This window comes from Varroa jacobsoni, unplaced genomic scaffold (genome assembly GCF_002532875.2).
Source record: "Varroa jacobsoni isolate VJ856 unplaced genomic scaffold, vjacob_1.0 scaffold_247, whole genome shotgun sequence".
NCBI lineage: Eukaryota > Metazoa > Arthropoda > Arachnida > Mesostigmata > Varroidae > Varroa > Varroa jacobsoni.
The window spans coordinates 1-70,674 of NW_019213149.1; the positions used below are offsets into that span (position 1 = coordinate 1).

The following is a 70,674-nucleotide window of genomic DNA, read 5'->3' on the forward strand; positions in this document are numbered from 1 at the left end:
TATACATATACATATATATAATTTTTTTGAGAGGGTAAATAACCGTTTTCCACAACCGGAACCATTATTTAGCTATATTATTGAACATACATATGATCATATTGCATTTCTTCGAACAAGTTTCAAAAAAAAAAGAAAACAGTGTATAGATCAACGCGTATTTGGTCTATTTTCTTGTCAAAAAATAGATATATCTATATAACAGCAGCCTATGTTTTGCATAGCAACTTCCTGTGATTATCAAATTCAACATTTATGTCTTCGCTGATCGCAGACGAGCGAAAATAAAGTACAAGTTCTTAGGGTAAGATGACTGCACCGGGCCGGAGTCGTCCTCGAACATATTCGTGAAACGACGACACGTCGGATCAACAATCAGCGATATATCATCGTCATAATTAACTAAAGATTTTACACAAACCAAACTCATCGGTTGCAAATAAGCAAAGGATTTTTGTATCTGAGATAGGCCCAACACCAGCAGTTAGCAGCAACCGTGTCACACGAAAGGCTCTATAATAGTTCCCTAAAGTTAACACCGGTTGGAATGCCTCGATTTAATCATCGCCGTCAGTGGGATAGCAGAACTGAATCTTGGGACGGACCGATTTGACGAACAGAAACCGAAACCGAAAACAACAACAACAACAACAACAACAACAGCAACAGCAGCAGCAGCAACAACAACAAAAGATTTGCTGATGTATCTAAGAACAGTGATCAAATCCCTTATTTGAGCCAACAGCTACTAACATAGAGAGGAGGAGAGAGAGAGAGAGAGAGAGAGAGAGAGAGAGAGAGAGAGAAGAGAGTGCGCCATCTTAGACACTGCCCAACCGCCCTCTTAAAGACTCGAGTTGTTTTCTTCCAGAAATAACAATTTTTAACACTGTTCCGCCCTGTGTCATCAGATCAGCTAGGGCAGCTTGGTGCGTCCAGCGGATTATGAAATAGAAAATGGAAACAGAATTTTTTAAGCGCGTTTTGAAACGATGCAATTGATGCAGTTAACCAGACAGACAGAAATGAACGTAGACACACAAAACATATCACTTGTTAGAAGGTCATCGACTTATAACGCAGAGATATAACACAATTCTGTTGGTCCAATGAATCACTTCAGTTCCTTGTTACTGTGATTGAAAAGCGCTTGGAAACGCAATCTGCTTCGTGTCCCTGCCCAAAAGATCAGCCGCCTTCCCAATTGAGAAATATCATCGGTCATTGTTTTACTACTTCAGGCCATATATCGAACGGAATAATGAATTTTATATACAGAAATTCCTAGCATGGCTAAGATAACTGCAACAATAGGTGACGAACGTAAACATCGTCAAACAAAGTTGAATTTCCAATTCGCTCGATGGCGTTCATGGCGGTGCTAATTTGATGATTTCGACACGAGCCTTCTTAGACAGTGTTTGACCACCCTGTGACTGACGAGATTCTTGAGGCACAGAGGTACCTTGAGTATGTTCTATTGCTACTAATTCTTTTGTATTTAGTTGTTGCTGTTGGCCTGCAGGTTCTTGAGTGGCTGGGCCTCGTGTAATGCTAATCGTTATTCGCTTTGACATTAAAACGAAATCGGTCATTCGCTTCCGAGCTTCTTCTGGCCGGTAGCCTTCTTTTTGACGCTCCTGTACGCGCGGCATGGTCATTGCAAACGTCTCAATCAAAGCGTCAGGACAACTACAGTCGTGCACCTCTCGCAGATGTCGCTGTAGAAGTGGCGCGGCGATCGTCACCTACAAGATCAGAACGTAGCAGAAGCACGTGATTTATATTGTCATTCTTAATTAGAGACAACGCGAAATTTGGTTTTTAGTCCAAACGGCAAAATAAAAACAGTTTTCTAACAATAATTTCAGCACAATTGCACCGCACGATAAGGTAGGATACTATAATTTGCCGCCGCCGCCGCCGCCGCCAACAACAAGATCCTCAAGCAAAAATGAACGATACTCATATTTCGATAGTAAACGAGATAAAACACCTTGTTAGCATGATGAGTTGATATAGAATGTAGTAGTTAGCACCTCTGTCCGTGCAAAGATCCTAATTATTTAACTAGGTATACCTCTCCACAAATTTCGCAGTGGTAGTATAGCTGTTGTTTCGTGTGGTACTCCGAATGTTTGAGGAGTTCTTCGGGAGTCTGGTAGAACTGTTTACAGACTCGGCATTGCAGAGGATCGAGTGCGCACTCCCTGCGGTGAGCGAGAAGGTCCGAACGTGAGGGGAATGTTCGACTGTAGTGGCAGAGAGCGCAGGTAAATTGTCTCCGAGGGTGTACACGTTCAATATGAGCAGTCATATCGTCCTTCGACGATACGCTCAGGCCGCAGTAGTAACAGCTACGTTCGAAACGAAGTAAAGGCAGATGCTCAATTGAGATGCTACGAAATGTGTCACCATGTATACTATTACTCGTATGAATAACATAATAATACAAAATATGCGAAAAAAAAAATATCAGTCATACACGACGCCTGACTTAGATACACATCAATAGCTGAACGTTTCTTCATCACTCAGTATTTCGCAACGTATTCCTGTGCACATTGGCATAAGACGACGTATCGAGGCCTGCTAACGGCCTTCACTGCGTTATACGTCCAAATGATTATCGATTGATGTTAGACATCGAGCAATAGTTAGCGTCTAGTCCTACCGAGAATGAAACAGCACTCTTTAATCGAATGCTGCTACGTTAAAAGACTGACAAAAATGGAAACGTTTGCAGACAAATCGCGCACCAGCTATTTTGTGTACGGTGATTTTTTCGATGGCCTATGTACTTTCGATGAGTTTCGAGCACCTTGCCACAGAACTCGCAGGGAAAATGGCCGCGGTGCTGTAGTAGTTCGTGGGAGGCCAGCGAGTCGCGGGTCTGGAACAGTAGCTTGCATTCTGCGCAGGGATAGAGTTGGTGTACCTGCGAAATCATAAGTCAAAACACAGCTCCGATTGAATCGACTGGCTATTCTGCTATACGCTGACTACGATCGATACAAAGTGAATTTCTATAATATCTGAAAGCAAGCTTTCGTGTGAAGTGGCGAACGTCTGCTTCAGACTCGGTTGCTCATACATCCACCTGCTAACAATGCCGAGCAGTCTAAATGGTACTAGCAACAAACAGGTGCTAGTATTTAGCTAAAGAGAGCTTGTTGATTTAGATAACTAGTTGTATAGAATACAAGACGATTTTGGTTGAGATACGTAATTATCAAGGTTAAGGAATCACTCCCAAAAGGGATGCCAATTGATAAAACTTTTCGTTACCCTCTGCAAATGAAAGTTGAGTTGTACTGCCGAAGTAGAAGACGCTTCACACAGATGACAACCGTAAACCATTCGACTGGTAGTACCAAACGAAGTTACCGAATTGTTTGGCTGGAAGGTGAACACATGCTCTCATAAAAATACAGCTCAGTAAAAGCCCACATCTATTGGACCTCCACACACGAATAGTTCAGGGTCAACGCATATATATAACATAAATCAACATTTGTTAGCTGCCAATGCATGGTGACATTGAGTATAGAAGACTTCAAATATTCAAAGTAACACCCACTAATACTACTTCAATTGCTTCTGTTCGACTAAAAACTGTTGTGCATGTTAGCATCTTGTATATGTAACCGCAATCTGCGGTGTTTTTTTACCATTGTTGTGAATAATAATAGATCACTGAACGTCCCTACGCAGTTCGTTCTCGCCGACTATGATGATTCTTTCGTCTTTAATATCGCCTTCATTTCATTGAAATTAGATAACTAACGCGGTATATAGATGGCACCCTAAGGTTTAATAAATAGATTTTTACCTGGGAGTTACTGCTCTCCGAAAAAACACTAGTAGTTTTACCTTACTGGTAATTTCTTCTCCATCGCTACCCACGGGAAAGAAAGCTGGCTTCGGTGTCGAACGAGTCTTCGGAGTTTCATCTGCAATTAGCTGAGGGTGCTTAAACTGCCCCTGATGGGGCTGCAGTTGTTGGAATTGCGGTTGTGAGTCCTTACATGACGGGTAGATCTGGGTAATGCAGAATAGATCGGGCGAAGCGTTTATCACGTTCGGATTTACGTCCATCTGAAGCGTTCAGGATACACAACACATTCCGTATGCTTTACTTACCTATCTTACATCTTTGCATGAAGAATGTTACGGTTGAGATTTTTATTATGCAATTATATAACTGGGGGACGGAGGGGCTGTTAGCTAGACTAGAATATTATACACAAGACGACGTCCATAGAAATACGTTTTGACGATGGCCATTGCCAGCGCTCGTAACGGTCTTGCCGACTTGCATTGATATTCTGTGCTAGACTATTATAAATACCCTTACGAGCGAAAAAAAAATCCGAATTTTGTATACAATCATTTGACGTGATTTGGGTATGCAGGTATTGATGGCGCCTCCCTTTGAATGTAGCAATGCGAAAACTCGCTGTAGGTAATATGCTTGTATCGCAGATGTCCACACGTTAACTGTATGGTAAACGTCTCCAACACATTGCACATAAGGAAATTTTTAGCTTTTTAGGCAGAGGCCCAATTACTCAAACCACCGCGACGTGTATGTAATCATCACGTAAACCACAACACGTATAGACAAGTGCGCGGATTTTGCGTTGCCCTTATTCTACCTATGCGCTCAAAGAGGGCCCTGGTACGGGGAAGTTGCATCAAAGTTAAGGACCTTTGCTCATTCGACTCTGGACATCGAATGTTCCGGTAACTGTGCTCTACACTGTGCAGTTCAGTCAGCTGTGCCACCCTCCTACGTTCGCCTGTCTCTACACAAGCAGTCCAATAGAAATTGTTTAAACAACGTAGCGGTTTTGGTCTATGCATGTTGCCAAGACAGATGATATCTTTCGGTCCGCCAGCTGGCTGGTAGCTATCAGTGATTTCAGAACGACTTACTAATAAACACGCGTTTATTAAATGCTTCGGTCCGCGCTAAAATGTACAGCATTTTTATTAAGTTTCAGTCGCTAGCGACAGGCAAGGGTCTTCGGTCTTAAAAGTAGATGTGTAGCCAGTGTTTTCGAACATCCGATAGTGCAAACGACAATGGTAATCTAATTTGATTCAAATCTCTTGATACGGAGGGTGTCTCAAGACAAATGACAAAATCGATTAGGTCATTGGACAAACTTACTTACCTTGTCTGTTCTGTGACCATATTATAATTTGCTAATTTTTACCCTATTTAATTTAGTAGTAGAGGGTTTAGCGTGAAACAGACAAACAAGCACCTTTCGAATTCGCCAAAACATTGGGTACTCGCTATTCATAAGTAGTTTCTTATACATTTCTAGCAGCGGCCGTAGATTTGCCTGTGTATTTTGGCTGGCCTTTCAAAGTTCTACCGCTTTCTTATATCACATTGCGCCCTAAACGCTGCAAACATAAAACAAATGCGACGATTAAAATTACTTCGCGATCCTGTCCACAGCAATGGCTGTTCACTAGAAAAAGAAATTGTCTCAGAAGAGACAAATGCATCTTACCGTACCGGAACATCTATTTACAAATCGATAACACCGTGCAATTGACCTATTGATAGCCATATTGGCTTGCCCTCTTTGATCTGGCATTATGTTTACCAATGTAGCCGAGGAAACAAGTGGCACTTATTCTCGTACCATGCACAATGAAGAAATCTCAAAACACAGAGCGTCGCGACTGACAGATTTGTCTACAAATCGACCGTCGGAACTTGATTCGAGCCGTTCAGTACTTACTGTGTGTATATTACTATTATTTCTACTGAAAGTTGGATTTTGTCCAACTTTTCGTTATCTTTTGTCTTTTTCAACTTTTGTGGGAACTCTTCCAATATTGTGGATTAGAATATAGGATATATTCGTGCAGTTAAATCGACCGCTCACAAGACGTTATTGGAGTCACAATTTTCTCTCTAAGTGCGCATGAATGAGCAGACAGCTCAGAAAGCCAATCGGAACATATCGTTGAATTGTCTAAACGTAAGTAAATTCTGTAAGTCATTTACCTGTTTCATCGGGTACGCTTATAACAATGGCTGACACGAACATATGGTTTCTGCTAAGTTTTCGAAGCTCTTTGTGCGAGCAAGCTGAGTCAACCTTTGGACATGTATAACTTGTAAATCAACATATTCTGTTGGCTGGAACATCGATGGCGACTACGCAGCATTAACACTGCTGCTATTATGAGCAGAGTCACAGAGCACATCTGCTAGCGTATGTTAAGTTGTTACCCAGGAAACCCCTTATAGGTTCGAAATGTTCCAAACAGAAAAAGCAATATATTGCGTGAAATTTTTCCCTGTTTTGGACTTTACGTAGTCGCTAGATAAACGATTCAATAACGAATGCGTTAAATTGGCGATAAGCTGTATACATATTTTTCCTGTACAATATGTAAAACATCCCGATTTATTATGATTGTTAAATATAAGGCTATCAAAGGCCTCTATTTTAAGGACATCCTCATTTGCTGCCATTTATTATAAATCTATGGGTCTAGGTTCTAAGGCATAATCCAACTAAGCGTTTACAGATAGAGTGAAATTATGATACTCAAAAAGACGACTAATCCATACAATTTAGTGATTGTTTTTATTTTGTTAGAAGTAAAGTTAGGACATAATGGGTTACTGGTAGGTGTTTTAGCAGTCGACATGGTGGACCAGGTTTCAAGACTTCATATTTACACGTTTAAAACTGAAATCTCTCATTTATCCCACTAGAAATCCATATGATATACCCACTTCGATGCATCTATATTATGAGATGTCGGCTAGAATAAATATACATAGAATAAATATTTGCCTACCTTCTCTAGTGACGACCCTGTCGCTAAAAAAACTTTTTTACGTACGTTAAAAGGTACGGTGATAAGAAAAACAGCTACCGCGGCTATTAGTTAGTTCTACTGCTTCTGACTTGCCATGCCCCAAAAGCACTTTCGTATCATCCCCGTTAGGCCCGGGTCCGGGGCCTGTCATTGAAGCACTATGTTCTTCAGTTCGTGATCTTCTGATTCGGCCTTTGACATAATTCCACATGCTTTCGCTCGGATTGAAGTCAAATGAATTTGCAGGCCATGGCAGGACCTGAATATGATCAGCAATAACATTTCAGGGACACATTTTGCCCTTTCGCATAGTGACTTGTCATACATAGTTCCCAACCGAACACAATTCTCCCCACAATTCTGTCCCATCTAGGGCAGCGTCTTTCGTTTGAATTATTGTCTCACTGTATTGTCTTTTTGCCATAGTCCTGCTGAGGAAATATCAGGCTTTTGGTATCACTTTGGAGCGTTTTATGGAGACCGTCGTTCTTCCGGCACGGTTAAGGAACTGTTAAATTTTTTTTTGGTTCCGTTAGAATGACTCTGTCTCCCCACTGCGCTACGCACCGTTTGTTATTTTTGTTTTCTGGTTTTCTCGATGACCGAGTCGGCTTATCATTCACCTTTTGTATTATCCCATTGTCAACTCTACAGTCCGATATTGCGATCGATTCTTCCACCAAATTCTCTTTGCGTTCGCTTTTTTTGTATGAATCTAACTATAAAAAATCGCAGCTCTTGCATGGAATCTTTCCCAAGTCACACTTCAAGTTCACATGTAGTAACAAAAGTACAAAAATTAACTTTAGTATGGCTCGTGATGAGAGTAACGATAACTGCTCTACGATACCTAGAACCACCTTTTTCTCTCCATGAGTGAAAGAGGACGGAATCAGGTACCTAAGTATAGTGGCCCGAATATTCCCGCACGTTGTTCATACATGAACAGCCATTACACCACGCGTCTTAGTAGATGCTTCTTTAGCGACCGTCTCACTGGAATTGCAGAGCGAGGCAACTTTCACATAAAAAACACATACGTTCATTTCGGGCGCGGGTATAGTGTATGAAAATTCTGGTCTACGTATATGTATGTATGTATATAGTGTGCGACACCTAAAATGGGAAAATCCTTAGTGAGCTGTTTGCAATAACGGGTATGCATTCATCCGCTACAAGACGAAAGTTCGAAGGCCATTTCTTTCTACAACAAAACAACAAGCATGGCGAACAACGGTGCGTCGGTTTTGAAGTTTGAGGGAAGATCAATTATTATCGAATCGGTACGCGCTAAACAAATACTCATCGAAATCATAGCCCCGAAGCGACAGCGTACAACGTCGCGAATGAGTATACAGAAGAAGCAGAATCAGGTTCTAGCACAGCACAGAAAATCCATGGTAGAAAAAAATATTTCGCAAAGCTGCTAACGAAGAAAGTGATGAAAATGAGCGTTCGGTGTTAGGAAGTGCTCATGAAGACACGCAAAGTCACGCCATACTGCATACGAATCGACAGGTGCTCTCTGAGGTCAATAAGGGTTTGACCGATGCTATATGCCGCTCAGTTCTTTCAAGAATAAAGCGTCGTCTTCGACTTCGAGCAGCAGGTTTTGTATTTCCGATACAAAAATGGTCCGCAGACAATGATCGCTAACGAATTTGCTAACAAGATGTTTTATCTAGTCCATAGATGCATGGATCATAGTTGTAGCTATGGCTGTGTAATAATGCAGTTGTAAGAACTGGCTTTTGCAGCTTACGGGCTGTTTGCAAGTATCAGATAGTCGTTCAACATATCTACCAAGTTCAGTGCAAAGGTAAACCAGCCTCAATCATCAGAAGTGAGATGCTCAAAGCTTTACGGCAAGTCGAATATTGTGGTCTTTTTTTATTTGGAACTTCCCCACTATAACTTTAGAAGCCATGTGAGCGTATTAGCACAAGTATCTTCAACGTTAACTTGAACTTTGCACAAATATGGTCCCGAATGGGTGCAATAATTTAAACATGACAAACTGACCCTCAGCCTGGATTTTACTCAAGCAGAGCAGACGCAGTACACTCCCACCCATATAATAATTAAGCGAGTTAAATAGAGCGTTCGTGTGTTCGATGCGTAAGTTTGGCTTCTTCATCTACTATATATACAGGGTGCGGTGTCTAAATTTTCTTATACTCCGTTTCTAGGATTCTGAAAGGGGGTTTCAATATCTGCTTTTGTTTCTGTTGCATGTGCTAGAAGCGTCATTGACAGTCATGACAACGTACGGCATAAAAGAAGCCAAAACTGCCAACAAAAACAAAAGTTGCAAAGAAATTTCGAAAAGACTAACCGTTAGAGCTTAAACGAGCTTTAAAACGAGCGTTAATTTTTGCATTATGAATCCAGGTATATTAAAAATAGCTCTTTGAGCCCCCTTTGTAGGTTTGTGGACCTCTTAAATTTAAACGCTATTGAAAATTTCTCGGTTTGCGTTACGCAAATCCTTTCCGGATTTACAGAAGTTACATCAAAACTGGCAGTTACATAGATTGTCGATTTCGGTCAAAAATATACAAATGTATATTTTTATAGAGATTGTATTGCGCGTGCCTGTGTAGCGTGAAAACATGTAGCAGCTCTGTATCCATCAAGATTAGATCCCAATAACCAACCGTCACCATTATTTTATTATAATGTACACCGCATTAAAATTTAATATATTAAAATTTTGCACTGCATGTTTAATTAATGATATTTATTTACAAATATAATTTCCCTTACCTCTATAGAAATGAATAAAATGGGTTTCATAGCAAAAGAGGGTGAGGCGGGGCCCGCGGTTCCTTACCACTGTCTGTCCTAAGAAATCTTCAATAATGATCTTGTCTTCTCAAAAATGAGCCCTCATAGTGGTTCTATTGGCCTGATTTTTTGTGACTTGTTCCAGGTGCCTTATAGAAAAAACAAGGGAGACAATGAAGTCAATTAGGTAATTCCTTTTGCCCGTAAACGGTCAAATAATTTGCCCATGAAGTGTAATGCTAATTCGTTTTAACCATTACTCCGAGTACAGTTTACCGATGATAGTAACGCGCTAACTAAACATCACAATTCTGGCGCGTCTCTCAGCTCGAGGTGTGGTGTTTCAGCACTATGTTGCGTAGACAACTTACACGCAAGGTCGACAACTAAATAATTTGTGCGCCCGAATTTTATTGCGTAAATAAGCCTAATGTATGCTACGTAAAACTTTTTCGGCCCGCAACCTAAAGCTTGTAAGGTTGTCGATTTTCGCTTAGCCAGTGCTTCACATTAGGTAAACCACACATTAGGCGATACGAATCAAATACTTCAGTAAGCTAATTACAGGAGACATGCAACGCGGATGCAGGATGTTTTACAGCATTCCAACGGGAAAAAAAATGACATGGAGAGACGGGGTATACGCAATAGGCTACCAAAATTAGTCACCTTCGAAGAGGGCACCGGAAGCAACTGTAAGGCACGAGGTCTGGATCGGGTAAGGTTTATACCGACCCCGCATGCACAGTCAGAATTTAACCTCGGTTTCGGAAACATATTTGAGAATTTTACGTTGCGTGAAGATGTACACTTCACGTGTTTTGTGTGAGCAGTTGTCTTTCAGCTATTTTATGGAAGCCATTAGGTGTTGCCCATTAAGCTTATTCGGGTATTCGCGCATAACGGGAACGTAAATGAAGTAGGATGTGTATGTCTTCATAGTGGCAGTTTAGAGTCCACTTGACCTTAATTATATCTTCAAACAGCACACGCTGTAAGTGCACTGACGGATTCATTGCAATCCAGTTAAGAGGTTTTTATGACACTCCTGCAGGAGAGAAAGGAAAAAAAATCATCCTATTAGGTTTACCAACCACTGCCTTAAAGAACATCATTGTCATATAGTAAAACTGAAAGGGAGCAACGGGATCGAGTGATCTGGGTGGTTAAAGCGCATCCCTTTGAGTGCGTCACCATAGCAACCATGAGCATGCGGCTTTCGCCGGTTCAGATTTTAGTGTAAGCAAGTGTTTACCATCCCGTTTTGGAAATAGGCCGGATAGGCCCAGCTAGACCAATTCCGGCTATTATAACAGAGTTATTGGGGAAGGGGGGGAGGATAAGTTTTTGATACCGTACCAAAAATTCCGTACATTTGTTCAGTACAGTTTTGATTGTTCAAGATGTTATAAAAAAATCATTAAAAAAAAAAGATAACAGAATCACTAGCATAAGTAACAAATTGAGTCAACCAAGGACACTTGATTGATGCAACCAAATTTAATTGTAACGGTATAAAAGAATTAATGTAACACCGTTTCAGGAAAATTAAAACCGGAAGCCTGTAAAAGTATCTGTGCGTCATATGTTTGACTAAACGTAACGCGAAGCGAATAGTCTTGATAACATGATGAAATAATGTCACCGTGATAGCAGAACCATTGGAACATTTCATTGTGACTATGTGAAGTAGGGTGACTGCAATACCTAGACCAACTGCATCAAGGCAGTAATAGTAAGGTATCTTAGAGTAAACAACGGTTTGCTTGCACGGAGTAACGGATCGCTGCTGTAGGATTTCAGGAGAATCGTTGTACCTCTCCGATTGCGCTGTCATACTTTGTTTAATTCTGTGACAAATATTGATACAGGTCTTATCAAGTAACCTGCACACGGGTCACGGGTTCGGCGGCGCAGGACAACTGCAACGTTGACCCGTATTCAACATTGAGTTTCGGTATGACATGTTATATCTAAGTATCAAATTTGTGAATTTTCAACAAATTTAGCCGCCCATCATACGAGTTAACGCACCGTGTATGTACGGTTATCTATGTGTCGTCTTCATAGAACGATCGCCTTGAGTAGGTTCTTTGTAAGTCGCTAGAGTACCATCCTGGGATGACCTTCGCGGTGGATTGATATCCTTTTGTCTGGAGAACTTTCTCCCATAGTGCATATTACCAGCTTGACCTGACTCTGTGTTAGTAAGTTGTGCGACTATCGTTGAGAATTTGTGACATTTTTGTTGGCTTTACATGATCATTTTGAAAGTGAGTGGCGAGGTTCATGCCATGCGCTAATGGATTATCCCTAGGTTACTGGGGTGATGATACCAGCAGGTGATCACTATGGGACCGACGGTAGCAGAGTGATCATAATTGATCGGGGCGAAACCTCTCAGGCCATTCTAGTTTATTATATTGATATCTGTTAAACACGGGTCTTGAGTAGCGTGTTTGTTTTACCGGAAACGTGCATGGATTGTGCTGATTTCTAAGTTTCGCTTTGGAAAGCGTTATGTAACAGGTGAAGCTGATCAGAAAAACACTTTTGAAGTTTCTGCCCATAAAGCATGTTAATTCGGCTAGTTGTAAGCCGAAGCTAGCAACATCCTCGATATTTAAAAGTAACACTACACATCAAATTAGCCATCATGGTCGTTCGCACTGATGCGTACAAATGTGTATTTCTGTAAAAACTGTTTGCATGTATAAGTGTCCTTAACGTGCGTTTCTTGAAAACCAAAATTCCAACTATATTATGGAAGAAGCTATTAGGTTATACCTATTAGGGACTAGCTGGCCACTATTCGACGTTATCTAATCAGCTATCTACTCTTACACAGGTAAAATAAAATGTGGATAATAACAAAAGGCATAGAGCGAAACCCGCGGGTGGCACTTTGTATATATGTATCATATGGCACAAGCCTAAAAATTAGGCCTTCGCATAGGTCCAATATTGAAACGAACTGTCTATGATAAGGTTTTTCACTGTGTCTACGCCTCTGCTGCATGTTCGCCCATTGTTGCCATTACTTTCGCTAACCTGGTCACGTTGCGTTAACGGCTAGGAATTACTGGCAACATCGAGATCACGACTATCTGTAGAAGCAATACCAAGGGCCTCACCAGCTTGCGTGTCATCTAACTATCGATGACAGCTGCCCTCACTGATGAAATGCCCTTCCTCATATCAATCCACCGCTCGACTTGTGCTTAACTACCAAGAACAATAGCAGAGTGTAGCAGTACCATATAAGAACATAGTTGTGTGCTTGTTGGCTTTGTAGAACAGCGGCAACTCTTAGGCAAAGTTTGTCAGCTTCGTACAAAAATACTATACCCTATTTGCTCTCTGTGGCTTGTCGTGTCAAATTGGATTCCGTACTTTATTGTTAGTATAGTTCTACTTAAAGATATTGGCTGCCACAGAGAGACAATGACAATGGTACATTACACGGTTAACAATAATCAGCTGGGTAAAGAGTTCGTAGTGCAACAAAAATCTATGCACATTAATAATAACTCGTTCGTTTCATATCTCTTATCCAGAGTGGTCTACCCAGGGTGAGATAATTGCAGAAAGCGATACAGTCTTATGCCACTAGGATAGGTGCTCCGAAATATACACTAACTAAGAATACAAATGCAACCATTGAATCCCTTACTGTTGTTACAATCTGCAACATTGTCTTTTACATAATCTGCGTATAAACCAAACCTCTAGATATGAGTCCATTCATTTATCGCTAAGCCATTGCTATATCGCGTGCGGCGTCACACGTTCAAAATATGAAATAGATTTTGGACAAAGTCGATGACAGCACCACTAGCGAAGATCGATTAATGGTAATTCGTGGTGTTGACACAAGGCGCGTACCATACCATATTGAACAGCTAACATATGACTCTCTCTCCTCTTTATGGTTATTTCGATACGCATGGCTCGGTTCAACTATCCGCCTTTACCTTTGGCTCATGGTCGGCTACGGTCAAATATTCGAGAAGAAAAGCCTGAACTTTTATTTTTAAACGTCCAGCAAACACGAGCGCGTCGTGAGGACCTCCGTGTTTCTCCAGATGATACCCATTCACCCCGCCGTCCTCAACAGCGAAGCAAAACTCACAATAAACAATTACAACAGCAATGGCAACGGCAACTTTAACAACAAATAACGGAGAGTCACAGAGCTCGCAAGTATTCCTCGTTCGTTTATGTACTTCAATTGCTGTAGCAGTAATAGCACAGCACATCGCAACGCATTCACAGCAAAAGCACTATTACAAATCAGTCACATAGTAAGCAAGCACAGCATAAACAGTAATAACAGCAGGTCTTGCGCAGAATCGTCTATTGTGCAATAAGAATAATAACAGCAACCTTGCGACATTCATTCATTCATTCATTAGATGGCTCTAGCTAGCTCACCCTACGGGCCTGGTTCAGTATGTCGATCCAAGAGCATCAGCAGCCGCCAGAGTGGAAATCGCCGCAGCATTAGCGGCTCGTTGTCTAACTCACTCACCCCTATTTTTTCGCATTTTCCTCTCCGTCTCCCGAACTTTTATCAGCCGTCCATGTTCGATGGTCTGTCGTTGGCAAAAACAGCGACAGTCGCCACCGCAGCCGCTACCGATACTACAAAGGCAACAACCATTCGAAAACATAGGCAACATTTATCCTTTGTCGACTCAGCGTAGATGGAAAGAGCCGCCCAGACGCTCGACCGTTTGACTGGTACGTTGCTGACTCTTCTGATTCATCTGACGATCGTCGGCGAGGGGAAAGTCAATGGGAGAGGGAAACGAAGTCGACAGCATCAGCAACGACAACAAAGTGCTAGGTAGGCTTACAATACACACACACACGCAGACACCGATACAAAAACTCATCTTCTCATAGTAGGATGTTTCTCCTATTTAACACTAACTAACAGTAACTAGCGCACGGGTTATTGGGAACACGCTTGCCATAGTCTAATGGCAGTCATGCGGCCGCTCCAGCACTCTCGTCTCGGGATTTTTCCCGCGGCCATTACCACGGCCGTGTCCTCGGCTCGTTAGCGCCGTTGGCGCGCTGATAGCACAACAGCCACGCTAGACATGGGACGGAGAACCGCACTATTTGTTCCATGTATCACACGTCACATAGAAATATACATGTCAGCAACAGCTGCAGCAGCTACAGCAACAGCAACGAACATACAGCCGCCGCAGTTGGGCTAGCAACGAGGACCGTAGTGAAAAGCGGTGGACAGCAATGGCCATCTCTCTATGATTCACTATCAGCATAATGGTAGGGAGCGATCGAACGAACGAACGACCCGGGGGTTCATATTGATGCTGACGGTGAAAGTGGCCGCCATCACAATGATGGATAAGTAATGTTGAGATGCAGTGACCTGTCGATTGCGGCCTGGTCTGATCTGTGAACGTTTTCCCACTGACCGTATTTTTCTTTCGCCCCCGTACCCAGCATCAGGGATGCCGCCTTCAGTTGGTCACCAGCGAGCACTACTGATTTGCGTGACTTTTTTTTTTTGCTTGACGTTTGAACACGTCAACGAGGCTCGCTAATGGATTTTCGCTGATAACGACGACTGCTCTTATCTATTTTGTACCACATAACTACGCACGCGCTAGCCCTATAAAGCTTGCAAACGTATCTTGTTCACAGCATAGATTTTCTATACTCAGTAATAGTATTGTCCACGAGAAGCGTTAAGAATATGCAATTCGTCCCTTCGTATGTCTTCTCGATTGCCACATTTCAGCTGTTTTCGCTATTTGTAGTCGCTTAATTGTTTCATTGTTTTTAGGAAAACAAAACGTTCTTCATGGTACAAAAAGAGCTTAACGATGACACATGGTTTGCACAGCAAAAAGAATTTTACTTGAAGTGTACGCACTTCCATCGTTTCGATAAAGTTGCATCAAAACAGTAACATGGCGACAGTACGCCGCCGGTTCAGTGCGCACAGAACAAGGACTTCTATCAGTTGTTACAAGCCTCGGTTACTTGCTATGGATTCGAACCCATCTATTGGCAACAACCGATCCCATTTTGGTACGTCGGTAAACTAGTTATGAATAACACAAAAGTGAATGTAATTCTGTTTCCTGTACAATCTATAAAATTGTTATTTCAGTGTGTTAATTTCCACCCTATACAACAGCTCCCGCTGTAACCGTGAAGCTTTGGCACGCAATACATCTATTCCATATAGATTTAGTTCTAGGATAGCGACAACAAACCGACAAATTGACGGGTGGAATCGATGGACAGACAGACAGACAGATCCTCGCCTTTATCGCTCGAAATGAAGTGGTGTTGCAGCCATAATAACAACGACGCCAGGATTGTTGTTCGCTGTTTGCCCGTTGTTCCGTCCAAAATCGATTCGACTGTGCGTAGGTAGGGGCATTTCGTTATTACATTAGATCCTTTGTTGAGTTGAGTTCCTCTCACCCTGAGTTGAATTGTCCTTTGCATCCCAGTCGTTCCTTCGTATTCGAAGGGCAGATAGCCGGCTACGAGCACGGCGGAAATGGCCTCAGACAAGACGGATTCAAGGGCAAGCGAACAAAACAGAAAATAGACGTTGTTCATTGGTGTTTCCAATCACAGCGGAAATTTCCGCCTCTTTTCTGAATCAAAATATGCATCCCACATTTTGTTGTTTACTGTTGACAGACCACGATTTTACAATGATGGCAGAAGGTAAATGGCGGGGCAGAGGAGAGTACAGCCTCAAACGGCGGCAATGAAAGCTGGGTAACCAAAGTATTATGGCGGATGACACCACACGTATTGCAGCGATTTGGACTAATACTAGAGAAACTTTATAAAGTGTCAGCAATGAATATATATGTTTATTATCAAATCATCTTAACTGTGTACATTATAATAGCAGCGTGCCTTCACAAACGATGAGTCTACGATTGTTAAAATGGCCCTAAGCAGCCGTGGTCGATAGATAGACAAAAACTGAAACTGAAACAATCTGAAAGCACCTTTTTGATTAAATGGTGATAACTGAATAAATACAATAACCAATTGGAACAGTATTTCATGCATGAACGGGCGACGAGATATGGCATACCACTGGCAGGTACTACTGCAGCAGGAAAACACTGACGAATCGCTTATACTCTGCTGGCTTAGGGCACACGCCACCATGGCAAATAACTAAAATTAAGATTCGCTATTCATATGCGAAACGAACATATTAGCCCCTTAAAAAAGGGTGCAGCAGGCAGCCAACTAACAGAACAGAAATGTATAGGGTAATGTCAAATCAAATGGAGCTCGTATTCGTATTCTCCACAATTTTTGTGCTGGTAGCATCAACTTTGTAGTTCAGTAAGGTGAGAGTTTTAACTTTTCGGCAGTACGCAGCCAAGTAATACTGCGCGGTTAAGAAAAAGTCGAAACTTTTGTAGACTTTGTACTAGCTTCCCTCTTGATACCTTGTATTGGTAACCTCAGTTCCTACGTCTTTTTTAATACACTGTTTGTCTGATGTATATTGCATACGGTCTTCTTCGTATGGATTTTGAGCACGAAGAAAAAGGTTCCTAAACGTTTGATTGCAGAGTATAGTAGGTCAACAGTAGTGCAGTAGTGGTCTGATGAAAATTTGATTGAAGTAGATTGGGATATTTCGGCGGATCATTTCAAACGGATGCAATATTCAAATGCAATAACGACAAGCGAGATTTGAAGCAAGGGTTCGAGGTAAACTGTAAGGCTGCCTTTAGACCGTATTTTAAATGCCAACTTAGGGGATAATCGTTGTCTGTCTAAATGTAATCGTTTCATAACAGTAATTAGGATGATAGTTAGAAAAACTCATAGGTGTGGATCATATACCATTAAATGTCTAAAAACATGAAAAATGAACTGTAAAAAGTAGCATAGCTTTACTGTAAATAAAACCTAATACCAATAAGGAGGCCGAGCATCAACATAAGAGCGGTTGAATGAAGGAAACATGCATTTGATTCACAGAAAAAAATCTCTTCCTAATGTTCGGGTATGGTCCAGTGGTCGCCGATTTTATGATGTGATAAAATTTATGATGTAAAAAAATAAATACCGTTAATACCGGTACCACTGTCTTCCTATGGGTATACAATCTATATTTCTAACGATGCTTATACTATTAATTGGAAAGCGTTTTTCTTAAGGCTAAAATAATGATGGTTCTGTTATACGACATGCTTGTTGAATTTATACATGAATTAGCTAGACTGATACTCAAATTAAGTAAATGTAGCTAATGTAGCCCGATTACAGCGATGATCATTTTATACCTTTTATACATCTTCGCATATAAGATTTTCGGTGGAAACATTAATACATTAATTGCACGTTCCTGGGTAAACGTTTTCGAATTTACAATTTCTTTTTCTTGCCAGTCACTCGTATTACAACTAATTACTCAATACATTTATTGCGTGCTAAACACCTGAGCTAACTAGTCAAGGAAACTACGTCGTTCCAGTTTTTGAATTTATTGGTCGTAAACTTGGATCTTCAAAAAGTTGTTGCTGAGAAATATAAATTAACATAATTCTTGTAACTGGAAGATGATTGCAAATAGTGTAACTATAGACGGTAATGGCATGAACTTAGTCAGCACTCATACTCCTTTTAGTTAAACAATGATAACTAGTAAGAATGTCTGTAGAACCGTACCATTTCGAGATTACTTGGTATCTTACACAATGTAAAAAATCACTCGGCAAAAGAGATGTACAAGACGTATGCAAAAAAGGAATTTTCATGCAAGCTTATACTACATACAAATTGCGCGCAGCATCCTCTTCGATATATACTTGCCTAAACGCATACGTACACGAATAAAACGCTATCTCCAATTACAAAGTCTATTCTGGTTTGACTTAAATCAATAACCCAAAAATATCTCTTCTGCTGTATTCTGTGAAGTAGCATTCTCTAGAATCCTCAGTCGACAAATCATGTTTCGAAATGAAGTTTATCTCAAGCGTATATCTTTGTACAGGCAGTTTTTGTGATTTGGCAGGTCTTCAGACAATTTATAATATCGAAGTGCGACTAGTGCAGCATGAGCAGGGTACTTCACTTTCCTTTACATGAAGATGCTGTTGCCGTCGCTGTCGAAGAGCTCGACACAAACGGAGATGATTCTCTGAAGGCTACAACGAACGATGACCTCTTTCCCACAATAATTCTGTAGCTGTCTCTCCAACCGATCTAAAACCTGATCTGACGCCGGGTTGATCGTGTCTTGCAGGTTGGTCGGGCTACAAGCGGCTTCCGAATTAAACGAAGACACCGCAACGGGCGACGTAATGGAAGTTTTTACAGTCACTTCCGCTATCGCTTCAGGCACATGCAATGCAATAGCTGGACACCGAAAAGTTTGTTTTACCAGGGAAGATACATCAATGCCTATAACAGAATAATCAAATCAATTTCGTAAAAGTCACATGCTTACCCTATGTTTCGCTACTTTTTGGTATAGTCTATACGTCGACGGATCCTAAAGATGAATTCGCTTTTCACTGCGGCACGGCTGGCAAAACAATAACTAAGCTATTATATGATAGCAAAAAAATAAGTTGTCCTATCATCCAGCTAATCTGGCTAGACGTTTCACACTTCTTCATTTGTTGAGATAACTAATGATTTTCTTAATAATCTTTTTTCGGTTCTAATAGTTTTTTTTATCGATTTCATTTGAATTGCTTTCTTAAATGAAACTTGTTTCATGTGCGCACTTTTTCTACGTACGACCTATCTCTGCAGACACACTCTATAAATTAATGCAGTACGACTTGAAAGATACGCGCCTTTCTGTGTATGGAAACGTGTGACGTCTATTATTATTGAATCAATTAGCTGCCGGCCTATAAGATTCTATTTAAAACACGTACTACTTACCGTAGTCTATAAGCCTGATAGTGTAATGCACAGGCGTATGCCGAGCCACGACCTTACCGCGAACCCACTTCCGGTCGCTTCGACTGGGTTTTTCGGCTTCACTTTTAGACTGTAGTATGGACACAGGAACTTCAATAATGGCTGGAGTGCCAACATGATGTGTGAATAGGGGAGTCAAAGCAGTTTTGTTAATATTCTCTAAAATCTCATCAATACGCTGTCGCTCGGCATACAGTTGGAGAGTAGCCCGCAATTGTCCGCCCTTTTTGCTACTGTCTCCATCGTCAACGGTGTCTCTCGAGTCTTGACTTTTTTGTAACCTTAGATATTTGCGGGAAACTTTAAGAAGCCGCGCATCGACGAACTCTACCTCATTGCCGTTTCGTGGCAGCAACAATGTGTTTTTCACGAACCGCGGACTCCAAAATGTCGCCATACCCTCTTCAAATAACTGTGGAACGATATCACCGCGTTCATTGCACAGCACTGATAGATGACAAATCTCGCCTGGGACGTCCTCGTCAGCACCAGACATTAACAAATGGCAGCGAAGAATCCCATCTGCGAAAAAGCGTGCATGCAAATACACGAGAAAAAATTGATACGAGACTATATCAACAACTATTTTTATTATTAATTATAGTAAAATATTTTCAGATTTAATGTGAAACTCACACATCTTTAGTCGAGCAGCTTTTTTTTTTATAATGGATGACTCGGCTCATACAATAGAATTTTTCTCTTCATATGGATGCGGATGAAGGCTTCGGTTCTTTAAGCATTAGAGTAACTTATATTTACTGAGAAGTGTATGTACTTAAATAGGTTACGTTGCGCGATATATGAAGCGCCGCAAAGTGGAAAAACGATAGGTACCGTTTTATGTTAGTTACTCGCTAAGTGCAATGCTACTAAAACAACATGAAATCGAATATAATGGCGAGCGCTTTTTACTGTAATGCTAAAAGAAACAACATTTGCCTTGTTTTTTTATCACCACCCTGTGAGAAACCTTTTTTGGGCCTATTCTTATAATTTAAGGCTATCATAAACTGTTAGACCATGAACATGAACATGAAAAGTACAGGGCGTTCGATATTATTAGGAAACACTTTGGTATATCTTTTATTGGAAGGGACATTCATTGTTCGCTATTCTCGCTATTGGGAGGAAGCCAGTTCGTCCACAAACACAGCCACTGTCCTATTACAATAAAGGTATAATGTTCTTCTCTCGGGCATACAATTGAAGAGTCTGCACACTTGCGCATACACAAAAGAGGTACCTAGTACAAGAGACAACGTTATGTAGCATATGCCGTGTTCATGGGATTAGTAGTTCATGGAATCCATGTGTAGCTGTTCAATGGGCACAATTAAAATAGCTCGCAAAAACTTAGGATGTTGATGCACAAGTTAGTGGCTATTTTTAAAAAAGGCTACCTATCGATAATAGTGTCATCTAGATAAATTTGAAGTGTCAGGTTTTTCAAGTCATTTACACGCTTTAGTCTTTTTTAGTCGACTGGACCTTTGAAATTTTCATCCTATTTCCATGCTGAAATTTTAGTTAGCTCAATTTTTTGTGTTTGGTGAGTCTGAGCAGGATTCAAATGAGTCTACGTGAATAGCATGACTTCGCTTACCGGTACTTAACAAGTTATTAATTAGCAAGCTTCAAATAAATTTTTATTTAGTTGCCCTTGCTAATAGTAGTCAAATGCTTCACAGGTCAACGACATAATATCCTAAGCAGGGCGAGAATATAGAAACAAAAGAATACACTGCGCCATATTTTTCACGCCAATCTTGTTGATCTTATAAGATTAATTTTAGAGATTTACCAATCGTACCAAAGGTGGTACCAATGGGTAACCCACGGCATGATATTTACCTCAATTTCTTCCACATGCGATGCACCTATAATGTATTGTCAGGCTCATGGAAACCCTGTTTCCTGCAGAGCCTATGGTGAAACTCATGCATCGATAAGCGAGTGACAACATGGATTTAGAGAAATGATTATGATTGAAAAGTAGTTGTGAGTGATATAAGATCCCAACTGAAGCGATCGCAGGAAATGAAAATTACACTGAATGAACACACTCAGGAGGGCCGTCCTATGCGCAAAATGTTCAGCCGAATATCTGTTTCCATTGTCCAATGTGATTTGTTATTATCATTATTATTATGCCAATATGTGTTTGTTCTAAATTAAGTTGAAAAATGTTCACATGATATTGTCCACTACCTCGTTTATAGGAAATCAAAATAACAAAAAAATCTATATATTTCATTGAATTTTTACAGTAAAAAAAAAAAACAAATACACTGACCGAATATCGGTAGAATTTCTCGAGGTTGCTTCTGCGTATGTACAACTCGAACTCTATGATCGTTTGCTCGAAGGTTCAAAATGATCGCTAGAGCAGGGATCTGATCTAACGAAACTGTCGATGGCAGCTCGAACAGAGATTTACCGGGCACCTGAGTAACTTCGCCAGTATCAACTAAGAAAACAGAATATAGATTTGTTGATTCGTCGAACGAAAGCAGTCTGACCCTATGAAACACCGTACGTGGGTGATCAATACGGGCCACGGCAATCGGCACAGGTAGTTGTTGCGATACGGTAGGTTGAATAACCCGAAGGTCGGTTGCGTTTTGGAGTACCGCCATTCGATCAGAGAGTATCTGCGAGACTTCAGCCATCGACTGCTTTACGACACAAACCTGTAATTGAAAATATTTATTTTCAAAGAATCTAGTCGAGAGCTCCAATCCATCCTCGCCAATAGTCTGCATACAAATGTTGATAACTGTCTGTTCGCTTTAATAAAAAATAACACTGCTAATGATTTGTTTCGTACGACTGGGATCAGAGTAGTCGTACGGTAGCTATCTATGCTATGAATTTTCCAAATGTAGAAGTTGTTTAAGCATCTCGCTTAAGTGCGCGGAACTACGCATACCTACACAAACGCATACAGCTGGACCACCTCGATAGACCTTTATATTGTAAATAAAGTGAAAACTTCGTCACGATGTCGATTTCGCTCTCAGCGAAAACTGTAATCAACTTAGTAATGTAAACAGAAGCGCCAATTCGAATTATCAAGTTTTGTTGCTATTACCTATTGAACTATCTATATAGGGCTATGGTTTATACGAATATATGTATCTACCTTAGTAGGGCTGTAGAGCCATGTAACAAATACATCAAAGCTCGTTTCCGTGGCAACCAAGGATGTCGCAGACGCACTGAAGTAGTCATCTTCAACATGGGCTAGAGTAACCTGGTCGATGCCATTCACATGATCTCTACTTTTCGCGGAAAGCTGGCCCACTTCAATAGGCTGCGCCTGCTCTACGGGGCTGTCTGGCTTTACCAAACACGCATCTTTTATCTCTTCGCGATCTTTAACATCATTGCGATTTTCAATAGTGCTCTCTGTATCATCCTTTTCTGGGTTAAGGACTTTCTTGTTAGATGCCTCATTTTCCAATGTTTCTTGCGATTTCGAGCAAGCAACAACGGCCTTAGCTTCATCTCCGTTGGTCAAAGGTACTTGTTCAGAGCTCGGATCTTCTGCGGCAACGTCTTCTTCTAACGCTGCCGGATGGTATGCAGCGATAGTGCAATTTTTCTCCTTTAGAATCACGTCAACGTATTCGTCAACCGTTTCAGTGAAGCGCGTCCGTGGAACACGAATGCCGAGCCGGTCGAGGTTTGCGAATCGTTTGATTAATCGCGGTGGGCAACAGGGGACAACGTGCATCGACCCATAATCCAAAGAAAGAATGGTGTACTCACTATCATGAATTTTAGTTACTTCTCCGCGGTAGAACGAGCCCTCGTCACAGAAAGCGACCAGGTCACCAACTTGAACATTTTTGTCTTCTGATTTGGTTGAACGCGCCTTATAATAATTCGTCATGGCATGATTTAGATTCTCCAATTCAAGTTCGTCCACTCGACAGAACTGTAGTCCAATATGCGCGCCGTCATCTACAGTTATGTACATTCTTTCGGCATGATCAAGGATTACAGGATATTTAACATTTGTTGCAAGCTCATCATCATTATCATGATTAGTGGTATCCAGAGAACATTTTCCGGTGACTACATTGTCGTTTACAGACACACGGCTGCCATGATTAGCTATGCTCCCAGTGGATCCTTTCACTAATTCATTATGATGCTCAGAGCTTTCCTCCAATCTTATGGCGGCATCAGATTTGCCTTCGATACTCGATACATCTTCCATTTGTGTCTGTGTGTCTAAAGGTTCGTCCGATTTCTGAATTTCCTTTTTTGGTTTTTGGTCAGACTTCAACTCGAAAGAGTATTCAGCAATACCGTCCTTTTGACATTTTTCTAGCTTCGTAGCGATAAAAGACGTTTCCTTTGCAAGATATAACTGATCCGGCTTAAGACTGCACCTTAAACCGTATTGAGGATACCCCACAAATTCATCAGGCAATAGTGCGAGATCAGAAATCGGCACTTTTGACAGTACACCATAATCGACCTGCATCACGAGAGCATCACTACTCGTTAGGTCGCAGACAATACCACGGTAAAACCCGCAGGAATTTTCGTCTTCTATTCGAACTGCTACCAAGGTTCCCTTTGAGATTTCGTTGATTGGTACAGGTATTCTGCCGTTTTGCATCTTAATTGTGAGGTTAAGGCTGAGGTCGCAAAGTTCATTGATGTTATACTTTCCCAGCTGAACAGGAATGACTGTCGGATTATCCTGATCGATCTCGTTAACCCAGAGTTCTTCTTCAGCGCCCAACTCCAAAGGCGGATAGGATCGGGGAGGCAACTCGATAGTGCTACCGTCAAGAGTTTTACTATCATCCTGTTTACCATCAATACGGGCCACGGAATATAGTGACATGCCGCATCCTTTCGGAACTGACCGGGAAAGAATTTTTAGGGAGTATTCCTTATTCAACTCTAACTTTGGTGATGCGTTTTCCAGCACACAATGAAACGCCATACACGGCGTGTCGCTTGCATAGCCTGGATCCAGTGGCCATATCTTTTCAACGGGTATATCATCAATCGAGCCGTAGTCAACACAACGGACAGTGGCGATACCGTCGTTAATATCTTGAACCAGGGCCCGACAAAATGTTCCGTCGATCTCCACAACTACGAAATCTCCTTTCTTTATTGACTTAAACGGTGCTCGGGAAGAACTGTTCAATTCGTGTAATAGTTCCTCCATTGCTTCAACATTACCACGCTTAAGCTGGACGCCGTAAGTCGAATCAACACCGATGAAATACACAAATACGTCTTCTGTGTCACGAATATCCTCTGTCAGTGTTATCGCTCCATTCATTGAACTCATGCTTCCTGTCGACGCCTTTGGAGATTGTGCCGGTATTGTTGTATGCACTCCGTCTGAGTTTCCTGATGTTGTTCCACAGACGGTTGAGACTGCTGTTGTTGTCGTCGTCGTCGGGATGTGAGCGGGCGCAGGACTACTTTCAGTCGTCCCTGACGTATCGATTAGAGTGGCTACCCAAGTTCTTGATAGTGAATCAGTCGAATCGACACGGTCAATTCTGACATCAAGTTCCGCGTCAACTTCTACATTTTTTAGATCAGGTAACTTGAGTAAAACAGCAAAGGCCTCGACTCTGGCTAAATCGGCACTGAGTGCCTTGATATTGCTAACAGGCACATGTTCGAAGGAGCCATAGTCGACAAACTCGACCTCTATTCGACCTTCATCGTTTTTTTCTCTGTCCTCGTTAGTGTCGGTCGTGACTAGCCCCCGACACCAGGAGGGCTCGATAGCCGAGTACGCCAGGACGTATTCGCCTCGCTTGGGTCGTCTTTTCATAGATTTCGCCCTTTCAGCTTTCTCTTGCACCTCGGTTTCAAATTCATTAAATTTGTCAGACAAGTCAGAACGAATCAGCTGAACTCCAACGACCCCCTTCGCCTCATTGATTTCAACGAGGATCACGCGCTCTGTTTCTTCGAGTTTAGGGGAAGGAACCAGAACGCACTCTTCTTCGGGAAAGAATGCTTTAACAAGCTTAGCATGGTCTTGAAGCTCTTTCGGTATAAGGCGAGCATGGAGACAATATTCTCCCTGTATAGTAATCACTTCAATATCCTCAAGAGTCCTTATATCGTCATCAACAACGTGACAGCTTTCCTTAAGCATAATCTGGACGGCCACCCGTGGCCACTTTTCAATTAACTCCTCGTGCAGTGGTTCGAGTGAACTTTTTTCAACTGTTTGGAGCCCGCCATGGTCGAGCAGTTCGACCATACAAACATTGGTGCTATATACATCCACAACGACGACACGCATTGATATGCCTTGAGAGACAAAGACCGCCAAGTCACCTACTGAGGGTTCATCGTTAGGAAATTTTGCACCAGCCGGCGCGGATTTTGAAATTTCATCACTAATATCTGTGAGTATTTGCTCCGGGAAAATGCATAACTGGGCATAAATCTTAGTGTCCAGGTGCGACACGATGTAAATCTCCTCGCAGGATTTCAATTTGGGAAACGGCACACGTTTCTCCAACATCTGTAACAGAATAATTTAAGTTGCACGCAATATGTATCATATTGGCACCACACAAAAATCGCTGACATCTTCAACAATAGTAGCCTACTATGTGAACTTACTTATAGAAAGTAACAATTTCCCCATTAACCATCTGATTAAATTTTGACAGCAAGCGAATATATCTAAAAGTAATTTTTATCTGTTGTTAGCTACGTCTTCAATAGCTAACCACCCATTCGTTTTCTACTAACCTTTTTATGTAAGAGTGAATATTCGTAAAATTCTATATACATGTATAGAAATAAACAACGTTCGTACAATAGCATTGTGCCGTTGGAATATATCTTGATTGTGGATTTCGCTTAGTACCCTTATAAACTCATACATTCTTTGAGGCTGTTTCTACTCTTAAAGCCTATGGCAATTTTATGGAAATGAGTTACGATTTAGCTTTTTCTGCTTCCAAAGAGTCATACAATTATAGAACTAAAAGGTGCTAAGTACGGGAAAAATAATGTTGAACATAATTGCTTTTTTGAAAAATCGATGTCATGTAATAGTAATATAGTAGTTCAATATGATAATTATTCTGACAATCGGTAATTAATTGTATGAGCGATAAAAAAATTAATTTGTCAGCACACATTGTACTAGTTGAAAATTTGTCTCATATAAAAAAAGGTCATTACCGTTACCTCAACTTAACGCGATCACAACATCATCTATTTGCATTCTCAAAAGTGCTTAGTAGTTGGTAACGGACTTTACCAGTTACCACTTATTTTCAACTACGAAGTATCCTCTGTCACTTCACACTATTGCTTTATTATAAAAATATTATTTCTTTACACAATCAGTTTATGAGATTAAAGACATTATTCTGGTGGCGACGATCGATACTGGCGTATTCTATGCTAGTGCAGTAGCGTAAGCAGAAAACTAGCGAAATTAGAGCGCAGAATACCTTATCCAATGCTTCTACTTCTTAACAAGATAGCGACTTGCACGGTAAATAACTGCCTACTATTTCTTGGGACAATATGCGCAATAATTTTGTGTGCGAGCCTTAGTTCGGCGACATGTCAGTGTAACAATTACAAAGTTCTGTGCGTTTATTGTTAGTGTTAACGTATTTTCATGCAGCAGACGATACGATCGTCCATGTTTGTTTAGGTAGGTATGGAAGGGACTAACTGTTGTACGTCCGGTACCGCCGCTAGATATTCCATCACAGGAATGCGCCCTGCATGAAATGTTTACGATGCTCCCAGCACGAAACGCGTGAAGCAGACGGTACAACTATTCATCTAACTATATAATGATTGTCGTCTGTTTCTTACTCGCTTCAATCAATGCTATTTCAGTATCTACTAATGGTTTTTCTCTTATAATTGCTTTATTTCAATAAGATCTAATCACGTCATAGTGCAAAAGTTTTTACTTTTTGTTATTCAGAGCATTTTATACTTGGCCAGTAGATTAAATAAATATAATATACTATATATTAGCCAATATAATATAATATATATACCAGATACCAGAAGTCCGAAATTATTTAGGGGTAAGATAAAAATAAGTCGCTGTTAGAATCTGCCTTTTTTAAAGCCGCGCCCTGATTTGCCCCTACTGCCAAACTGAGCTAAGTGGCCTCCAGTCGAACTTAATTAAACCGCTTTTATTTTTCTCACCCTATTTCTATTTATTTATATATCCCCGATCAATCAAGTTCATATTTTACTATATATGTACGAATAACGTTGCTGCTGTTGAGAACAGGAACTTATTTGCATCATGATAACTATCCAGACCTTACTTAAGTTGCATGCTTATTTCAATAGCAATTGATGGGTATCCTTGACCAATCATTAGCGAAAAATTCAAAAAAAATTCGCTGGTTAATTCTAGTCTTACCTGAGCAGGTAGCTTCGACCTGCCAGGAAAAAGCAATCCATCTGTCGGGCCGAGTTGTCGATTTGCATGCAGATTACCGATATCTACTGGAAGACCTGAAACACTGAGTTATAGCAAACAGTGATGACAGGCTGCGATGTGTGAAGTAAGCGAAATCTACAACAATGAAATCTAGAAGACATATGTCTTCGACGTCACTATAAAAACATGTATTTTGCAATGGAAAAAAGTACTGTTTATCAAAGTGTCGCGCTGACTTTTATTGCGAATGAACCAATTTGCTCGTCCTAAACTATCCTATCTTTTTCTGTGCAATTGGTGAACTGTAACATCAGCTAACAGAGGATAACTACAATAGTACATTTTTCTGGTGAAAGTGGAGGTAAAACTCAATCATACTCTTTTATAATAGGTGCATACAATCTGGATCTCATGTTAAGGCTGCAACGACGAAAGATCTATTTAGCATCAAATTGGGTAATCAGCACTAATTGGGCTTTATTCACTATTACGCATGTGTTTGTACGTTCGTTCATGTGTGAAACGACTGTGACCCGCCTGTGTTTTTGAATTGGACGCACTGTTTCATCTAGTCATCACGTTGGGATCACATGGAACTGTTGTTGACGTCTCTGCGCGGGTCCGATTGCGCAGAGCGGACTCTGCGTTATTCGAGGCTCAATATGGAAAGACGTGCTTTCTATTGGTAATGCTCGTTCTAGACACTGTATCGTCGTTGTAATAAGCTGCTTTTTTTGTTAACTTATTTTTGCATATGAAAAGACTAACTGTTAAAGATGCTTCGTACGTCTATGCAGTCAGGTGCTCGACTGGTGGTCATGGCAAAGGTGCTGTTTCCTCTGAAAGGGTACGTAATTTGTTTAAGATTCATTTGAGCGAAATATGTTATATCAGTTTTGCTGCTTTACACTCACAAGGTTCACGGAAAAACAAAACCACTAGCGCTGTTAAATTATTGCTGTAAAATAGCTGATTGAATAGACCCAACACTTTTTATAGAATTATTGTGATTATTATCTACATTGTTCTATTGTATAAAGTACAATAGTCAAAAACTGCTGACCTACTAAGAAGGAAAATCTCCGTAGATTATAACAAATTACTGGTATATAGGTTTATGAAGTTTTCGCTGACTAAGCATTTTACGGGTATTTTCAGTGCAGTCGCCCTAGTCAGTTCCAATGATCGTGCTATTGTTTTCGCTAACCTCACACATATTTGTATTTTGTGGCAGAAACACGAATCTCATCCAAGTGAGTTCTGATGCTCAGTATATAAGTCGAAGACAATTGCAGACATGCGCAGTTGACCTACAATGTTTCTCAATGGGATCCTTTAAACCGTTGGCCGAACGTGAGGTGCCTATTAGAAACGTCGGGTTACGGAAAGCCAAGCATAAGATAAGATGCTATCTTTGGGGCGGCACCCATTCAGGCGCCCTTGGATGCGACCATTTCGTGAGTGTTAAACATATTCGTTCCATATGTCGAGCAGGAAGAAGAGCCTCAAACACTAATTCTGAAATAAAACTCATGTGGCAGATCAAAATTTGAACAGAATTAAAATAAATTGTGCACAGGCTAGTTGAACTCCATGTCGTTCGATCCTTTTCAGGAGGTAGGTAGGACATAGCAAGCTTTTTACACCTTTTTTTCTCTCGATTGTAAAACATGCACTTGCGTAATCGTAGTAAAGCTGAAATCATCGAAAGGCAATGCGTTAAGTGGAACATACGTTTCCCATAAATTTAAAATTTCGATATCATCATTATTATGACCATCGGTGCACATTGTACCTGTATACTTATTTTTTCACATAAAAGGTAAGCCATTTTAACTATTTGTATTAAAATGAGCTTGCTATACTTAGTCTTTCAAAGGCGGTCAGAATATATATTCTACAAGATTGTATGGATGAGTCTACGATAGTTATCTGGTGAACTTCCCCATTAGTTCAGAAAGTATGAAAAAATATAGGATGGTAAAATCTTTCACCTATCTAGTATATATGTATATATATATGTAATAACTAAAAATCTTTAAAATCATTTCAATGAATCCGTAAGCAAAATTATATCACACTTATACTTTCGTGTAACACGCCGTTATCGGTCTTAGGTGCGTCCCCTTAAGAAACACTTAAAACCACGGGAGGATCGTTGTAATCCATATCGATTGCGTTTTAGTGCAACCAATAGAGTGTTCCGTATTGCCTGTGGAAATGGTTTCACTGTATTCGGTGCAAAGCCAGAAGACACTGCCTGCAAATACCGGGTATGTTGACACACTGAGGGAGCGTAAGCGTTTGATTATGTTTTTTTAACTTATTTGTAATTCGCATTATAATTGAACATTTTACGGCTCTAAACTGTATCTGCACACACGGCATACGTTCGATGCTTCAACTTAAAAGACTACGACATTTATGCTTTTTGCCATTATGAAGATTCATTAACATTATGCTTTCCGGTTTTCAATTAGGTATTTGGAACTGGTATAAATAAAGACTCGCAAATCGGCCTTCAACAGGCTCGAAGGGACGCACCGATGGAGCTTCTCACGCAACCTGTTCCCATCATATTACCCGAATCAGGGAGTTTTGATCATTTAGATGTAAATACAAGGAATACGGCCATTGAAAATGGTAGTAAAGCCCCTTTCTGGAGTTCGATCCTTAGCCTTGGAGCCGGCCGAGCGCACACAGTGATTGTAACTTCTGATGCCGTGTACACGCTCGGTAATTTAGTTTAACGGTCCATAATTACGCCTGTTTAGCAATCAACTAATTTTCATTACTCTAAGTCTAAAGAATACCATCATTTAGCCGTGTTTTGCATAACAGGTGTAACTAGATAGATTTTAAATTTTCTCTAGCTGAAAATACTAAAACGCAATTACATCCATCTCCGTAACCTATGTTTAATACAGAAAATGTATCATGCAGACTCTTTTACTTTAAAATATGTATCTAAACAACCCCCAGTGTCTTTAGCTTTCGCCAAAATGTAAACTACCAGCGTCCAAAAAGGGGCTGCGTTGATTCGTTCGATGTTTCTAACCGCAAAACTGCATTGGCATGGCATTTGATTCCCGCAGGTAACAATAGTTTAGGCCAGTGTGGACGTCCCATTATTGAGAATGAAAGCTATTTTGGTCGAGATCTTCTACACCGCGTTGAGGGTGATGGACTTAACAACGTAGTTAAAACCGTTTGTGGACTTGACCACACATTTTTCCTGACCGCTAGCGGAAAAGTATTTGCCTGCGGTTGGGGTGCCGATGGTCAGACCGGGCTAGGCCATTATAAAACTGTCGGTATACCGCAAGAAGTGCGTACCCTTAACGTTCCATTCCAGCAACATTCGTGCAATTTTCTCCTAAAGACATCATTTGCTTTACTGTTGTAGTTGCTCTTTGTTCGCATATTGTATCCCCATTCAAACCGTTGTTATTTAAACATGAACACTTTCGTCATGAGCAAAACAGTACATTTTAACGAAGCTCAAAATTATATAGTGACTGTACACGAATGTTGGCCGAAAGGTCAAGATAGTGGTCCATTATTAATTATCTATCTTTACAAGCAGGTGGGTGGGGATATAAGCGGAGAGCGCATCGTTCTTCTGTCAAGTCGGGCCGACTGTGTACTGGCTTTAAACGAAAAAGGCGACTTGTTCGGTTGGGGTAATAATGAGTATGGACAGCTACTGGGAGCCACTAAGGAGATGCAGTTGCATACGCCGAAACATATTAAGCTCAATAAGAAGTTGAAGGGTGCGGCGGCCGGGGGAAGCGCTTGTGTAGTCCTTGACGGTAATTCACTAGTGTACCAGTAAACATTTTGAAGTTGTTTTTAATACTGTTAATGTGTTCATATTCAGAGTGTATGAAAATTGTTTCTAAGTCTGGCAAAATTATTTGGGTAATGTATGAAAACGATTCCTCCAGGTAAAACCTAAAAACGTAAAATAACTAGCAAAAGCGCTACTAGCATAACAGAGCCTCTAGTAAGAAGTCTTGAGACGTTGATCTTAAGCTTCAAACAAAGCAGACGACAAAATCGTTCCATGCAACGTGTTCTAAGTTTTAGTGTCAATGTAAGCGAAACCTCAAATTCATGAATCACTGGAAGAATGTTCTTATTTTGATTAGTAAGTAATCTAACAGTAAACAGAACGAGTAACAGAAAAGTTTTTCCTAATGTGGCTTAGTGTCTTGCATGTACGCTTTATAATGGATCAAAAAATTACCAGGACAGGTTCAGATTATAGACTCGAGGAGACCATTCCTATCATCCTATCATCATCGTGGTTGTCTGAGCCTTTATCTAACATCAATTTCCTTATTTTTTTTTCTTTGCATCTAAATCATCTAATGCCAGAAAATGGCCAGGTGTTTAGTTGGGGCTATGGTGTCCTCGGACTTGGCCCAAAGGTTGAGCACTCCCGCAATCCACGCCTCATACCACCGCCGTTGTTCGGTGCGAACGAGCTGAACCCTGATAGTGTGCCGGTACGACTCGAAGCTGGAATGGCGAATTTCGCTGCGGTCACTAACAGAGGACATCTTTATACGTGGGGCCGAAACAATAATGGTTCTCTAGGCCTGGGTCACACAAAGTCTCAGATGTTTCCTCTTATGGTAAGAACACATGCAAAATATTTATTGCTCAATGTTTTCGGGCTGTAAAATTTCAGCTGGCGGACTTACCTATCTGGGATAGCGCAGATAATTAAACACATCTGAACGAACTAAGACTGCAGAAAATTAAAGCGCTCTCACATTTGAGACGAAGATACTGAAAGCTAGTGTACAACGATTTGGCAGATATTCTATTAAGTTACTTCGTCCTAGCGGTCGTTCATTATACCGTTTATTATACATGTTGAGTGTAAAATGAACACAAGGATCAGCGGTTAAAAATTTATATCGCATGATAAAAACAGATTGTGTATTTTATTAGTTCGATGTTAATGCGGAAGTGTTCCGTCTTTTACTCCAACGCCCTTTGAAAAAATATTTTTTTCAAAGGCCGTGTTGTATATCGCTACTAACGGATCTATCAATATTTTTTTTATCGCGTAAGCCTTCAAAGGCACCTACGTTGTCACACATATAATAACATGCGAGTACTATGTTATGTAAACAACTCTTTAAATAGAAACTAACGATGAGGGAAGGTTACTACGCCGATGTTTATTTTTTAAAGGCCAAAAGTAGTGGTGGCATTAGAAATGTTATTCAAGTTATAGATTTATCGAGTACTCTTTTTCGAACAGTTCTAACGTAATAGTATTGGCCCTTTGGCATACCGTACCCTTTGTATAATTAATGCACTGTAGTTGGATAAAGCTAACAATAGTTTGAATAATTTATCCAACATAATATATCTGTCTTTAATATAGATCTAATGAATTTGGTAATCGAATGTTTCTTTTTAATTTCCTTTTCAATGCCATCATTAGGTCACTATCGCGGCCCAAGTTCGGGACATCTCAATGGGAGTCGACCATACGGCAGTGATCACACAATCATTTTGCTGACATTGGCAGTACTTAAATAACAACATGTTGCTGTTTGTAGATATACCTGCGTAGCATAAATAAATGAAAGTAGGCCTTGTACTGTATTTGAGATTGAAGAAGTATTCACTATATAACGAATAACTTGGATGCAAAAGTAATTACGTGTTTGTAGGTGTTTTTAAAGATCGATTTAGTTTGTGAGTGTATTGTTCTTCGAAAAGAACCGATTTATTTTGAATCTCATAAGACTTAGATCTGGCTTAGTCACTTATAGATTACTATGTGTGATAAATTAAACAGCAAAGAAAAATGCAGCACATATTTCTTGTTGTGTGCGTTGCATCGTCTCTGAGACCTTAATATGTATTGTTCAAGTAAAATTTTGCCAGTCTAAAAGCAACGTGAGCTTTTTAACTCCAGAACGTTGGTTCTACGTATCAAGTAAAGGTTTGCGGTATATTTAATAAAATTGAATTCAATTGTATATATCAAACTTTATTCTCATGATACACTTATTAACTAAACGATGTATATGAAATTTGATTTCAATCCCAGAAAAGCAGCCCATGAAAATGGACAGCTGCTCTCTCTATGGCACTGAAATTCTGGTTAGCATTTCTATACTGTACATATTCATTCATTTTGCTTGGAGCCGTATGCGTCTGGGCCTAGTGTATAGTAAAGCGACATCACTATTCTGAAAAAATCAAGAGAAAATTTGAATGAACATCCTTTATTTATCCATAGTTGTGATTGTTTTTCTTCCAGCATGCATTGCAGTGCCATGCACGATGCATCTCTTGGCTGCTTACAGCTTAAGATCCACGTCTCTTCCAAGAGTATGTACTCAGTTGAGCCGTAGTCAACACACGGAACTGTAGGTCAAATGTTTTTAACACCCCCAGCAAAATAGACGATTAGTTCTTCTGTGATACGGCTATCCTCGATGGGTGCTTTTTTACATTTGCAGAGACCATTAGCGACGATATTTCAATGGATTCCGTCACTCTTAATGTAAACGATGTCTGGGTGCCGTCGACGGTGCATACGCGTTCAAGTACCAATTATCTGTGAGTTGATTGATCAAAATTACCATATGTGTAACTAATAACGAGTCGCCAGAACAAATATCGGCTGTTGTGATATCACACACCATACTGCTTTACATACCCTTCAAAACCTCATGGAACTTCAGTAGGAGCACGTAGGTATTATGGACAATAAGCTTGTACTTAAGGTTTTGATACTGCTGATGGTAATTGATATCATTAACTGATATTATTACGACTCGTTCCACTTTTTGAACTTCTGCAAATAGAACTAACATTTTTTGTGACGTCGCCAAGAAAAGAAAATTTCGTCCGAATGGTCTGTGCAAATGACATTGAATGAATGAGTTCCATTTTTCGACAAACTCTTTCGTCATCGACCACATCGTACAGCCTTCCTTGAGCATTACTTAAAAAAAATTACCTCTCATTCGGCGGATTTTCTAGTAGTTGAAGTGAGTTCTTTTCAGCCGTCTCTAAACTGCACTAATCGAATAAATCAACGACACATGTATTTGCTTGAACTTCGACATGCATTGCGGCATCTCTGTTATTTGGCTGGGTACATTTCATGATTTCGTCACTAATATCTGTGAGCATAGCCTCCGGAAAGATTTACATCGGAGTGTAAACCGTAATGTCGCAACGGGCCACAAAAATGACTTCATTCTCGGAAACGGAATACACAGGTGAAGTAGCAATAGTTTCAGATAGTTGTCATATAATCTCTGAAAACAAAACAGGAGACGGTATCGAAATAACGTTCACTTTCGACATCTAGTTATCTATAACAATTTATAAGGCTCCCCGCTTTGGGCATACGCCGGCTTTGAAATGAGTAATAGGGTTACCACTCCGTAAACTGATCATAGCTACAGCTTGAATCAGAAGTTTGACGCTTACTTCGAATTAAATGAAAATTCCTTTCTTTTAAATCAATCAGCAAGTTCTGGTTTTCTTATCAGAAACAGTAGCCCATTTGTATTGTGCTTAAATTACATTTAATGTAATTTAAAATATCGTAATACTTGGGATTTGTATCTGTTCCATGGGTATAAACCTTAAGGTACAATATGTCGTATAGATTCGAATCCTTCTATAGAAGGATTCGAATCTATACTTTCAACCCACACTCCAGCAAAAACCATTCGCTTTGCCTTTTTTATGGGACCATGTCATCAGAGCCTAAATAGTTCTTGTTAGTTAAGAGATATGCTATCTTCCTTGGTTTTTTTTTTTTACAAAACAGGTATGGTAAAGGCAAACGCGTAATTTAGCCACAGTCATTGGTATTTACCGCGCGTATTTCGGATTAGAGTTTTAATTGAGAACAAGAAATAGCGGAATAATCGCCAATCCGGTGCAGTGAGGTATGCGCCATAGCAACGGTAGCGATTCCCTGTGCTAAGGCAGAGATCAGCCTTCCTCGCCGATGTAAACAAACAGATTGACAAATGGCGGCCGCCAGTCGAGGAACCGAATGGACTACTTTTTTAGAGAAACTTCCTTTGGAGCGAGCTGAGAAGGTAGGTTCTCGCAAGCGCGCGCACTGAAGTAACTCCATTGACATGCGAGGTGTCAGTGACGCGTAATATCCGGCTATACCGTTAGGCACTACGTAGAAAATAAACCGTGATTATTTCGCTCTCGACATAGGTTGCACTGTCTGATAAACGACTAGTGCTTTTTTATCCGTCAAATATATCGACAAGTGGCGTCGTAAAGTCTGATCAAACTGGCGTAGAGCGGAAAAGATGGACCGGTGTGGTCTGAATAGAGAGGAAAAAGGACTAAGTTAATCTGTTCGCATTCAAGAACTTCAGTGCCTAAAAGAATCTTGAAATCGATCAATAGTTGGATTGTTATACTATCGGTGAGACACACCCCCTTTATTTATACAGTAAAGACTGGCCCGATATGTCAGGCTTTGTTGAACCGCTGAGGTGTGCCGCCGGTTAGGAACCTAGGCGATTATAATAACAACTCTGTTTCTTTTTGATAGAGGGAGGTTATATAATACCAAAGAAAATAAAATTGGTGATCTCATCTCTACATATGAATATTATCCAAATGAGAGCTAATTATTTTGCTGTGTACCTGCCATATTAACGATCCAAAATTTATTTAGCTTAGTTAGTGTCATACGTGACCTGAAAATTCAATCTAAGTTGGCTGTTAGTAATACCCTTACATCTAGTACCAAGAAAAACAACTCGCACAATTCGCATTTTTTAAATATTGCAGCTTCTAAATGAGTTGGGTGAAAGCCTATCAGGGGTTCAGACCCGGGGACCGCAAGCAGAACATTACAATGAGCTGACACCTGAAGATTTTGAGAGGGGTACTCGAGCACTAAGTGATCTTTTCAAGAACCTTTGCCTACCTTCGTCACCAACGAAGACGCCAACTTCGAACGTGAGTTTTTCCAAAAGCTCTTTTCTAAATATATACTCTCATCGTTTGATCACGATTGAATTTTTAGCAAGCGTCTGTCCAAAATGGGTATAGCGCACAAAGTAAATACTAAGAATGTTGTATATATGAAACAGATATAGTAAAGCCGTCATTTCTATTAAAAACAAAAAAAAAAAACAACTGCTTATTGAAAAGTAATATAAGTAATTTGCAAAAAAAGTTTAGTCATCATGTAGAAATATATCATGATGGAGAGGTACTTCATATCACATTTCTTAAACCAATGAATTTGTATAAGCAAAGTGTTTTACCTATGAACCTTTTCGTTAATAATGTTAGACATGAATTGAGACAAGGAATCTGGGTTTTATCAAACTGTGTAAGGTTGCAGGTTCTATGTACTTCAAATCATGCTTGGGTGTATCTATTTGGTTGCCGAACTAATTAGTTCTATACGTATTAAATAGATAACTAAGATAAATTTATTGAGGTTAAGATAAGGTTAAATTTGTGTACCGTTAGTGTATCTTAATGTATACAAAAGCTTTGCTTTATTATCCAAATAAACTGCAAGATAGCATAAACGAAGGAAAATTTTGCCGCACTAGGTCAGTACCTAAAGACATACTTCCAGACATCCAGGTTACGCCCATTGGGGGCACAGTACATCTTACGTTAATGGTCCAAGACAAACTCTTGCGGTCACTTGCCAGTATGGTCTGTTCCCAGCCAATACAACGAGATGTAGCATACATTAACAGCTGGCCTATTTAGTTAGCTGTCATGTCTTAAGCGAATCGAAAGCGGTTCCTTTGCTTGAGGGCCTCACTGCAGTAACTTTTCAGTATTTGGTACTGCACTTAAGGATTCTTGTTGGTTTGTCGGGCATAACAAGACGCTTGCCTCTGAATTGATTGCATTTATTGTAGTTTGACGTTGAATGCGTTCCTATGTAATATAGGTACAGATAATGCAAAGCCAAGTTTGTTTCTCATAAGAGATTTCGAGTTTGTGCACTTCAAGTAGATTAAACTGGTAACAGACTAATCGGAAGTTCATTTCAATACGTAGTGTGTAATGGATTAAGATTGAAAGGTCACAACGTACGAATTTTTTAAGCTAAGTTCGATAAGCTTGTTGTTAGGTGCACGTAAAAGCAAATCGACTGTTTTTAACAAAAAAAGTGGAGAACCTTTGCCAGTTCCGAGGCTTCGCCTAATTTCTAAGAGACAAAGTCCGATTGCTTGACGTCTTGTGTGAGCAACCATTGGTCTAAGTCCAGGCAATAATGATGATAGTTATTATTATTATCTTCGTGAAGCATTGTCCTCAATTATAGAAGCGGTACGTGGCTATTGGATCTTGTACAGGAAATCAGACAAGAAAGCCTTGGCCAATAACTGAACCTCTCTATGACGTAAATGTTGTCTACTCAAGTACGTAACAAATGTATCTATGTATATATATATGACGTCTGTTGTAGTGGAACGATTTACATACAAGTGCTACACCAATGTTATCCTTCATTTTCAGTAATTCAACCTGGACGTTCTTCCATTTTCTGCAGGGTTCTCCAGGGCTTGCAATACCAATTGTAACGACTTCAAGTAATGTTTTGTGCTGTGTATGCGTTGGACATGAAAGCTGATTCTTTGCTTTCATTTCAAACTAGCTATTCACGGTTAATTTGTGTGACGTAGCTAATCTCAAGCGTTATACACGGCCCCAATTAGTTTAACCATGTCGTTTTTATATTTATCCAATTCCTGAATCTTTTTTGCGCGTACTTTGCATAATTTTAAACAAATCTGATATTGCATGGACGGTATGGTCGATATATTATTTTTAGTTTCAAAGACAACAGTATCTGGTGTCTAGAACTGATCTGATTTGGAGATATCAAGGGCGACTGATTATGTTGTGCCGTTTTAAAGCTTGCTGCTTTTAATTACCTTTGAGGAACTCATTTTTACAGGAACATTTTTAAGTGCGTTTTAATTTTGACAAATACTCGCTAATAGATTCTTGGATTATTATTTTGCGGACTGAGCGCGTTAAGAATCGCTAAGCAAAATATGAATAAATAAATCAGTAAATGCAAGTTTTCTCCACGAATATGTGTTTTATTATGTACAATAAATCTTCTTTATTACAATAATTACTAAATATGCAGTTTCAAGTGGACTGAAGCGACTGGTAGTGCGTTTGCTTGACTTTCAGATATGTTCATGCCAATGATAACTTCTGTTGAAACAGTATTAGCAAACGCTTCGGACGACACACGATTCAACCAAACGTAAAATGACGCCGTTCTAGAAATCAGTGTATTAATATTATAACAAAGCGTCTCTGTGAAATATAGTTTAGATTTCCAGTAATCTTGGGTTTGTCATTATCTGTACAATCTATTATAATGTTCAATTATCTCTGACTCGTTGACGTAGCATCGATTATTAGATTTGTTTTAGTGTGACCTCTGTTTTATAATGCCCAGTAGTGGATATAACTCAGTATGTATTTTACCTGTACAGGACCCGTGTACGACACGTTCGTAACTAACCCAAGGGTATGTTGTGATCATATTGAGTTGGTGTTAAGATCTTTCGATATCAAATTCGGGAGTCATCAGTCAGTATTTTTCTCTTGACATAAAGTACAAATCGAATCTACTGGTTAGTGTGATTTATCAAGTTTTTAGCATCGAATATTTATATATCCGATTTGAGCAACATGCTTTAGCGCAAACATTATTGCCGTATAAACCACTATATAACGATTCTAATCTCAGAGTTTTATGGACGCATTTTACTCTGCAAATAATAAAAAGAGGTAAATAGATTTTATATTCGAACAAATCAACAAAATAATAGAAACAAAACACAGTACTGTCATTGAGTAGTGTAGTAAAAAAGTTTTGACATTAGTTAGTTAATCTTAAAGACGCGAAACTTGAAACACTTAAAAGGAAAACGAAAACGAAGCATCCCAATGGCATTACTTGTGGCTTGTTATTTGAGTCATAAGTGCTACAAACTGGGTCACAAGGCGAAAACACTCAATAGGTGGATACTACAAAATCATACACAGACGCGTATTCTAATAGTCCTCCCACGGGACTGGAGTTGCCTCTTGTAGAGTCCCCAGGTTTGTATTTTACTTTACCAAAATTGTCTACTGTTAAGATGAAACGGAACTTCAATGAACTACGTCTTCTCTATATCATTACCATTTGGTCGAAATATAGTTGGAATGACTTTTCTTAATTTTTATTAATCATTACAAATAAATACGCTGTGTTGGCAGGCATCGTAATTTGGTTTACTGTAAGGCGGTCGTTTTTTTTGATGAAATACGGCTTTATTAGATAAATTTGTTTGTGCCTATAATATATTAAAAGACCTATCCAATTTTTTTGAATTTCCGCGCATATTTTGCGAGAGAAACCTAGATAAATTAGGTTAGCTGAAAAATATCAGAACCCCAGCTACTTTTACAGCTCCTTATCGCTCTCCAGATTCCCTATCATTTAACGTTGGCCAAATAAGCAGTTTGGCTAATAAAATGCTGATGTAAGGTATCGAAAATTTAGCTTTTTAATTGCCCTTCCTCCTTATTTGTCCTAGGGTGACGGCAACGGCTTGCTATCAGTATCTATGGAACGCCTCTCGAGTCCATACAAAGAAAAACTTCGACAAGTGGTGCTTCGTCATGAAGAAAGGCTGCGGCTGAGGTTCCTGAGAGAAGGCTCTCTGCCTCAACGCGCTCTGGCGCACTTCGATTGGGAAGCAGAGGTGAATAGTTTGGTATACTGATGTAATGGCATTCACATACTTCCTAACGTGAAGATAAGATTGCGCTCTCAAGGGTGCCACAGCTAACACCTGTTTGTCTGGATCGATTATACAGTCCAATATTACTAAGCAGCATGGCGAAAAGTGCGTACATTGCTTTAGAATATCACAATTATTTTCTATATCTTTACGTCGTTACTAATCCTTCGTTGCGTATATTTGGCTTGTTGTCTGTATGTTTATTTTTATTGATCAACCATTGATTGGCGTGACGCTTAGGTGGTCGTTGCAAGCAGCGCGTTGTCCTCGCAGGAAACGCCTCTCGTTCGTCTTTCGCTAGGTTTTCTAGGTCCCGACGGAGAATCTGTTCGAAATGTCACACTGGAGATGCAGAGTCGTCAACTTGATCGAACGATCGAAGAACTCGAAGCCTGTATTGAAGGGCGACTACCACTCGATGTCTCGGGCGGAACCCTAAAGAACTCTGAAATCGGATATGCAAATGGAGAGGTTCAACCTACTGACGATTAATAATAAAAACAATAATAGTACTATATTAATTGGTTCAATTGCACGATCAATAAACCAACGCCGAACAAAGCATAACGAAAAATATGCTGAAACATTCATTCGTTGTATAGACATAATGTTCAGTGTTTCCGAAAATTGACGCTTGAGCATGACCAATATGACCAATATATAACAACAGTATATATATATTTGATTTTCGGCACGAGTTACTTCGATTGGTATCAAAATTTTGACAAGATTTTTCGTAGCTGGCCCACACAATGTAACGTTGCAAAAAGTCGGGCAGGTGCGTGTGAGTAAAGCCATTGCAATTTGCCTCTATTTGACTCCTTAGGTCTATATCTGTGTCAATACTATTCTTTAATATAACATTCAAAAGTCACATAAAACTAAATAACTCATGTTAGAAGAAATTGACAAAAAAAATTGTAGAAATATATCGAATACTTCAACCAATATTTTGTTTGGAGGATGTCTAAAATGTCTGGTCAAATCTGGTTGAAGGTGATGCTCATTAGTGTGTGCCCATTAGTATCAAAAACGTTAATTTATACCATCTACTTATTTTCTTCTGTCTCGGTTTGTTCTGTGTTCTTTTTTTCTTTTAACGATAAATTAGCTTATCGTGGCACTCACCTATGAACGCAATTAACTTACGTATTCGAAAGTCAAGAATAACCATGGAAGCCTTCCTTCGAGTGGCATTCTGCACACCACAGGAGATACGGTTCTGCCATTGCATTCAGTGGCTGGTACACGGGTGCAAACCGTTCCAACGAACAACGATAACAAGCAGAATGAGTGCATCGGTATCAGATAAGAGATAACAGAAATCAAAAAAGCAACACTATGAAAACATTAATTTGGTTTGCAATTCTACATATTAAGGTTTTACACATGTGTGTGGGGTGGCGTGATGGGTCAGAAAATATACGGTAACATCGTAAGCGGACTTGGGCTGGGCCTGTAACGTAAATGTTATATCTATCGAAGTTAGCCAGTGCTTTGATATGTTTTGGAGACGCATTGTCGCAAAGGTTGAGCAGCCACACAACCAAATGAATAGTAGTGCGAATGCTTATTATTCACATTGACGATTGATAATGATGCAATAATACTACAACAATATTACAAACGATTCCACTGCGTAAGCTGACGCTGATAGTGAAATCGGGCCGGACAGCGTACCTGGGATTAAATGAAGCATGCAGTAGAAAAGTATTAGTTGGCTCGCTGTACCCATCACTGGTAACACAGTCTCTCATGTGTTAACGTAGTGAAGAGATAAGCCTAGGCTATAAAGGAGTAGAAAAACAATTACTTCGAACGTATACAGAGATATATACAGAGTCGGCACGTGAATCATATGAAAGAATGCGTATTTCGTATCGCCCTTACGTCGTATAATAATACTGCGCGATGAACAAGTAACAAACAGAAAGCAATGTTTTTTTTTTTTTATAGAGTTCGAGCCGTTGGCAATTGTTGGATTAAATTTGCGGGTGAAAAAAATAGAACAAGTTATCCATCGATTAGCGTAAGTGAAGTCCAACATTCGGCGTCTGACGGCCTCGATGTCTATCTATTCTAACAAAGACACTATTATCATCTAGGTTTTGGCGTTAACAGGTGTCAGTTGGTCACGTGGAGTCAACAAGAAGATATGGCTTATTTAAACAGAAAAATTAGCTGTCTAGATGCGGTGTGGGTACAATGCTTTGACACAACCATTCTAATAACAGGTGAACCGTACGCCAATATTCAGTCTCTAGCAGTACAACTGTACTATTAGCAGTAAAAGCAAATAAGCTTAGTATATGATATAAAGTAGTATATTATATGAATGAAAACAAGGGCATTGCCGTACCTAGATAACAATATATTATGGAAATATATACACTATTACTATTTTCTACTGAAAGATAGTAATACGAATCGCAGCAATATAGATAGCTAACAATAGATTGTTAACGTGGACCATGTCCATACTTGATGCGATCGACTTTTATTTACATTTTGATACACCATTATGTTTTGTACAGCACAGACAAGAAGGCCTGAAAGAAACATAAAAAAAAATAGTGAGTGTTATAAATGATATGTAGGATCATTCCACCCTGTAAAGGAATAAAAAAGATATTTTTCATTATCACTTGGTGTTTTTATTTTATAAAGAAATCATAATAACTTTGCATGTAAAAACATAAATCCTGCTAGCTTACTGACTGTACGTGAAGCTGGAGATTATAGAAGCTATTCGGTTTGAGCGTTGTTCTCATGCTTTAGGTACTAAATGTCGGCGAGGGAGTTATTAGAATTTTTTTTAATAGAGTATTTTTTAAAGGGATCGAGTACCGCTGCCGACTTAATGCAATTAAATGATAAGCTGTGTATTTTAAAAACTACGCTGTATTTACTAAAGCTCTTACACCTAGCTTTGTTATTCTTTATAAATTTTCTTTCGCATAGAAAATTGAAATCGTGGTTTTGCCGTCAGTTGTTTCCATTATATAATAGATTAAGTTATTGCAAAAAAAAACGAATTTGATGAAGTGATGTTCCTCGAAATGAGTGCATGTATTCTGGTAGTTTGCTATTCAGTTTTTCAGGTATGTGTCACGCTTATTTTTTTGTGTTAACAGCAAGTTCATAGCCTCTACTGCTTATTCGTAACTGCCTAGCCCATAATAGACGACTAAGAAAAATGTTTCTAGTTTCTGAGTGTCCTGTGAATGCAAACAGTAACGTCGTTATGAACCACAAATGCACCTTGTTTCACTCTAATTAAAAAGTAATATATAATTACTAGTATCGAACTATTTATAATATTTAGTTTAAATTGTAATCTTATTCAAATGTGTCGGAAATTCAGAAACGTCTCCAAAACACAAAAAAATCTGCCACTTATACTGCTTGTCCAGTGGCACCTACCGTCACATAATTAAGAGGAACTGAAGAAACCAAGCATAAAAGTTCCCTTGCCAGTGTGAGACAGATTCAAGGCGTAGAAATAACACGTGGTACGAACTATCTAATGTCAATAGACGTAGCTTTTCATTCACTTCTAGAATTAATAGTCAGCATAAAGTAAATATTTTTTTAATTTCGAAAATAGAATTTTCCATCCTAAGTTAAAATCGCACAGATAAAAAAAAATTTAAACCATGACAAAAAACTAATAACTTACAAATCACGCAGCTTATGACTCGCTGTTCGGTTTCTGTCAGCTAGAGACAAAGCAAGCAAGTCTTACCTGACATTTATCCTTCTTAATGTGATTGAAATAATGTCACTGCTGCTTCCATGCTTTTATTTAGATCGTAGAATCTCTTTGCAGAACTTACTAACGGACATGAACGATATTGTGGAAACAGTTGACAACTTACATCAAAAATATACCCGGAAAACAGACTTATTTTGCATTTATCTCAAATGCGGCCGAGCTTACATCGAATTAATTATAAGCAATTTAGTTTAATTATTAACTTAAAAAAAGGATTTATTATTACTAAATCCCTAAACTTTTAAGTGTTTTATTTAGGTTATGACCTTTAAATTATAGTTGGCTAAAAAGTAAACTTTGAATCGTTATTTGACCGTTTCTTCCGTGAGAAACGTCATGAGTAAACTTTAATCTGACTCAGAAAAGAGTAGGTAAGCTTTTTTTGAGTTGGAATAAATTTTACTCGTATGAGCATACTGAGACGGAGTCAAACTGATTCGTTTACTTTCACCTGATGTGTTTATATTTATTTTCACAAACATGAATCTCCGAAAATGATTTTTGTGTATCGTTAGTATCTTAAGGCATTTCACTTTTCTGCGCTCCCTGCATTCCAGTTTCACGTGACCAACTGCTCGAATCAACGGATAATCAAGGAATGATTATAATAAGTAGGCAAACCCCTTCTGCTTTTTCTACACCCTATACTGAGCTCGTATACACTAGCAGTTATATTCTGATTTCAGTTCGACCCATTTAGGATCGAACTAAACTGAATTGGAAGAGGATGTTTTCTGCAGTCGTGTATATCATGTTTAATTTAAAATTTGCAACCTGCAGCTCCATCGAACCACAACTAGCGTGACGTCACGGAGGCGGTGGCCAATGAGGGTCGCGACGTCGCGTAAAATTGGATCCAAGTCACATTTCTTGAGCATTCGGCTTTTAAAAAAGTGGCCCTCAAAGGGACACTTTACGCGTGACTAGGTGGTCTCAGACTGCTTGACCAATCACTACTTCAGTGTGTTCAGCGTATGCTGAAAGACGGCTTTTTGGTGACGTGTACCTGTCATCTTTGAATTTGGCGCGTAACTAGATTTAAGGGGATACTTGTGGGGAGCGGGAGTAAAAATTAGTGATTGCGATTTGTTACATTTTTTTTTCCCAGTTTCTTGAGATAATTGCCAGCCTATGTGCATCATCTGATTATTAAAAGTCCCTCTGATCTACTTGATCAGCCGCTGGCGAGCCATTGGGCGAGGATGCAGAGTCAAAATTGGCGCGCGGCTGTCCCCTGTCGCCAGTATGCTACGCCAGTCTGCGGTAACCAATCAGCGAGCGACAGTCACGTGAAAACACGGCCATTGCTGAGGACCGACTTGGCTCAACGACGAGTGTCACTTACTCTGTGCAGAGCCTGGTGGACGTCGCAGCGGTAGTGCAGCAAGGAGCAGAGGCAGTTTGAGTGCTACATCTCTACAAGCCACCATTTACAACACAACAGTGTTCTTCTGGTTCGTATTGCCCAGCACGTTTGCTCATCCGGCGATTTTGAGCATATTAGTCGTTAACATCCCTTCACTGCAGCGTATTTGTAGCCGGTACAAAGGCTCCAACCAAACTTAATCGTCATGTCGGCAGAAAATCTAATCCCCGACTATTCCCCATTCTTTGGTGTGATGGGGGCCACAGCCGCCATGGTGTTCTCTTCGTTGGGCGCAGCGTACGGTACTGCCAAGTCAGGCACGGGTATCGCCGCAATGTCTGTCATGCGACCAGAGTTGATCATGAAATCGCTCATTCCCGTTATCATGGCAGGTATTATCGCCATCTACGGGCTCGTCGTGGCTGTACTCATTTCGTCTGGCATCAGCTCGCCTTACAAGTTGATTAAGTCATACCTGCACCTTGGCGCTGGCCTTTCTGTTGGCCTTTCAGGTCTGGCTGCCGGTTTCGCGATTGGTATTGTTGGTGATGCTGGGGTGCGTGGCACAGCACAACAACCCCGCCTCTTCGTAGGAATGATCCTTATTCTTATATTCGCTGAGGTACTAGGTCTTTACGGCCTGATTGTAGCCCTGATCATGTTCTCGAAGGCATCGGGTATTGCTTAAACAACAACAGCCGAAAATCATCACCACCAATAACGACTCGTATCTCTACCAAATATCACCATCGCATCTAAACATCGCATCTATAATATCAGCAAGCGTAGAGGGACAGAACGAGAAATCAAGGAGAGTAGGTGTAGTTAATGGCCTCCGAGTGTCAGCCAGCTCTCGCAGACACAAACGAACAATTATAGTAATAGCCATGAGCAGGCAGCGTGGTAGACAGGATATTGAGTACACCGTGATGGGTCGAATTAGCAAAAAGGAAGCAATAGAACAAAAGACTTAAGAAACAAGACCAAGCCATAAGATGAAATAGCACCGAAACCAATATAAGGACGTCTCCCGACTCAACAGCAAATGGGTGACCAGCGTGGCAGGTTACTCGGGATGGAAGAAAGCACTAACCTTATAGAAAGGAAGACGACGAAGACCTCGGAGGAGCTGCAACACACTGCAGCAGCAGGCGAGATGACGATGATCGGCGAACTTCGGAGAAGTATCCAATATATCTGAGATCGCACATTTACAACTTATTGACAATAGAAAGAAAAATCATAATGTGACGTAGAAGAACCTAATAACCGTATCCCTCCCCTATTTCTGCCCGAGTTCATTGGGCAGAGGCCTTGTTTTTGCTAAATTAGTTTCTATACAAGTGACATATATGCATATATACGATGAAAAGTGATGGAAATACGGATTAGTTTTACCATAAATTATAGGACGTAAGAGAGGTGAGGTTGACTCTATATATATGCCACATATAGAAAAATGCAAAATATACAATTGACTCCCTGCTCGTTGAATCAATTCCATATTTCTCGTTGAAGCATACAAATTCTTCTGTATATTATCATATCCAGCTTGGAGCTTTTTATTAAAGATCGAATAATTAACGCGACTGAACTAAACCGACTTTTGTGTACCCCCTGTACCTAGAGCAGGTGTCTCAAGCTATATGCCTATATCAAGCTCGCCACTGCACCAAACCACTATCAGCAGTGTTAGGCTTAACGGGCCCATTAGGGGTCTTCGGGGGAGCTCGGACCCCTGGAACACATTAAGTGAGGGGCTTCGAACGTATGGTGGCGTTTGGAACGCGTGCGTGTGATGTAAAATGACCGCGTATAGTCAACGAACGATTCGTTGGACTCGACTGGATTGATGGCAGACGGAATGTTCCACTTACATAAGTGTAATAGTAATAACATAATTATGATGACGATATAGAAACAGTTAATTTCGAACTCAATAGAAGTCATCTGCGTAACACATTGTGCGATACGGCTTGTATTTGAGCCGATTAAATTTTTCAGCTAAGAAAATTTGCAACGGACAGTATGTGAATGTTGATATTATTCCTATAGGTAGAACAATAGCACATATATATAGAAAAAGATAATATGTCATATAAACATACACAGCAAAATTAGCAGCTAACTGACTAGCACGAATCCAATGTGAAGAATTACAGCAACAAAAAATTTTTAAAAAAAAAAGTCCATCACCTTGAAAGCAAAGAAAATTTTTCTAGATAATAATTACAACCGTGATGTTGACAATGATAATATTGATTGAATAGGAAACTGTTAAGGTGATACAATATTGAGAAAAGAAATGATGGCGATGCTGACGGTGGAGATGACAATGATGAAGACCGCTATTACTTGGGTTGAAAAACACGACAGCGCAAGCGGAAGAAAAAGTAAGAAAAAACAGGATAGGTTAAGGATAGTAATAATAACATTATTACAAGAATATTTGCAAAGGTAAAGGAAGGAAAGGGGGCTTAAATTTTTGGAACAGGCAGAGGCTGGTTTAGTGCAAACAAGTGGATAGAGTAAATAATATTGATGATGAGTTAGGTGGGACTATGGGAAGTTAAAAGGAAAAAATTTCGGATAGTTATTCTATTTGGGCAGACCAGACGAAGTCGTCTCTTTGCAGTGCGCGGTCTAGCGACAACAGCAGTAGTTGGTACGGCAACAGTAATAACAACACGAATCGAAAGCGCGCTGCTGTATTATGAACCGCAGTTGGGTAAACGTGCATAAGAACTAAATGCGGTATACTTAAGTGAAAATGATTTGAAATGTTACTGTACAGTTTTACGTTTGTTGTATTGTGAATGCATGAATAAAACCAATATGATTTTAATCGAAATGTTACGTATGTTATTCTTTTTTATAATATTTACTATCATGAAACGTGTATGTAAAAAGACCTGGTATATGAATTAGTGGGATTTCAAGAATTGTCCATAGATTATATTTTTGTCATAATATTCTAGTGACAAAAATATAACTAGAAAAAAAGTATGAAGAGTAATAAAAAATCAACATCTATGGTATAATCAACGTCTTATTGCATCGATAATTACATTTAGGATAGAAATCAAACGGGTTAAGTTTTCATCCATATTAGAGGTGCTCTCCCATTAGGAGGACTACTAAGTTGGCTCTAGTGTAAAATACAGCTCAACTGTTCATTTATACGAATAGAGCATATAATTAGTAATTGCGGCCAACATTAGACGATGCATCTAGATTCTATGGAGGTGTTAGATTTTGTTACCTAGTCACAAATGATTATGAATAGGAGGTAACCAATATATCGTAAACGGTATTCTAAATTGTGTTCGAGCAACTACATATCTATGAAGTATTTCATAGATATCATTACGCAAGTAAATCATCTATCACTTTTCTCTAATGTAATTATATAGTTTTTCATTTTGTTCATTTAAACATAGTCAATTATATTTAGTTTTTCAAGCGTGTATATCGTGAGATGCGTCAATTTCCTCTCAGCTTCATAGCATTGGTCTCTCAAGTGCGACGAATAAATCGCAAACCTTCACCTTTTTTCCAAAAAAAAAAAAAGTAAAACTAAGAAAAAAAGTAGAGCACCACATAATTTTGGTTTGTCTACTGCTAAGCACTTCTTTTGTATTCTGCTGTTGGTAGATAAGACAAGTTGCTGTGCGGTAGTGGATGCAAGAACCTGGTGATGCCGCGTAGTTTTACGATATCGACTAGATTGACGGATCGACGGCCGGCCAATACAGACGAATGAACGAGTGCTTTGTAACTGTTGGGAAGCAGATGATTCCAGTGCTAGCGTCACATGACCATAACCCTTACAAAAGAACGTGTGAGCGTTGCAGTACGACGATGGCGACGGTCAAAGCGACAGGCCCGACTACGGCAACTAAAGCTGCTTCGGTTACGAGACGATTTAACGCGGCAGGGCATTTGGCATGTGACGATTTTCAAACTAACTAGTCAGCCAACTTAAATGCAGCAAGAACAAGTCGTCGGTTTGGGTGTCTTTTAAAGCGTCCACGTACGCTCTGCTGCAGGTATTGCTTTTATTGGCGTACTAGTGAACCGCTGCTACTTAGCCAGATATGATCCTCGGCCAAACTACGTATCGACAGCTAGTAAAACGAACTTAATGGAACTCCTACAAACGATACGCTTCGTGGGCGGGCGGATGCAACTGTGTTTTATTAATTGATATGTGGTTAGTTGAAATCGCTAAAGAGTCATCCTTCCTAGATGCCTGACGAGATACAGCTGGCTGTGTACGTTTCATTCTGGATGCTGTTGCAATCTCAGCGATGTCCTGATTGCCATTACTTCTTTTTCTACCACATTGAATAGTCTTTCCCCCTGCCAATCATGCTGTATATGCCATGCTGCTATTACTGAGTCCTCTTACCTGTAAAGCTCTGGTCTGTAAAAATATAAGTTGACAACGTTTCCATGTATTCCTGCTGCCGCTGCTGCTTATGGCGGGGATGGCTCTTGCTCGTTTGCTATTCTCTTTGCTGTTACTACGGCGAGATGAGGAAAAAATATAGTCTAAACTCTAGGTTAAATCTGAGTTGGAGTAAAGTTCGTGTATCAGCCTGAGAGTACGGGCGCCCGCGGTACGATATGACAATATATCACAACTGCATTTATCTCCTTTTCCTACTCCGTCAACTGCTTTGAAAATTTGCAGATTTTTTGAGCAGAACGAAATTGACCACGCCGGCGATTCAGAATAACGTTTTGGGTTTTCAGGCTTATTATCTTTGAGTAATCGTCGATTCTAGTAGTAGAGGATATAATCGTAAAATTGTCATCAGTATAAACAAACAGAACTGGAAAACGGAATTATCCGTTAATTTTCAATTTATCATTGGATTAGAGCACACTTTTCAGTAAAAATCTAGGAGCTGGCAACCGAGTATCACCAACAGCTGTACTATACGATTTAGCTAGACACTTGATCTTTCTTGAAAGCAATATAGAATTGTTTACATCAAAGGCCTTGTCTGAATTAAAGGTGCGGCTTATAATATAGATCGGCCATGCAAACAAAAAGATTTAACTGGGTATTTTTGATAAATCGCCACAAGACGCATTTTAAGTGCTTATTAGTTAAACGTTCATTTCAGATTTAGTTGAAGAAACATTCGCTGAGACATTTTTATTATTCTGATGAACTGTGTACCGAACGAGTGACATCGTATACTTAGCACAAACATAAAAACACTGCCTACTAACATTAATTGTATTTTCTTCGATCCAACAGAACGAGCTGTGCGATTTCCACGGTGGTGTCTCTTAGAGATCTTTTTGTTTAGAATCATCAAAACGAGATTGTGTTTATTTAAAATTTTCACAGCCGAAAAATAAACAAACAAACAAACTCAGTTGAACGTGCCCGACGACATAAAACATGCGATCGAATAATAGAAGTGCTGCTGATGCTTGCAAATAGTTTACTCGTGCTGTATAACATAGGCATGTTTACACCCATTGATGTCTCCTTGTCATTCTTCCTTTAGAGCAGGTCGCCATGTAAGACGGATAGAAGTTGATCATTCACATTGGAATAATAAAAGTTAGTTGACCTGAGCGCGTTAATTTTATTTGTATCCACTTTCTTCGGCTAAATACCCTATAAATGTGTATTATTATTATGTATTAAAATCTAGTGAACTGTAAAATAACCAGTGACTTTTCTAAACCTTTACCTAACTTTAGTATTAGTATCTATACTATATATCGAATGCATATATCTTTGAAAAATTATAAAATCTGTTGACATTTAAAAATAATTTTATTGTTAAGAAAACCTATCATTTAAAATAAACTTGCTTAGTTGAACTAAACTTCTACAGTATAGGCCGTGGTATTCTTTCGCGTAATTCTTTTAGGTTTGAAGAAGTAATTGTGACATAATAGAGCGTGGAATATAGTTTGAAGTTTTGGCTTTAAGCTATATTTCGTGTTATATTTCTGTAATATTTTATTTGTTCTTCAAGGTAACTATTCGTTTTCAAATATTGAGCTTATAAAAATTTCAATTCTTGTGAGGGGCGGACATAGTATAAAATGCTGATGTGGAACGACACAAACAATTATTTTGCAGAAAAATGTCTCGTCATAAGTAAAGTTCTACCGTTGTAGTGTAACTCAACTCTACATCTTCTATTTATCAATGCTGTGCCTAGATTGAAGATAACTGCACTGCACGCCCTATATTTGCCTCATTAGGTCTTTAAGGATACGACTGAGTATGTCGTTGACCTAGAACTTAGAGTAATATTCTTTCAAAACAAAACCCAATCTAAATGCGTAGTATTAGCTACACCATTTAATTTCGCCACTCCCTCGAAAACCTAAAAATTTCAAAATGTCGTTTTTTTTAAATCTATTTTTATAAATGCCGTCAGAGTTTGTAGAGTAGTCTTGCTAAATAGTACTTATGACTCAGTTGGTATCAATCGTAGCCAGCATCTGCCTGATACAATAACAGATTGAGCATTTTCGACAATTCAAAAAATAGAAAAATCTGCTTCTTTAACGGTCAGGTTGGACAAGTGCCTCTGAACATAGGGTAGCGCACGAACTAGCCACATGTCGTTAGCATTTCTGGCTACGTCCGTTCCAAACTCCAAGTAGGTTTTTAAAAATATGTAAAACCAACAAAAATATTTTGAAATTGAAAATATCTACGTATAATATATATCGTAAATTCAAACTATCTGATGGGAACAATTCTGCTGTAGATCTTGATTGCGCTTGAAATTAATCAGATTAAATATCAGTAAGCTGTTTGTATTTTGAAACGGGACCAAACGAATCCACTACAAGCTGAATCGTTTCTAAAAAACGTGATAATCAAAATCTTTTTTAAATTAAAAAAAAAATGGCACAGTTTTGGTATGTTTTTCATTTTCAGGTGGTATGTTTTTATATTGTGCTGCTTGTTTGCTACGCCTTGCTCTTTTACTGTATAAATATATTAGTTTTAAGTTTTACAGCCGGTACTACAACTATGTAGCATTGCTTATCTCCACAAAAGCAAACACTGGCTCCCAGCAGGAAACAAACTGTGCCTTCGCTCTATTTCGAATCTAGTCCACCTTGGGTGTTCCTAAGTTTGGTAGACAAACGGGTTACTACTGCAACATCACGTGGACGTAAGGTGCAGCAACGCCTTAGATTTAGCCATCACTGGCCGTCGCACGTGCGAGCATTCTAACATCACCCTCATTTATTCGCTTTTATTTAAAACATTTTCCGTCCTTGATGGTCGCAATGTTTTGTAGCAGAGCACATGCTATCAGCTATTTGTATGGAAATTAACAACAACTACGTCGCTTTTAAAAAACTGCGTAAACTTACTGCCAGTAGTACTGTCGACGATAACGATACTCATTCTAAGTTACATTTAATGTGATCGTCAAATGATCACGCCAACAATATGCTAGTTCTATGCAGTCTGTATGCTGAGTCGTGGAGAACCGTGGCCGTAGTAAATTGATTAGCATGAGAATCAACATCAACGTAAGCTAAAAACCTGGCATTAGTCATTCAGATATAGGATTTACATCTCATCTTAAGAAATTAGTTTTTTATTAACTACCTTTGTAAGACCACAACTAACAAAATTCAACTTTAAGTCTTACTCCCTTTTTGGCCAGTGAAGTTCACTTGTGGCAGAAAGCTAAGTTAATTAATTGAGCTAACTCTTCAATTAAGTCGATTCGAATTTTGCAAAACTCAAGCGTAGATAAACATATGACGTATTACCGATGAACATGATTGATATGCTGAGAACTAAATATAATGCTTTTACAAGTTTATTATTAGGACTTCCTTTGTACATCAGGCTGTACTATCGATCTTGTTCGACTGTTTCCAGTAGAGTATTCATAGGAAGTACAGCTGTGCGATAATATTTGTTTGGAGTTTTTTTTTGCTGCAACGCATAAATAAATTTCGAGACAATTAAATTTTTCCGTTTTCCCTTTTCAAGCGTACTCCTTTTTTTCACAAGGCGTAAAACTACAGCGCACCCATGCTTTCTCGGGAACAAAGGAATGTCTAAAATAAGACGCTACTTACCGAATGGTCTATAGGTTAATTAAATTTTAGACAGTAAAGTTAAAGGAAAATTTTCGATGATAAGGCCGTGGCACTTTTGTGAAAGACAGCATTGGCTGATATAGTGGAAACCGGATAACGAACATTGAGATACTGTCACTATTGAACTCAACTATTTTAAAAAATGTTCGTGCTCGAAATATGAAGTAAAAATGACTCCACTTCACATCCTATTTACACTCAATAAAAAATAAAGCGAGCAAATTTGACATCATAAGCCAGGCAAAAACTAGGTGCTTTTGTACCATGGCAGTGATTTGGAATTAACGGCTTTTAGCCGTTATCTCGGATCATAGTTATAGCCAGTATAGAGGATATTGTGCAAAAAGCGAAAACAGCCGTAATGAAGGATTGTCGAATTATCCTTACAGGGCAGGCAGAAGTGTCAAACAAGTCATCCCGGTCCATAATGAAAGGTCATTTGTAGGTGAAAACACTAACAGCAAGGGCCGCGCTGAAGGGCCTAAGAAATTTGGTCCAGGAAATGCGGACCTCGTCCCAAGAGAAACTTGACCATTTAAAGGAGCCTCGACTTCCGTACACATTAGCATTCTCTGACCTTTCTCTGTTTCCAAACTTCAGTCGATATCTGGAAAGACAACAAAATTTGACACTTGCCAGAAGATCTAAGAATAACTAAAAGCAGAGCTCGACTTACTGGATTTATTTCAAAAAAGGGTTACTAAGGAAACGGTGGTGTAGAATCAGGTGGAAGTTATTCCTAAGGAAACAAGTGAAATTTCAATGACTGGGTCATGGCAAGCTGCTACAGAGCCAAATGATTGATACTTTTTTTGATACATCAGTGTCTGTATAAGTTAGCCCAAACAAAAATGATAATCGAAGTTGCGATCCATCTATTTATAAGACGATGCTGCATATCTAATATATTCAGCACAGCGTTCCTAAAGAAATTTGAGCGAACAACTGCTTCTTTCTTCGTATTATATATATATATATATATATATATATATATATATATATATACGTTGAAGTTTATTCAAACAACTCGTCCTTTTAGGTTACTTATAAATTCACTCATAGCACTTCTTATGCGATAGTGCAGTCACCAGCACGCGATAGAGACGCACACACGGCCATGCATATAACTTTGATCGATAGTGCGGTCTAGCGGTGCGCAATTTCACCCCTTGCTGCTACAATACATAATATAACAGTCGGGTTGCAGGTTGTCTTCAAACAACATATCAGGACAGAGGAGATCATCAACAACAACGTTGTTAGGCGGCCGCAATGCACGCAGACAAGGTCGCTAGTGTCAACCCCACGTTCGGTGGTGCTTGTCGTTATTATTCTTGGGTTGTTGAGAGCAGCTGTTCTGGTCAATCATTATTTAGCGCGCCGAGAAAAGTGATCACCAGCAGCAACTGGTTATGCAGCTTGCTATTGGTCGGCGCTGTATCAAACGTGTGTGTGTGTGCCTAATAATTAAAAAAGTAAAATGGCCTTTTCATGCACCAATTTACCTTCAACTAATCAACGAATCATCACTCGACAAGCATGATCCGCAGTTCGTCAATCGCAAATTCTGCAGAATGCATGTGCTTCCATATGTGTGTGTGTGCGTGTGTGTCAACCATATTAATCTTGATATTGTCTGCGTCTTATCTCTTTTCCTTTAGCTTTATCTCGTTCTCTGAAAGAATCTACTACTAATTGTCAAAAAGTTACTTTTCTGGATTTAGCGACTGTCGGGTCAGGCCTGCTGACCTTACTGCCTCCTGTCGACGCTAGTAGGACGATTCAACAAAACTCAACAAATGTACCAGCACAAAACAAGCCTGGTGAATGTTTGCTTGCCCGTTCGCGCGCTTTTACGTCAGAGTAGCTCATATGCACCCGCACAGTATTTCAGGTAGAGGGAGGTCGCCATAAGGAAAAGCACACTGATGGAGGCAGTCGACGATTGCGGTCGCTGCTGTTAGTGTCGTCCCTGCCTCAGTCGTGGTTTGCTAGCAGTATATCACTGCGCCTGTGTGTGATTTTGTGTCTAAGTTCCCCAGCGGGGCTGTGTCTGACCCGCTATAGCGCTCGGCGCCTCGAAGCGAGCGAAGGAGTAATATGGCGAGTGTTTGGTTGTTCACTCAGCTGATAGTCCTGAGATCTGCACTGGCTCAAATCATCGGCCAGGCACCGTAAGTCGCACTCACATGGATGCATACGGCTAGACAAATAGACGGCGATGCCAAACACTAATTCACGATGTTCTGGCTGGTGCCGTCTGTATACTAACTTAACCAAAAATTAAACAAAGAGTAAATTGGTTGCTGCGGTGTGAACGTCAATAGTAACTGCTACTTCTAAACTTACATCATGATGCACGAACCTAGGATGGCGTAGTACGGAGCCGCTAGAGTAGAAAAAAGAAACCGCTGTCGGAATTACAGGAACAAGTGTGACTGATAGTTCCCGATGCTATAGCCGAACATAAGCATCGGCGAATATTTGAGTGTATGCCGCGTCACTATGTGTTGCTGCAAAAATTACTTAGTCAATGTAAACTGAAGAGTGCCTGCTTGATAGTGCGTTGCTAATCAGTCTAAGTTGCCGTCTGACGCAGCACCCAACGGTCGAAATTACCGGACGTAAACATATAACTAATCCAAATTAGCGTGAACCAGAAAAGAGAACAGCTAGAAGAATGGAGCTCGACGACCCACAACTTTTAAGTGCTGGAACATCCTGTAAGTCTAAAGAAGTCAAACTAATAAATTTGTACGTGGTATTCGAATATCTAATAACCACTTGTCATGGCAGAGCGTACTGCCGCCGTTACCGCTAGAATACGCAAATATCTCGTGGTGCCACACTGTCCCGCGTTTAAATGAATTGTGGATGCATGTGCATAGATTGGTTAGTGACTAAAACAGCCGGACACATTAAGTATGTGTCCGGCTGTTCCGTACTGTCATAATGGAACCGGTAATCAACGGTGCAAAGTTATACATATACGAAAAAATAATGCGCACAAATAAAAAACGGAATCAGTGAATCCAATTTAGTCTTAGATTTTCGCGCATTTCAAAACGTCCATTGTGTTAAAAAGGAAAACGATGTGCACCCGACTTTGAATATATTGTAGACTTTATAATAACGATACTAGTCTACCCCCATCCAAACATTGAGCGTTCTTAGAGAGCTACCGTTTTAAAACTATTCGAATCATTTTTAATACGAGAGTGAATTATCGAGAAACCTACTAGGGTTAAAAGTGGCACTTTACTCCAGACATAAAAGCTAACGTTGGATTGTCATGTTTTATCAGAAAAAAACGATTATCTACGTCGTGAAAATCGATTGTATGGTGCTGTCTGAAGTTATTCGGGGCGCAGTTCATATTAACGCCAGGGAATCTATGCTGCCACCTTATATTTTTATCTGTTTTTAGTTTAATGACATTCATCAGTTTACCCATGTAACTTATCACTTAAGCAGCACATTGTATACCGTCAAACCATTGTAAATACAAGTTTGAGATTCGAGAAGCTATATATCTCAGCGATAATAATTGTCAAACAGTGAACCTGATCTTTTTGTTATATCTACCTGTAGACTTATATATAACGATATGTGTATTGAGTAAAGGAAACGAGGCCCATTCAGTATGATTAAGCACAGCTTTCCTGTTACTATTAAGATCCGCTGCACTAATTCATTTGTACTTTATAGATATTTATGTAAATGTACTAGGTCTGCCTAAATAGGTTGCTCTTGTGTTTCTAATACATACTGTATCTTACGCGAATTAGAAGCGCTATGGCATCATCAGCTGGTTCAGTTCATGACGACATTTCTAGAGGTGACAGAAGCAGTAAAATCTTCGAAAGGTCCGAAGTTGACGATCGAACTTTGCAACTCGCGAGAAAAAGCAGCACAACAGCTGAGAGATTACCAACGTCTTCGTTCAACTTTTTACCTAACTTCTTTTGGCAGAATATCTCATCGTTTTTGCTGGGCGGCAAAAAAATGGGCTCAAAGGTAAGTCGACCGCGAGAAATGACCTTATCACCCATCACAAGCGGATGCCTAACGTTAGCGATTAAGGAAAGCCTAGAAAAACCGATCGGACAGTTATGATATGACGTAGTAAGCCTTGAGAGAAATATCGAACGACGAGTGCTTATGCTAGCCGTTCTATTTGGCCACTGATTTTCACCGCTCAAAAATGCAACTCGATCATTAAAAGATAGAGATAAAACTCGATCAACTAAAAACTAAAATTTATCAGCCAGTTTAAAACAAAATTTTAACTGTTAATCGAAGCAATTTCTTATATGATTACATTGCATAAACTGAAATATTTTTGTCACCAATAATTAAAACAGATAGAATTTTTTTGCATAAAGTGAATATATATTCCACCTCAGTTGTCGTCAAGGTACAGTGTTCACATTTCTCATACGAATATTATCGACGTTCCCTCTCTATAGTACAGACATTTGATTGATACGACGAGAAACCTTGAAAACATAATTGAATCTGCCTAACATCTGATGTTTTCTTTAATCCTTCGTTTCTATCCGGAATGAATGGACACGCTTACATTCAGACGCCGGATGGCACTCTGGAGTCCGAATTCTCGCTACCGTTGTTTCCATATCAGTCTCTACCAAATAAAAAGCGTCCAAGAGCCGGCGAATTAATAGAGCTAGCTTCGTTTGGCTTCGTCGAAATTGAGAACATCGAACGCCAAGGAGCGGGTCATGAATTTCAGCCAACGAATCTCGACCATCCGGCGTGGTGCGATCGTTGCGGTGATCTCATTTGGTGCGTTGGCCCACTCGGTCAATTAGTCCAGTGCACGCAGTGCAAATTTACGTGCCACGCAAACTGCCTGCAATTTATTACTGTTGATTGTCAACCCCAGCCGCCGGTAGCACCGTTAATCGAACATGTGGATCGAGCACCATCACCGAATCTCAGTATCTCCAACCTCAGCAGGGAGGAGCTCATGCACCTTATCAACAAACACAATAGGCAAGTCGTTTTTTTACGTTGACTTAGATCTCTCATTGAGACATTTCGAATCTCATTGATACCTTCGACAATCTCATGCAAACCTCAATGAGATTTTCAACATAGGCTATATAAAATGGGATAAAATTAAAAGGAACCCAGTCAAATATTGCGTTTACTGTTGAAAAGGGGCAGGCCCATTCCAATACATGCTGCAACCGTGAAACGAATAAAAACGATATTATTCAAACCTAAAAAATGTTGTTTAGGTCCACCAGTAATAAATATGCGTAATCTATCCGCCACTTATAAGGAGTTACTGTAATTACTTTAATTAAAATTACTTTATTCCCTTTAACGTTAAAACGTTTGGGATTCTTTTGCAGAGGAGTACTCATCTTGCTCCATCGTCAATCCTTACTTTTTTTTCAATACATTTAGGCGATACACAAAACTTGGTTGACACCGGTACCAAGATCTAGTGCATATGTGATTCATCTATCGACAAATGGATATATATTAAACAATAATTACTTGTGAAATAGATTTCATATACATTTACCACTGCACGATTAAAGTAGCCTATTACCTTTTAAGTTACCAGGGGACTGAGTCTCTTTCGCAGTCATATCTTGTTTATGATTTCCGCTTGTGCCGGTCATAGTAATATACCCGTGTGTACGAGATAGGTTGAAATGGAGAACGAAACAAAGCTTCAATGATCTTAACGGCACTGAGTCATTTAGCGGAATTATTGGTAGCGAGAGATCAATAGCCTTTGCCACGAAATGTATATTTTTTTATTTACTCATATTTGTGCATTACAATATATTTATGTGATTGCCATTGTACTTTTCTTCAAAGGCGTTTTCCCGATTTGGAGATGAGCCTTTCTGCTGAGGATAGCAGTCCACTTGTGGTGACTGGATTCATTCGCGTCTGTATGAATCTTATGAGGCCCATTAACGTCATATCGGGAACACGACCGCCTTCGATCTATGACATTCTTAAACAGGACGATACGTTGACGGAAGGCCGCACGCTTACATCTTTCTATCTGCCTATGGACACCATGAAAGCCCTTCATGTTGACTCGGAGATGACCGCGCAGAGGGTCATCGTCACCCTGCTCAAAAAGTTCAAGGTCACAATATATATTATTGTCGCCGTTATTTTTGTATTGGCATACATTCATATTCTACGCGTATACTTCTAAGAGTGTCACTTATGAGATATGGCAATAGAAATCATATAACTAGTTCGTGCTAGACATAGGACTGGATGAATGTTCCACTTACCTAGGTAGAATGTAGAGTTTTAATATAACGCTTTTGACGGGTAAACATACCATATGTAGAAATTTAAGGAAACCTTCTGAGTACCTGCTATGCACTCAGAACAATAATTTTTATTTTAAATGCATCATATTCGTATCTAATATGCGCGCATGTACCTACATATTTTATTGCAGGTGGCTGATTCTCCCCTTAAATACGCGTTGTATGAGAGTTATATGGAGGGTGAAGGGAAACTGAAACTACGACGTCTTGACGACCTTGAAAAGCCGCTCATGTTGACCTTAACGTGGATGGAAAAAGGACTCACAAATCGCCAATTTCTTCTGCAAGAGAACGATGGCGCTGATATCAATTGGGAGATGTTTGCATTGCCCGAATTAGAGAACTTCATAAAAATACTAGAGCTCGAAGAAGCTGAATATCTTCGACAAATCCGAGTCAAGTATGTTTCAACACAAGAAGTAATACAAAAACTTCTGGAGCAAAAGATGCCACGAAGTCCAACTCACGATGATGATCGATATTATTAGATGCTTAAAGTACATAGAACTCAGTCAATGAAGTCTTAACAAATATAATAAGATCATCGAGAAAAAAAATCTAAGCGCATCATGCGTTCGTTATATTAGTAAAATATTATTATTAAAACGCTATGTGAAAGCATATACATAGTTTTACAGACATTTAATTTTTCATAAAGATCGCTAAAACAATATGTATGTATGTATGTATGTAGTGTTTACCGCTTCACTGTCTTAGTTGTTGTTTAATTCTAGCAGAATTATTGGTTGTATTCAAGCAATGCTTTTCTTCATTCTAAAGATAAGTGAACACACGACGTTCTGCCGAACGGTTTTGCATTATTAAGCTATTCTGAAACCTCCGCGAAACGTTTTGTCATGAGCCGGTTCTCATCAGTGACTAATTTGGCTTAAGGCTAAGACGAATTATCAAATTTGACACGATTCTACACCATTAAAAGATGGTTTTGTGAAGGACTTCCAACCGATTTGTGCAGGACATCAGGATAAATTTGTCCTTAATGGGTTGCCCTTGTGCTAACTTGATTGGGGCACCTCCCATCTGCAGGCACCTATTACCGAACAAATTTGATAATCTAGTCTACGCAGGTACCTGCTACCGAACAAACCCATTCCGTTTTGTACCGTATCTCATCCATTTATTAACAGTTACATATGCGAGTATATAGAAATATATTTATTAGATTTTTATATTTATTTACTAGTTTAGACATGAAAGCGTGGTTATAAATGTGTACATAGGTGTTCGAAACACAGCGAGACAACCTAAACGTAAACGTAAACTACATTAAACTAAACGTGAAGTCAATCAGGACTCATTCTAACACTCTTTGAGACTAGTTACCCCTTGCAAAGAGGTATCTATTAAAGGAGTCGTGATAGTCGATTAAGGTGACGTTTGATGTATATAATGACTCGTCATCATGTGCGGATATGGTTTAGAAGGAGATGTGTACGCGTTTTTTTCCTTAGAACCACGCCATGTCTACAGCAGGCAACATTCGCTCTTAGCGTAAATAAACTTGCTAAAAAATATTTTTATTAGATGCTCAACAGAAGTATTTTAACCCAGCATTTTTTAGGATAAGTGGCAGGCTGGCCGAGGGTTCGGGTAGAAATGATGTCATCTTAGGTTCGCCAGTATTTATTTGGTTTCAAACCAGTAAATTGTGCCGAAAGTTTTGGGTATCCAAATCCCAGGTAACATGTAGTATATTGCTGAATATGCTTTGTGCATAATAACTATTAGTCAAAGGTATCCGTATTGTTATCTCAAATGGACTCCACGACGAGGAAGTATACGGGTCAACGGCATGGCTAAATAAGCCACTAAGGACTTTGTGCAAGGAAGTCAGTCACTTAATAAAGCTATAAAAAAAATTATTGATTTTCAAAGAATGCTGTTCCATAATCATTTAATATTCATCTAGCTAGGTCAAAGATCATTATTATTCATTCGTCATAAACTATATGAACTTATGCTACGCAGTGTTAATTCGAGTTTTGAGTGAGTCAAACACCGGCACCTGTGCGCAAGTTCAAATTAGATGAAGGCACCACGTATCGCATGTCCAAAGGAAAGCCCCAAATTTCAGTGTTGGGCCCTCTTCTGTGGAACATAGGGTATTATGACATCCGGCATCAGTATTATCTATACTCGACCAAGGTAGTGGCGTTTGCTCATAGCAGCGGTAATGGTATTTTTCAATTCAATCTTAATAATACCTAATTGGGTCATCGACTTTGGCCTCGAACCACCCCGGATAAGACTGAGTTAATAATATCAAACGGACGCACCAAGATTGGTGATTTAAGCATTATACTACGCAGCCATACAGTTTTAACCACGAGAAAGTATTTAAATAATAGGATCGATGGCGGTGCATGCTCACTATGCTATTAACAAAACCATTAATGTGACAAACAGACTACCTAACATCTTTGAATGTTAGGTAGTCTGTTTGTCACACCTAACGGTGGTCGCCGAAGTATGCTGGTTTCAGTGGTGAGCTCAATTGCCTTGTACGACGCACTTACATCGAGGAAGACATGTGAAAAGAAAAACCTTATTAAACTTATGAAGTTACAGAGGCAAATAACACTATGGATAAGTAGAACATTTGGAACTATTTTCTCTGATAAGTAATGGTTCCGCCACGCAAGTCTCATGGGATTTACTGGTGCATGAAAAGACAACTAAACATCGGAATAGAATAATAAAAAATAGAAACGCCGCAAAAATGGCAATATATATGATTGCAGGATCAGGTGAGTGCAACCAAAGTCACAAAAGGATTGATTAAGGTTGTGAAAAGTGGCTCACGAAAAAAACAAAGATAATTAACATTCGACCTGACACACTTGTTTACTGGGCATGGATTTTTTTACAGGCTATCAGTTTCGTATAGGTAAGCCACCTCACGCCGCTTGCAAGTATTACGATAAGAATGTTCATGGCCCAGTCAAACACTTTCTGGGATTGTGTATTTTCAAGGATCTTAGGGAAAGACTTATTGAGACACTAAAGGCCTTCCGTACTACTGACCAATGGGTCCTCATGATACTAGATTTTGGAAAAACGTGTACATAACATTTTTAAAGGACTTAAACCCAGACACCTACTGGATCTGTCGAACATAATGGGACGAGCTCTTTGTTCTCCCCCAATCCCCTTTTACGTTTCCCTTTTTTCTCTTCCTGTTTCTCTCTCGTTGGGCAGGAGTGTACGCTGATGCATAGCCTTTTTTTTGCGATCATCTGTGTCTCCTGTCAGCAAACGTTACTTTTACAGATGCTTCTTTGTAGGAAACTAGTTTTTAGCAGATAGCCAACTTGCGCCATCAAGGAGGCAATGCTTCATGCCACAGACTTGCAACCCAACATCACCTGGCTATGTCAGGCGAGGTGCGCATACAACATTTCTGTCACTAGAAAAAACTCAATTTGATTTGTGATACAAGTCAATACAGTAACTTTGATAACCAAAGATCCTTGTCGTTTTTTTATGCGATACGTTTATTCAGTATCCTCACCTTTTGATTGTGCTTATATCCTAAACCGTTTTAACTAAGTTTTCGACGTAGTTCGGACCGATTCTTTAATTGAGAATGCGTCTATATTTAGCCCGGAATTATCCCTCACGTGTTCGGAAAGGTAATTTCCTAGTTGAATTGAAATGTCTTCATTCTTGTTTTCAGCCCGTTATATTTACTCGTACAGCCATGCTTACGATCAACTACTTCGCTTGGTATAGGGGTGGATTCCTAATACAACTTGCAGCATATAACAATTAATATAATCAAATTTCCTTTTACTGAAATGTATATTTTCAGTTAAAAATATGCCTGGAAAAAATTTAGCTTCGATTGTACTTATGCGTCTAATTGCCCTTTTTCAATTATAATCTGATAAAAAAAAGTAGTCAAATAAATAGAAGCAAACCTTGATGGATACTAGAAACATTAATAAAATAGTAGCGCACATGTAAAGTGGAAAAAGCGAGAATATCTAGGAATTCAAAAACTAAAGACTAAAGCATTCAAGAAGCAATCATGATTAAAAAACGGCCGAGTTTTACTCCGACTTTAACCCCCAGCGCCAGACGAGGCTTTAAAACTTCAGAAACGTAATTATTGTTTTGGTCACCATTTTTATGCAGTGCTTGTTTTCGAATTGCATTTATTTACTCCTCAAGACATTAGACTTGTAGCGATTAGCAAAAAATCGAGTAGCTGCCACGACAGATTCATTGGAATAATGAAATGTCTACTGCAAATGCTACCGCGTGGTTTAGCATTAATAAAACCATGTTTGGTATTTATGCTGGCACATAGAATCATTCTGAAACATTATCAAGTCATCATATGTGCGACTTCACATATGCGAAGAAGCCATATAATTTTAGATTGTAAGACAGCCGTCGTTATTCCTATTTCCCTTAGCTTCTCAATTTCCAGGCGTAGTTACGTTGATGGCTGAGTTATGCTCACATTGCTCCTCCGGCCCTTTATAGGTAGACTTGCGTAAGCTCTGAGCCTATTCAAAAACTCGAATACACAAGGGATGTAGGAATTGTTTGTCTCAAATTTAGTTCCGTCGTTGCTACCGTCGGGGAGGTTGAATTATCGTAAGTGTTTGATAAAAAAGATATTGTTCAAAGATAATTGGTAAATTAGATTAAAAAAACATACTTTACATTGGTTTATAAAAAGAAATTCGTTTCGAATTTTTAGAAGGTATATAGGTATATGACACACAGCGCTGTTTACGGTATTCCAAGGGAAGACTGCTAAGCGCCTGGATAGAGACTTTCATAATTTCAAGTCTTGTAAAGAAGATTCGAGCTGGCTTGTGGTTTTTTTACTCCTTCGCAGATTCTTGACTTAGTTCCTACACCGTTCAATGCATCTCCATTGCTCAGGGGTTTCGATGGCTACAGGTTAGACGATTCAATTTACAGTAAGTTTCCGATAGACTCGTTACTGCCCTCTTTACTTCTTTGCCACGTGGTAATTTACTTATCACAGCCTTGTATGTAAAATGAAGCCGGCATGCATGACATTGTTGGTTTCAAATAAAGGATCTTCTTTTCTCCTTTGCGGTTTTGGTATCCTTCCATCAGTTTGGGAAAAGCCCAGACCGTTCTCCTCAGGATTGATTGTATCGAAAAGTACCTGCATGTTCTTACTGAGTGCGGACCCTTGCTGATCTCCATTGAACGTGTTCAGCAACCGATCTAACGGTGCACCTTTAGAAAAAATCGCGATTTAGTGGCGGTACGTTTGGCAATACTTTCTACACAGCGACTAAATGTATTCGTATAGCACATGTAACGGTATCTGCCATAACATCCTGACTGAGTAACTCCGACCAGCTGCAGGGTTTGTTGAAAATTCTAGAAGACCTTGACTTTCACTAACCACATTAATATGAGGTCAACAGCAATGGGACGAATGTATCGTCTGCCTTCTTTTAGAGCTGAGACTAGATTTGCAATAAAGCAGACTATTAACGATAGACCTCATGAACATGCATGGTGAGTAGAGTGCAAAACTTCGTGAACACTTGTTGAGAAGGATTTACTGAATTTTCATGACCTACAAACACATCTAGGGGATACCTAAGCCTAAAGACCTTTGGAGCTTCATTCAAGCTGCTAGACGGAGGATCCTACCTTGAGCGGCCTAAAGTACATTTGTTAGATGCCGCCACTGGTCGCAGCGAGAGAGCGAACTGTGCTGAAACAGTAACACAGGCGTACAGGGATCGCATTATGCTATCTACGGCTGGTGTTATGCTATTGCCCAAATGTGAGGTCCGTACCGCTAAAGAAATATTGCCTTGGGTTAATTTCTTCTTTTCGTGACGGGAACGTTTCACGAAGTTCTCTACGTGCAAATGAATATCATATTACTTGACTTTCTTTATACCGATTTACTGTTTCGTCATGGCCTACACTACCTGATAAAAGTACTTCAGACTCAGATATAGTTTTTGTGACAGCGGGTTACTTGCCAGCAGACACTTCTTGTAACTAAGTGAAAGCAATGGTTCATTTGCGAAGACTGCGAATCTTCTTATCGGTTTTTTGCATAACCTTATCCATGACTGATTCCCACTGACGTCGTTCTTCCAACTTTTCTGAAGAAATTTGCTTGAGTTTGGAGTCTCGAAAAAGCTAGGGAGTACAAAGAACATTCCAATTGCGATGGCCTTTGTCTCAGTCTTAATTATATCATCGCTATCATTGAAGGCGTGAATCTAAAGTGCGTATTGGCATAAGAAGGCATCGCTGAAAATTGATGGTGAAGTGAAATTACAAATTTTACAGAAGCTATCTATTTCAATATTGTATGAATCTGATAATTTCGGAAATCATGCGTATCCGTAACACACAATCCTGTTCAACGAGAAAGACTCCCAGAGGAGACCTTTAGACGTTATAACAGGACCCGCTACACGCATCACATTTCCTTTTCTTGTAGTTCCAGCAGCATTATCTGAAGTGGTATGAAGTGGCTCGTTATTTTTTTTTTTCATTAGAAAAGGCTTTCGTTAAGTGTGCCTTAACTTGAAGATTTCGATACGCACAGACTGAACTATAAGATAAGCAGTCAGTTTCCAATGGATTAATTGTTCCGCTGTAGAACGTAAGCATTCGATTAGTTGGAGCCGTTTTTCTACGGAAACCCAGGCGACCTTTCGGCCTATTGAGATTCTGACCAGTTGCATCGCACGTTATGTGGCCTCAATAATGCCGATGACGCGAGTTACGTCCCTAAGCTGCTGCATGCTTTTCTATGTTCTGGTAATTGCACGTGTCTTTGCTGTACTTTACATTCTGTCTTATCTCCATTTAAAAAAGACAAGACCATTAGTATATGTAACGTGGGTTAGACGTCGGAAGAGCCAATTTCCCACAGAAAAACGTGGACTCGGGCTGCTCTTTCTGCTGGATATGTTGAGCGGGCAATATGGTAGTGTTCTTCCAGGAAAGCTAATTCCATGACAGTACGTTTGGTAGGATCGTGGACACACTCACCGAAGATGGCCTCGCCCGAAACTGCCAAAGGCATTCCTAAAGTCAAGCTTTACGCACTTAGGCTAAAGTAAATCCATGTAGGAAATGCAACGGTTTCTTCCAGCACATTCGAACTAAATGAATGTGCCGTCAAGGGCAGCGGGACGTGTACCCAGATCGTGTTCCTTGAGAGACCTCCAAGCATATCTATAGAATTTATAAGTCTAATCCTTCGTTCGAGCTTACAGTACCCGATAAAATTGCTTAAAACTTTAATTTAGCTCCTGCCAGAACAGTTCTTTTTCGATGAACGCTACTTACGACCGTGCGTGAAATCCACCGTTTCTTCGCGAAGACTACGGATTTTTTTATCGATTTTTTTCCATAGCCCTATTCAGAGCTGAATGCCACTTATGTTGCTCTTCCAATTCCTCCTAAAAGCTTTTCTTAGTTTAAATATTGGGCGCTGGTGATGCTTGCCTAACAATTATGTGCGTTCTTGATTTTTAGCTTTCTTTGCACCTCAGCAGTGCAATAAATTCATTGCAATGAGTTGTTGTTGTAGCAAAAATTAAACACTGCACCAACTAAGATACATAATTTTTAAAGTATTCAATGTTTGCCGGGTAAATTATGGTGATCGTTGTTCTTAAAGCAGGGCAGATGATACACAGTCCCAGGCCTTATCCACAAGCTGATCAAATGAAGTCACGCAGAGACAGTTCTCTATAGTAAAGTTGCACGGATCTCGGCGAATTAGTTTTGTGAACTTGTTTCATGCAAAATTTGCTCCGTAGCAAATGGCATCTCTTGCTTTACATAGAAGCTAAAAACAAACGTTAATTTGTATGTCGGTTGTTAGTATCACATGCGCGAACGTGTTCCATGTGATACGCAGTTGGGTTGTAATTCTCGGAAGAGTCTTTGTATATATCAGCGTATATTGGTGCATTAAAGAAGCAAAACTACAGATCCGAGTTGTTCTAACACACAGTGCATAGAATCTACAAGACACTGTTCGTTAACTTATATCGATTTGTACTGCTTCATACATGTTATGCCCTACAATATATAACTATTTACAATGATACACTGTAATTAAAGCTCTAAATGTCATTAAGATATAGTGGATTTGACTGAGGTTCTGGCATATATGTTGTCATTCATATTGAAAACAAGTTAAACATGCTACCAACACTCTCACCTAGTGCCAGATGAGATCACAGGTATTTAATAAGCTGAGTCCGACTCTAACTAAAGCCGAAACAATTCGTTAAGGATCTCGCTTGAATATCGAAATACAGCAGCTGACGTTGAGAATTGCATAAATGATACATAATACGTAACTAATAGCAGTAGAAAAAGAATATTCAAACGCATGCAACGGACCACTGCGTGCTATCTCATACCAGTGTTCCACTTTAGTTTCGAGATTTTGTACTAATGCTTCTTCTCTCTAAGGCCGCAGTGTGATGTGCGTTTTCAACTCGTAAACTATCTTCTTCTCTTTGAAGATTGGGGACGTGTTACGAGCGAAACCCTCGTTAATAACACAATGTTAAATGACCGCTATGAATTTAAAGAGATGAGTAAAGACAATCTTCGATGCTGTTGAAGCAGACTTCTCTCGTGTATTAAATTGCAGTTATAACATTTAGTTTACTCTGTTCATGCATCCAAGTATACACGTTTGCATATTATTGCATGCAGCTAAACCGACTCCACTGCTGCCTTTTCTGTGGTCACCACAGTTACGGTGTTAGTCAAAGATAAGCTTCTGTTTCAGCCATATTGAAATGTTTGGGGTTCTATTACAAAAAAAACTAGCCTTAGTATTTTAGAACAACATAGCAGTATGTCATAGACTGACCACGGAACAGACATGAAGCGCGAACCTTTTACCAAGTTACTCAACAAATATATTGAAAGACTGTGTGAAAATTTTGATTTCGATAGACCTCTTCCTCCAGCTGTCTCATAGAGGATTCCATCACTTTTTACACATTCCTTTCCCACCTTGTTTCCCTCATCAGCTTTCCTTCGCCCATTTCGAAGAGCAGTTTCCCTCTGACATAATGTTTGGCTCTCGTGAAGTAGGGATTTGTCATGTTCGATTTGTATGTTCGACTGATTTCTGTTCAAGTTTTTCAATTTGAAAGGTCGCTTTTTTGTTATTTCACGTTCTAGGCAACGTTTGTTTTCTTTACGCTCTGTCGCATGAGCTCAGAAGCGACTAATGTTTTATATGGTTTTTCAATGTTATCTTTTTTTGTTTTAATGTTGTACATTGTATTTTCGCCGACAAATCTTAAGTAACCGATGCGACCGACAATCAGGCCTGACAAAACACCAACTCAACAGTGGTTTCTTCAGCGCACACAATATAGTCACTTGAGGAACGACGGAACAAAGGCGGGACGAGTATAAAGATCTACAGGTTATGGTCTATTCGGTTTTAATCTACACCATAACGTTGTTGTTGTTGGAAACACCGAAAACAAATTTTGGCAATAAGTCAAATGGGCTTTTTCATCTGCTTTTGCAATAGACTAGAACTTTGTCTCACAGCCTGTCTCACAATTCCCCCTAACCGTCGGTCGCTCATTCCGCGGCGTTGGTCCTGCGTCCCAACCCTTGGGTTTCAGGATCAGTCGTGTCTCCCATTTCTTCCTCTCCAATTAATCCTTTCGTACCACTTGACTTTAACTGCCTGCTTATTATTATTCGCATATCCAAAGCCCTGCCACTCTTTCTTATACGACTTGCAAGCGGTAGGTTGTTGTGACAGCATCGTCGTTGCTAGTACCATGAACTTAAGTACTTATGCGAACAGCAGCCGCAGCTGTCTTCCTATCCTGTGTCAAGTTAGACATTGTGGAACGCCGCAAGTCATACAAGGAACTGACGAACGTCGTTGTGCAGTACGACGATAACCAGCGTTTGCTGTCTTCTCTACCCCTCCTCGTACCTCCAATCACGTTTTTTTCGTTCTCTTTTATTCTCTTTCAGTGTCCGTTTCTGTCGCAAGTCATCAGCGGTGCAAAAGTATAAGCAGGAAAGTCGCGAGGGGGACCTTTCGTTTTCCTCGGATCTGTCTTTTCGTCTGCTGTCATTGCAGTGCTCCTTTTACGCTCCGTTCTATTTTTTTTTGTTAGGACTGGACGCTCGGTTGTTGGCGC

General features: G+C 39.7%; 6 protein-coding genes and 4 long non-coding RNA genes across 18 annotated transcripts; 6 read left to right on the top strand and 4 right to left on the bottom strand.

The window, feature by feature from the left end:
• Positions 1-146: 146 nt before the first annotated feature.
• On the bottom strand, positions 147-15,703 carry LOC111258564 (uncharacterized). Of its 9 annotated transcripts, none has more exons than XM_022829942.2 (7): positions 14,177-14,920; positions 10,315-10,693; positions 3,874-4,098; positions 3,289-3,399; positions 2,760-2,938; positions 2,081-2,357; positions 147-1,748 (listed from the first exon to the last, which is right to left on the bottom strand). In XM_022829942.2, the coding sequence occupies exons 2-7, from the start codon at positions 10,420-10,422 to the stop codon at positions 1,371-1,373; spliced, it is 1,278 nt and encodes a 425-aa protein (XP_022685677.1). In that variant the 5' UTR covers positions 10,423-10,693; positions 14,177-14,920; the 3' UTR covers positions 147-1,370. The 9 variants fall into 9 exon arrangements, with proteins under 9 accessions (XP_022685677.1, XP_086823632.1, XP_022685680.1 ...); XM_086967506.1 differs by lacking the exon at positions 10,315-10,693 and adding an exon at positions 9,625-9,794 and having other exon boundaries at positions 14,177-14,784; XM_022829945.2 differs by lacking the exons at positions 10,315-10,693; positions 14,177-14,920 and adding an exon at positions 15,560-15,703.
• A 253-nt stretch (positions 15,704-15,956) lies between these two features.
• On the top strand, positions 15,957-18,261 carry LOC147753755 (uncharacterized). Its single transcript, XR_015310193.1, has 2 exons — positions 15,957-16,065; positions 16,345-18,261. It is a non-coding gene; the product is annotated as an uncharacterized LOC147753755 (long non-coding RNA).
• Positions 18,152-27,239, bottom strand: LOC111258562 (uncharacterized). Its single transcript, XM_086967505.1, has 5 exons — positions 27,096-27,239; positions 22,766-26,149; positions 21,917-22,313; positions 19,582-20,142; positions 18,152-19,089 (listed from the first exon to the last, which is right to left on the bottom strand). The coding sequence occupies exons 2-5, from the start codon at positions 26,147-26,149 to the stop codon at positions 18,767-18,769; spliced, it is 4,665 nt and encodes a 1,554-aa protein (XP_086823631.1). The 5' UTR covers positions 27,096-27,239; the 3' UTR covers positions 18,152-18,766.
• A 1,430-nt stretch (positions 27,240-28,669) lies between these two features.
• On the top strand, positions 28,670-33,696 carry LOC111258563 (RCC1-like G exchanging factor-like protein). Its single transcript, XM_022829940.1, has 8 exons — positions 28,670-28,910; positions 29,298-29,520; positions 30,181-30,336; positions 30,544-30,799; positions 31,159-31,391; positions 31,650-31,875; positions 32,444-32,703; positions 33,528-33,696. Exons 1-8 carry the CDS (start codon positions 28,840-28,842, stop codon positions 33,603-33,605), a joined length of 1,503 nt encoding a protein of 500 aa, XP_022685675.1. The 5' UTR covers positions 28,670-28,839; the 3' UTR covers positions 33,606-33,696.
• Positions 33,697-33,825: 129 nt separating this feature from the next.
• Positions 33,826-36,018, bottom strand: LOC111258568 (uncharacterized). Its single transcript, XR_002679066.2, has 3 exons — positions 35,934-36,018; positions 35,061-35,364; positions 33,826-34,462 (listed from the first exon to the last, which is right to left on the bottom strand). It is a non-coding gene; the product is annotated as an uncharacterized LOC111258568 (long non-coding RNA).
• A 29-nt stretch (positions 36,019-36,047) lies between these two features.
• LOC111258566 (uncharacterized) lies at positions 36,048-43,522 on the top strand. The gene is made up of 5 exons (XM_022829951.2): positions 36,048-36,162; positions 36,881-37,051; positions 40,675-40,842; positions 41,122-41,352; positions 41,993-43,522. Exons 1-5 carry the CDS (start codon positions 36,091-36,093, stop codon positions 42,023-42,025), a joined length of 675 nt encoding a protein of 224 aa, XP_022685686.1. The 5' UTR covers positions 36,048-36,090; the 3' UTR covers positions 42,026-43,522.
• Positions 43,523-43,619: 97 nt separating this feature from the next.
• Positions 43,620-46,217, top strand: LOC147753756 (uncharacterized). The gene is made up of 3 exons (XR_015310194.1): positions 43,620-43,982; positions 45,214-45,267; positions 45,835-46,217. It is a non-coding gene; the product is annotated as an uncharacterized LOC147753756 (long non-coding RNA).
• Positions 45,985-48,873, top strand: LOC111258567 (V-type proton ATPase 16 kDa proteolipid subunit c). Its single transcript, XM_022829952.2, has one exon. The coding sequence runs from the start codon at positions 46,228-46,230 to the stop codon at positions 46,708-46,710; it is 483 nt and encodes a 160-aa protein (XP_022685687.1). The 5' UTR covers positions 45,985-46,227; the 3' UTR covers positions 46,711-48,873.
• Positions 48,874-53,608: 4,735 nt separating this feature from the next.
• Positions 53,609-56,609, bottom strand: LOC111258570 (uncharacterized). The gene is made up of 3 exons (XR_002679067.2): positions 56,490-56,609; positions 54,528-54,747; positions 53,609-53,973 (listed from the first exon to the last, which is right to left on the bottom strand). It is a non-coding gene; the product is annotated as an uncharacterized LOC111258570 (long non-coding RNA).
• A 154-nt stretch (positions 56,610-56,763) lies between these two features.
• Positions 56,764-62,373, top strand: LOC111258569 (ras association domain-containing protein 1). The gene is made up of 5 exons (XM_022829953.2): positions 56,764-56,863; positions 57,929-58,157; positions 58,729-59,156; positions 60,000-60,279; positions 60,607-62,373. Exons 2-5 carry the CDS (start codon positions 57,936-57,938, stop codon positions 60,961-60,963), a joined length of 1,287 nt encoding a protein of 428 aa, XP_022685688.1. The 5' UTR covers positions 56,764-56,863; positions 57,929-57,935; the 3' UTR covers positions 60,964-62,373.
• The last annotated feature ends 8,301 nt before the right edge of the window (positions 62,374-70,674 follow it).

Excerpts from the sequence above, each read along its gene's own strand:
- LOC111258569 (XM_022829953.2), top strand. The coding sequence starts at position 57,936 with ATGGCATCATCAGCTGGTTCAGTTCATGACGACATTTCTAGAGGTGAC. Across the intron at positions 58,158-58,728 it reads GCAAAAAAATGGGCTCAAAG|ACGCCGGATGGCACTCTGGA; the intron begins GTAAGTCGACCG and ends GCTTACATTCAG. Across the intron at positions 59,157-59,999 it reads CTTATCAACAAACACAATAG|GCGTTTTCCCGATTTGGAGA; the intron begins GCAAGTCGTTTT and ends TTTTCTTCAAAG.
- LOC111258564 (XM_022829941.2), bottom strand. The coding sequence starts at position 13,904 with ATGTGCTGTGCTATTACTGCTACAGCAATTGAAGTACATAAACGAACG. Across the intron at positions 4,099-13,619 it reads TAGCCGACCATGAGCCAAAG|ATGGACGTAAATCCGAACGT; the intron begins GTAAAGGCGGAT and ends TGAACGCTTCAG. Across the intron at positions 1,749-2,080 it reads ACTGCGAAATTTGTGGAGAG|GTGACGATCGCCGCGCCACT; the intron begins GTATACCTAGTT and ends CTGATCTTGTAG.
- LOC111258566 (XM_022829951.2), top strand. The coding sequence starts at position 36,091 with ATGGCGGCCGCCAGTCGAGGAACCGAATGGACTACTTTTTTAGAGAAA. Across the intron at positions 40,843-41,121 it reads ACTTCGATTGGGAAGCAGAG|GTGGTCGTTGCAAGCAGCGC; the intron begins GTGAATAGTTTG and ends CGTGACGCTTAG. Across the intron at positions 41,353-41,992 it reads TCGGATATGCAAATGGAGAG|CTTATCGTGGCACTCACCTA; the intron begins GTTCAACCTACT and ends ACGATAAATTAG.
- LOC111258567 (XM_022829952.2), top strand. The coding sequence starts at position 46,228 with ATGTCGGCAGAAAATCTAATCCCCGACTATTCCCCATTCTTTGGTGTG.
- LOC111258562 (XM_086967505.1), bottom strand. The coding sequence starts at position 26,149 with ATGTTGGAGAAACGTGTGCCGTTTCCCAAATTGAAATCCTGCGAGGAG. Across the intron at positions 22,314-22,765 it reads GGCTCTACAGCCCTACTAAG|GTTTGTGTCGTAAAGCAGTC; the intron begins GTAGATACATAT and ends TTTCAATTACAG. Across the intron at positions 19,090-19,581 it reads TATCAGGCTTATAGACTACG|GCATTGATGTATCTTCCCTG; the intron begins GTAAGTAGTACG and ends ATTCTGTTATAG.
- LOC111258563 (XM_022829940.1), top strand. The coding sequence starts at position 28,840 with ATGCTTCGTACGTCTATGCAGTCAGGTGCTCGACTGGTGGTCATGGCA. Across the intron at positions 28,911-29,297 it reads GTGCTGTTTCCTCTGAAAGG|AAACACGAATCTCATCCAAG; the intron begins GTACGTAATTTG and ends ATTTTGTGGCAG. Across the intron at positions 30,337-30,543 it reads ACACTGCCTGCAAATACCGG|GTATTTGGAACTGGTATAAA; the intron begins GTATGTTGACAC and ends GTTTTCAATTAG.